We start from the raw sequence: 53,403 nt of genomic DNA on the forward strand, positions 1-53,403 counted from the left end.
ACTGCGTGACCACCATTTTAAAAAGCAAGACAGAGCTAGGGAGATTAATTTGATTTAGTTATGGTTTCATGCGATTTTTAAAAATAATCTAATGACAAATGACAAAAATGAGTGCTAATCATATGGCATAAAACTTTCCTGATAGAATCATTGTTTTCGTAGATTTAACGACCAGAGGTTCGGTGAAAACAGAACTATCAACGAGAGTTTTGCATAACAGCGGTGCACATAGAACTATCAACGAGAGTTTTGCTTGACAACGGTAAAACAATATGCCCAAAAAGCCGCGGAAGAATGTTTCCATTTCAGTCGATTAAGTCGATAAAAATCAATAATATAAAAGCAACCATACACTCACCGGCCACTTTATTAGGTACACCTTGCTAGTACTGGGTTGTCTTCTGCAGCTGTAGCCCACCTGCTTCAAGGTTCGACGTGTTATGCGTTCAGAGATGCTCTGCTGCATACCGCGGTTGTAACGAGTGGTTATTTGAGTTATTGTTGCCTTTCTATCAGCTAGAACCAGTCTGGCCATTCTCCTCTGACCTCTGCCATCAACAAGGCATTTTCGCCCAGAGAACTGCCGCTCACTGGATATTTTCTCTTTTTCGGACCATTCTCTGTAAACCCTAGAGATGATTGTGCGTGAAAATCCCAGTAGATCATCAGTTTCTGAAATACTCAAACCAGCCCGTCTGGCACCAACAACCATGCCACGTTCAAAGTCACTTAAATCACCTTCCTTCCCCAATCTGATGCTTGGTTTGAACTTCAGCAGATCGTCTTGACCATGTCTACATGCCTATAATGCATTTAATTGCTGCCATGTGATTGGCTGATTAGATATTTGCGTTAACGAGCAGTTGAACAGGTGTACCTAATAAAGCGGCCGGTGAGTGTATAGTCACTGTTGGTAACCCGTTGTATTAGTGGAACAAGGCTTCGTCTCGGCCGCATCACCACCGCCGTCGTAGGCCTACATTATTTTCCAATAACGGGACATCCCGTCGTGGTTTGTAACTTACTTCAGCAATTCAACATTCAGCTATAACAATTTGGATTAAGTCTAATGGACAGTTGCATTTGTCTAGCCTGATTTTTTAGAAATTCGTAACTCTAACTGAATACGTTAAAAGGGGTCATTAACACATTTTTATATCCCTGATAAAACAACAATTAAAAAAACGCTGCATATTAATAACAGGTACTTAAATGACAACTGTTGGCCATGAATGCTTCCAGTCTTCTCTAAAAAATAACTGAAGGCCACTGACCAAGAAAAATTCTTAAAGAGGGTGAACAGGACACATGGGGCGATCAGGACACATGGAGCGATCAGGACACATGGAGCGATCAGGACACACGGGGCGATCAGGACACATGGGGCGATCAGGACACACGGGGCGATCAGGACACATGGGGCGATCAGGACACGTGGGGCGATCAGGACACATGGAGCGATCAGGACACGTGGGGCGATCAGGACACGTGGGGCGATCAGGACACGTGGGGCGATCAGGACACGTGGGGCGATCAGGACACACGGGGTGATCAGGACACATGGGGCGATCAGGACACATGGAGCGATCAGGACACATGGGGCGATCAGGACACATGGAGCGCACAGTACACGTGGGGCGATCAGGACACATGGGGCGATCAGGGCACATGGGGCGAACAGGACACACAGGGCGATCAGGACACACAGGGCGATCAGGACACACAGGCGATCAGGACACATGGGGCGATCAGGACACACAGGGCGATCAGGACACACAGGGCGATCAGGACACACGGGGCGATCAGGACACACAGGGCGATCAGGACACACAGGGCGATCAGGACACACAGGGCGATCAGGACACACGGGGCGATCAGGACACGTGGGGCGATCAGGACACGTGGGGCGATCAGGACACATGGGGCGATCAGGACACACGGGGCGATCAGGACACATGGGGCGATCAGGACACACAGGGCGATCAGGACACACGGGGCGATCAGGACACGTGGGGCGATCAGGACACGTGGGGCGATCAGGACACATGGGGCGATCAGGACACGTGGGGCGATCAGGACACGTGGGGCGATCAGGACACATGGGGCGATCAGGACACATGGGGCGATCAGGACACACAGGGCGATCAGGACACACAGGGCGATCAGGACACATGGAGCGATCAGGACACATGGAGCGAAGAAGGATGAGTCTCACCCTGCCAGGAGATCCGGAAAGGGAAGTGTCTGTGGGGGTGCTGGGTGGCGCGTTAAGGAAATGATGTTTACGTGCACGGATGCATTCCACAGTCACTGGTGTGCATTAGTGATCAGTTCTATCTCTGTGGTTCTGCTGCATATGAGGGTCTTATCTCTGTGGTTCTGCTGTGTATGAGGTTCTTATCTCTGTGGTTCTGCTGTATATGAGGGTCTTATCTCTGTGGTTCTGCTGTGTATGAGGTTCTTATCTCTGTGGTTCTGCTGCATATGAGGTTATCATTGTGGTTCTGCTGTGTATGAGGTTATCTTTGTGGTTCTGCTGTGTACGAGGTTCTTATCTCTGTGGTTCTGCTGCATATGAGGTTATCTTTGTGGTTCTGCTGTGTATGAGGTTCTTATCTCTTTGGATCTGCTGTGTATGGAGTTCTTATCTCTGTGGTTCTGCTGTCTATGAGGTTCTTATCTCTATGGTTCTGCTGCGTATGGAGTTCTTATCTCTGCGGTTCTGCTGCGTATGAGGTTCTTATCTCTTTGGATCTGCTGCATATGAGGGTCTTATCTCTGTGGTTCTGCTGTGTATGAGGTTCTTATCTCTGTGGTTCTGCTGTCTATGAGGTTCTTATCTCTGTGGTTCTACTGCGTATGGAGTTCTTATCTCTGCGGTTCTGCTGCGTATGGGGTTCTTATCTCTTTGGTTCTGCTGCATATGAGGTAACAATCATAGTAGCCTGTATTTCATATGCAGATGCGAGCTTTTATTAAGTTTATTAAATTTATTTCCAAATAACAACAAAAAACATTTGATCAACAAAGCTTATACTTATGGGTGAAGTGTTTTGGGAACAAAAGCAACGTGATATTTCACAAACAACAATATCAATACGGCCATATGTGTGTGCATGTGAATAGGTTTTCAACTGAGCATTGCACTTTTAAGAGAGTAATTGTGAGAATGTAGTGTGAAAGTGATTATAGGACTGAAGTAATGTGAGCAGGAGTGTGTGTGTGAGTGTGTGTGAGAGGTTATGTGATTAGGGTAGTGTGTGTAAGAGGTTATGTGGTTAGGGTAGTGTGTGCAGGAGTGTGTGTAAGTGTGTCCAGCATACAGCCCCAAGCAGCCTGCTCATATCCCACCAGCTTCCTGGGCCATCAGCTCCACCCCCTCTGCAGTCCAGGCCACACCCCTCGGCAACAGCTCCGCCTTTCGGGGGGGGGGGGGGGTTGGCAGGTACTTCCTGTCACACACAGTCTTCATACTGTGGGAAACAATTCAGCTGGGGTTACTGCCACACTATATCTTACTAGCACAAACGTACACACACACACACAAACACGCACACGCTCACACACACACACAAGCACACACATGCGTGCGCACGCACACACACTCACGCACACATACTCACGCACGCACGCATACTCTACCCTAACCACAGTGCCCACGGGCCCCAAAATGAAACACTGCCCTCTGAATCAGTCTCCAGAACTGACAGAAATAAAAACGTCAGAACTAAAGCTGAGAAGCAGGAGCCTGCAATCAGGAAGTCCCCCCCCCCCCCCCCCCCCCCCCCCCCCCCCGCCCGCGCTTTAAGGGGGGGCACAGCACCGCACAGACAAAAGAAGAGAAGAAAAGAGCGTCAGCAGCGAGCACGTCACACACTCCTCGCCCTGACACCACGGGATGAAAACTCACTTCCTGGCACACAGAGGACGCGGGAGCGAGGCCTAGTCTGTTTCTCCGATCACGTCAACCTCCCCCTCCTCTTCCTCAGATGGCTCCCTGTCACACAGCTCCACCCCCGTGGTTTCCAGTAGCAGGTCAATGGGCGGAGGGGCGGGGCTAGAACACTCGATCACATCCACCTCCACTTCCTCTTCGTCCAGCTCCCAGCTTCCTGTTGACCTCTCCCTGACCGCCCAGCATGGGTCAGACAGGTTCAAGGTCACACCATCTCTCCTCTCTGACCCTGGAAAGACCACTAGTCAAATGACAGCACACCTCACACCCTAATTCACACCTGTGAATACCAGGGATTATGTTTTCATTTTGTTTCGTTCTGAACAAAAACCGTTTCATAATGTTTCTGTTCCAGCATTCAGTCCACATAAATTAATGTAATAATGCTTAGTAACATTCTCGTGATGATGTCACAATGGTATCTACACATGCAAAAAAAAGTCCAAAAGTGCAACAAAATCATGAAAGTGTTGTCATAGCAATAGTAAACGGCACCCAATTGAGACCCAAGACACCAGGTGAGTTGAGTTAACAGTGTAATCAACTGCTCTAATTGATTCATGAAGTTTAGAGTCACAATAAAAACCAGTAGACCCTGTAGCTCTCCAGGACCAGGGTTGGAGACCACTGCCCTAAGATGAGTGCCTAGTTACAGGGCCTGACTTTTAACAAACTGGACTGAAGCTTGAGGTTTGCAAGGAGAAAAAAAAAACTAATAAAATATCATAACGTTATTAACCGGTTTACAACCGGTTTTCTCTCCGGAACACCTGAAAATGATTTTGTTTCTGTTTTGGTTTTTGTTCCATGAAAAATGTATTTCGTTTTTGTTTCCGTTCCCTGAACCTTTTCTAATCGCTGGTGAAAACTGACTGTTATTAGCATCATAGAAATAAAAAGCCAAAATGGCGGACGTACCAATAAACTGAAACCAAATTTGGCATAATGACACTCCCTAGAGGTCTGTCTGTTACTGTTCTGTCTCACCAAAAAACGATCACTTTCCTTTGGAAATGTTTTAAATTGATTCATTACTTTGGCCAGTTTTTAGTTAACATTTAAAGAGGAGCAGCCAAAGTGTCGATCCGTGAACATAGTTCTCCACTGAAACAAACTACACAGAATTCTTAATCATCCAGTTCCCTCAATAAATTAAGCTCTCAAATTACACTAGTCCCTGCAATTTATTTCTCAAAGTAAGCTAATTCTCTGAATTAAACTTCTGAATTAGCTTCCCCAAATGTACGTGCTAGTCTCAAAAAAAAGTTTTCTCAAAATAAACCTGCTCTCTGAAGTCAGGGGTGTTCTTAAGTCAGGGAGGTTCTGGAAGGAGGAGTGTACCTGTGCAGGACGGCTGCTGGGTGTGGCCACTCTCACCTGGCTGTGATTGGCCGGGCCCCTCCTCCTCCGTCCTCCTCCTCTCAGTCTCTCCTCCGGCAGGGTCAGCCCCCTCTCCGTCACTCCCTCTCTGTTCTTGGCCGGTCCCTCCTTCCGTTGGCCCCATCTGTCTGATGACGCTGTTCTCCACGCCTCCTCCCACTCTCACTCCGTCCAGCTCCCTTCGTTCTGCGTGAGTCACTCGTTCCAGAATGGCTGTGGAGTCTCCCATAACCACGTCTATCAGCTCTGTCCCCGTGGGCACGTCTATCAGCTCTGTCCCCGTGGGCACGTCTATCAGCTCTGTCCCCATAACCACGTCTATCAGCTCTGTCCCCATAACCACGTCTATCAGCTCTGTCCCCGTGGGCAGGTCTATCAGCTCTGTCCCCGTGGGCACGTCTATCAGCTCTGTCCCCATAACCACGTCTATCAGCTCTGTCCCCATAACCACGTCTATCAGCTCTGTCCCCGTGGGCACGTCTATCAGCTCTGTCCCCGTGGGCACGTCTATCAGCTCTGTCCCCGTGGGCACATCTATCAGCTCTGTCCCCATAACCACGTCTATCAGCTCTGTCCCCGAGGGCAGGTCTATCAGCTCTGTCCCTGTGGGCTGGGCCCGGGGACGCTGGGGCTGGGGGGGCTGGGCCCGGGGGGTACTTCCTCCCTCTCCCATTACCTCCACCTCCTCATCCTCGTTCTCTGCAGCGATGACATCACACACAGTCTCACTGTATCTGACTGCATCTGCATGAGCTGTGGCTGTGGCCTGGTCTTCCTCTCTCTGAGCTGTGGCTGTGGCCTGGTCTTCCTCTCTCTCAGCTGTGGCTGTGGCCTGGTCTTCCTCTCTCTCAGCTGTGGCTGTGGCCTGGTCTTCCTCTCTCTCGGCTGTGGGTGTGGCCTGGTCTTCCTCTCTCTCGGCTGTGGGTGTGGCCTGGTCTTCTTCTCTCTCGGCTGTGGGTGTGGCCTGGTCTTCCTCTTCCTCAGCTGTGGCTGTGGCCTGGTCTTCCTCTTCCTCAGCTGTGGGTGTGGCCTGGTCTTCCTCTTCCTCAGCTGTGGGTGTGGCCTGGTCTTCCTCTCTCTCGGCTGTGGGTGTGGCCTGGTCTTCCTCTTCCTCAGCTGTGGGTGTGGCCTGGTCTTCCTCTTCCTCAGCTGTGGGTGTGGCCTGGCCTTCTGTAGTCTCTCCCACCTGCTCCCCCACCCCCAGCTCCGCCCCCCCACTCTCTTCCTCATCGTTCGCCCTCCCCCCGCCAGTCCTGCAGTTCTCCTCCACACCTCCGTCCTTCCTGCTCCTCTGTGGATCAGGGTCTTCCATCCTTCCTTCCCTTCTCTCCTCCATCACTCCATCCCAGCTCATCTCCCCCCGCTGAACTATCCCCATCTCTCCTGCCGTCTGCTCACCCTCATTCTCCTCCACGTCTCTCTCTCCACCTGCCTCCTTCTTTCCCCTGGCCCCCTCCCTTTCTTCCTCTCCATAGATGCTGCTCAGCTGGGCCACAGCCAACGGGGTCCCGGGTTCATCTTCCCAGCATGCTCTGCTTTTGGGGGTCCTCATGGAAGGCGTCTGGCTGCTGGGTATGATCACCCTCCTCCACTTCCTCTGTGATTTGTGCCCATGCTCTCCCACCTGTCCAACAGAGCCGCCCGGAGCCAAAATGGACACCGGTCCTGTGGTCTCCTCGTCCAGTTTCCTTTTCTTAGGTGGTCTGCCTCGGCCTCGCTTTGGGGGACCCTCTGGCCCAGGGGTGCAGCTCAGGGTTGACAGTGTTGGTCTGACTCTCTGCAGGCAGACCTCCTGCTGCTTTACTGGCAGAGCTCCGCCCGCCTGGTCTGCACAGACATCCGACTTCCGTACTTTATCTGCGCAGACGGCAGAATTCTTCAGCCCATCTGCGCAGACTGCAGAACTCTTCAGCCCATCTGCGCAGACTGCAGACCCCTTCAGTCCGGCTGCGCAGACCGCAGACCTCTTCAGTCCGGCTGCGCAGACCACAGACCTCTTCAGTCCAGCTGCGCAGACCACAGTCCTCCTCACTTTACCTGTGCAGACTGCAGCTGTCTTGGCTTCATCTGCGCAGATACAAGGCTTCTTTGGCTTCCCTGCGAATCTATCCGACTCTCGAATGTTTTCCGCACAGCCGGCTGCTCTCCTTGAGCAGACGTTAGCATTCCGCAGTGTGACTGCGCAGACGCTGGCTCGGTCAGGCTTCACCAAGGAGGCCTCAAAGTGTGTGGGTGCACAGTCACTCATTGTCAGGGGCTTTCTGACCCTGCCCCAGCCCCGCCCAACACTGCTGGCCCCACCCCTGCTCTGCCCAACACTGCTGGCCCCGCCCCTGCCCTGCCCAACACTGCTGGCCCCGCCCCAGCCCCGCCCAACACTGCTGGCCCCACCCCTGCCCTGCCCAACACTGCTGGCCCCGCCCCTGCCCCGCCCTACACTGCTGGCCCCGCCCCTGCCCTGCCCAACATTGCTGGCCCCGCCCCTGCCCCACCAAACACAGTTGGCCCCACCCCTGCTCTGCCCAACACTGCTGGACCCGCCCCTGCCCTGCCCAACACTGCTGGCCCCGTCCCAGCCCCGCCCAACACTGCTGGCCCTGCCTCTGCCCCACCAAACACAGCTGGCCTCACCCCTTCCCCGCCCGACACTTCTGACCCCACCCCTGCCCTGCCCAACACTGCTGGCCCCGCCCCTGCCCCGCCCAACACTGCTGGCCCCGCCCCTGCCCCGCCCAACATAGCTGGCCCCGCCCATGCTCCGCCCCATTTTCTGTATTCCTCCGTGGCTCACTGCCTGCTTCATCTTCTTTCGGCTTCTCTGCTCCTCGCTTTCTTCCTCTTTCCATCCCTTCCTTTTCCTCCTTTCATCCAAAGGCAATCCACGGGTCACAATCTTCCTCCTTCCGGCCTCTTCCACAGCCCCTGTCCGGCCCCCCCTAGCCACTCCCCTTGGGCTGCCGTGCTGCCCTCGTCTGCGCTTGGGTGGACAGAGGAATGATGGGACTTGTAGTCCGTCAGGTAGGGGGGTGGACAGGACGTGCAGTGGGACGGGGAAGGGACAGAGCCACGGTGGGAGGGGCTGGGGAGGCAGAGGGGCTGGGCCTGAGGGGGGAGAAGCAGAGGGGGGCAGCCCTGCTTCTGCGCCGAGAGGAGAGAGACAGTCCGGCAGGCGCAGCTCATCCATCCTGAACCTGATGGGCGGAGGTGGAGAGAGGAACTCTGGGATTCGTAGTTCTCTCCAGGGAGATGAGGAGTGGCCCAGTGTTGACTGGGCCGCCGGAACAGAAGGGGCCTTCGAGATTGCGCTGGTTGCTGGTGTGATGCTGGTTGCTGGGTGCCCACCTGTGCCAGCTCCAGGCTGGGTCAGACTCCCTAGGTCTCCGCTGGTGACTGCAACTCCACCGTCACTGTGTCCAAGTGCAGATCTCTCCCAGGCCCCATCCGCGTGATTCTCCCGTGAAAACAGGAAGCGATCCAGGATATGCAGCTCGTCCGAGGCTTGCTGGGGAACCCTGGGATATGTAGTCTCATGGGAACTTATGTACCTGGATTGGCGGTTGGTGGGAAAAGGGCCATCCTGAGTCCTTGAGCACATCAGCCCTGTGGAAAACAGGTCACTGATTGGAGAAATGTGCCATACCCACACAAACTGAGCACCAATGGCTGAAGGTGGCTAAGAATACAGAACAAGCTGTCACTAGACTTCCTGAACTGAGCGGGTCTATGAATGTTTCAAACATGGCGGCTCGCATCATGGGGCAAATACTGATTTTAAAATTCAGGTACTCAACACTGAACAGAAAGACACAGGCCCAGATTTAGCCCTGCTAGCGCACCCAGCTCTGTGTGAGCTGTAAACTCTGTGTTAAATTATACCTTATTTAAACAGAATCTCATTTACACAGTGCAGTGTGTTCACATTGAGCATTCACACTCAGCATCAACACTCAGAATCAACACTGAGCATCAACACCAATCATCAACACTGACTGTTCAGACTGAGCATCAACACTGAGCATTCACAATGAGAATTCACACTGAGCATCAACACTGACTGTTCAGACTGAGCATTAGCACTGAGGATTCACACTGAGCATCAACACTGAGTGTTCACAATGAGAATTCACACTGAGAATCAACACTGACTGTTCATTCTGGGCATTAACACTGAGCATTCACACTGAGCATTCACAATGAGCGTTCACACTGAGTAATCCTCTCACTGTTCTTCGGCCTTGGTGACTCTGTGATTTGGGGGCACTGGTAAGGACAGGGGCCAGAAGCGCCGGTTCCAAAAGCTCCTGGTGAGGGTTCCAGAATCCTGCTGTCGCCATGGCCACCAGCATCCGTCTCCACGACGATGGGGGGCAGGATGTTGAGACCCATCATGATGTCATCCAGGAGTTTTTCGATCTGCTCGTCGGAGTCCTCGGGGATGGGCGGAGCTGGGGGGAGGGGCACAGGGTTGTGGGCAGGGTGGATGTGCTGAAGAGGGACGGGTCTGTGGGGAGGGGGAGGGGGGAGATGAGTATGGGTTGGGGGTGAGGTCATGGTGGATGGAGGGGTGAGTGACAGGCCTCTGCAGATCCTCTGGGGGAGGGCGGAGCCCACTGAGAGCCCACTCGGCCTCTTCACCTCTGGGAGACCATCCTGCGGGGGTGGGGGGGGGGAGGGAAGGAGAGGGTAATAAAGCCTCATTGCATAAAAACAGATACAAACTGATACGGAAAGACGTCTGTGTGGACAGCGGTCTCTGTTTCCTTCAGAACTCGACCCTTATTTGACTGTATGTTGGGTGAAGGACTGGTCGGCTCGCTACTGAAGTGAACTGTGAGGATCCTTTATCGTGTTCTGTGCTCAGATGCCTAACTAATACTCTAGTCATCACCATGCAACACAAACACAATCACAGCACCACTGAGTTCATTGGGTGTACCCAGTGGTACGCTAGTGCCATCGAAACCGTTTCCGAACAAGCTCCTAGACTCCGGCTAGAAATCCATCCTTCTGCCTTTTATAAGAGCTGAAACAGTCATTTTATGGTCATTTTATGGTCGTTTGCAGTCATTTACGGTTGTGTATGTTTGGTGTGGTCACGTATGGTTGTGTATGGTTGTTGTGGTCATGTATGGTTGTGTACGGTTGTTGTGGTCACGTATGGTTGTGTACGGTTGTTGTGGTCACGTATGGTTGTGTACGGTTGTTGTGGTCATGTATTGTTGTGTACGGTTGTTGTGGTTGTGTACAGTTGTTGTGGTCATATATGGTTGTGTACGGTTGTTGTGGTCATGTATGGTTGTTTCCCAGCTGTTGGACATGCATGTGCTGCTCTGTACTGGGTCTGTAGCTATATTAGCAGGAGAATGTCTGTCAGACCCGGGCCCTGGCAGACCCCACAGCACAAAGAAAAAAAAAACCTTTAAATCAAACACAGACACCTACATATAAAGATCCAAATGCCAGGGCAGAAATGACCAATAGACCAGACAACCCCGGCACACTGTACTAGTTAAAGCAGAAGAGCTAAAAAAAAATAAAAGAAAAACAAAGGCCCACCCACCTTGCTCCGGGCGAGTCTGCTGAGCGTGGGCTGGTTTTGCCGATGTCTCAGGCCCCACCCCCTACTGCTGGAGTGCCCGCCCCTGGGGGTAGAGACCGCGCCCTCCTCCCGCACACTGACGATCTCCCACAGCTCGCCACTGGACTGCCGCCTCAGTCTGATCTTGATGGATATGCGTCGATCCCTCTGCCGGGCCCTGCCCTTCATCCCTCTGCTCCTCATCCTCCCCACCTTTCCCCGCACAGTGCAGCTGGGAATCAGAAAACAGCTGCTGCCCGGACTGAGACTGCCCCCATGATCACACTGCTCCGCCCTATCTCCACCCCAACCCTGCCTAGCTCCGCCCCCCTGCTCACGTTGCTCCGCCCTATCTCCACCCCAACCCTGCCTAGCTCCGCCCCCACTGCTGAGGACAGCCCTGCCCCCACTGTCAAGGACAGCCCCGCCCCCGCTGCTGAGGACAGCCCCGCCCCCGCTGCTGAGTACAGCCACGCCCCCGCTGCTGAGGACAGCCACGCCCCCGCTGCTGAGGACAGCCACGCCCCCGCTGCTGAGGACAGCCCCGCCCCCGCTGCTGAGGACAGCCCCGCCCCCGCTGCTGAGGACAGCCCCACCCCTGGACTCTGTGGCTGTGGGGCTGCAGCTCTTGGCTGGAAACACAGGAGTTGGGGGGAAACCGGACCCTTCACGGGCTGCACCAACACCAGCAGAGCCACACAAGTCAGCGGGGGAGGGGGCAACAGAACCTGCATCCGGGGCAAGAGCAGAGGCACAGCCCATGAGTGGGGCAGCCGTGACATCATCACTCAGCGCCACAGGAGCAGAGCCTGCCTTTGTTGGCGAGATGCCAATTTGCCCAGGGGCTGCAGATGACGATAGAGCAAAATAGTCATCGCTGCTCTCTGGTGGCACTGTGGAAGAGCGGGCCTGGCACTGCCCGTCAGCACTGCCCGGTGTGGGGAGGGACGGTGACGTCATGGTTAGAGGGTGAGGAGGTTTTGGCATGCCCACATCTGTGTCTATCTGTGTGCCACTGATGGTGCCTGGCCCTTCCCCCTCCCCCTCTCCTCTCCTCCCCCCATCTCCTCTCCTCTCTCCCTCCCCCTCTCCTCTCCTCCCCCCCTCTCCACTCCTCCCTCCCTCCCCCTCTCCTCTTCCCCTCTCCTCCTCCTCCAGGAGCCCCTGGATGCCCAGGCTGGCGGCCGCCTGCAGCAGCTCCTCCCGCTCGGCAGGCCCCTCCCCCTGCAGCCGGCCCGAGTACAGGAAGCCCACCAGCCTGAGCAGAGGCTCCGCCCCCACGGCCTGCAGCTCCAGCAGCCGGCTCCGCCCAGGGGGAGGGGCGGGGCCACTGCACAGAACCTGCGCCAGGGCGGGGCTCAGCGCGGCCAGCACACAGCTGTGAGCCGGAACGGAGATACCTGAGGGGGGGGGGGGGGTGAGTGGGGAGAGGGAAAGGGAGGGAGGGAGAGTGGGTGGGAGGGTGAGCGAGGAAGAGGGAAAGGGAGGGAGGGAGAGAGAGCGGGGGTGGGGGAGGGCGGAGGGTGAGTACTGGGTCACTGCGCTGAGATGCCAGGTGGAGTACAGGTGCTTGCTCACCCTCAGCCTGCAGGAGGGTGTCGCAGAACAGACTGCGTCTCTGCTGCCTCTGCAGCTCCCCCAGCAGCGTCTGCTCGAACCCGGGCCTCTTCCACCGCCACATCTCCACCCTGCCACAGGGGGGAGCTGTCATCTACATCACACCGCCGCACGTCCAAAATGCACACATCACACTTGCAACCCATTCACTCAGCCAGGCATCTGCTGGGAAATCAAACCTGCAATCGCTGAGACACAACCCCAGTTCCCTAAGCACGCACCTCCATTTCACAACCACACGCGGCTGGTCCACATGTCATGAGTAAAGGTTGTGTTTAAAAATTTAACACATTAAACAAAGCTATTTCCCGTCTGCTTGCTTGTTGGAGATCCATCTCAGTCAAATGGGTTGTATGGCCTGGGGCTGTATCAGTAACAAGCCAAACTTGTTACTGGATTCACAGCGCTCTGACTTTACAGACACTGTGTGCCAGCAACAATAGCAACCGTAATCAAGAACACGGACAGAAACTACCATTAGCCAGTCATTTCATTAACACGACTTCGATAACATGACTAGTAATTCTGTCCCCAATAAAAATGTCTTGGTTGTCGACGTTTAAGTAAGCCGTACGGTTTGAGGAAGATCTGTTTATTAGGTTTAAAGTTCTAACATTATTAGCGCAACTCATTCAGTTCAGCCCGTTCGACAACGTGCAACTTGGTCCAGTGAACTGTTCCTTTTCGCAAATGTCACAGTATTGGAGACGTTACGCCGGCTAATAGTTTCTCCTCTATGAGGGATCAATATCACAATAAATGAATTACGTTAAATTATGACTGAACTGAATAAAATACACGTAGGCAGGAAGCGGGGAGAGGAGGCGGAATCAAAGGCTGAGTGTGACTGCGGAACAAAACGCAGACAGATTAAAGATCCTGAAATAAAATTCAATTAATCATTTTTTGTGTTTTGTAACTGCAACCCCCATAGACCTCCTCAGTATTTCGCCATAACAGGCACAACGGGTTTCTAGCTGGTCCATAACGACATCGGCTGAGCAGCGTACTGAAAACAGGACACGCAAAACCGGCATCAAGTTACACAGACTTACACTGCTGGTTACCTTTCTGGCTGCTACACGCCAATTAGCTTCATACTCAGCTGTATAGCAAGTCTAACGTTTGCTAACAGGTAAAAACTGCAACATGAAAAACGGCCAAACAATGTTTTTGAACTAGCTTGCTTGTTATTTAGCAGTGACAAGCTGTTTGTTGGTAAAGAACTTTAATCTGGTCCAAAAAAAAAAAAAAACTCCTGTCAAAACAGCTAAACTGCAGCACATCAACAGAATGAAACCAGAAGCCGACTCTGATCCTACTTTAACAAACTTTTAATGCCTCAGAATGGGCAGCGATAAAGGGATTAGGACCGTGTTATTTCGACTACCTGCTGGTAATGCAAACATAAATCCAGATAACGGCACACACATCCCCAGCTAACGCACCCCTGCTGTATGACGCTCGCTAAGGCGTTAGCTAGCAGCTAGGCCAGAAATTTCTGATCGCTTCATGCCGACTCCCGGGGCAGAACACACGACAAACTTGCTAATGTGCAGCTCAGTGGTATTGAATTCCAACCAGAGCTGGCTAACCTGTGGGCCACAAACACACCACAAACCGTTCGCCAATGAACTCCAAGGGTTCAGGGAAAACACACAAGTTCTAAAAAGTGCACCTGCTTACCTGTGGAAAGTTCGCTTAAAGTCGTTTTAGAGTTCTTAGTCAAAGCAACTTTAGCTTAGAATATAAATCAACAAATGTTTTCGAGACGTATTCTTGCTGCTATGGTTTATTTTATTTTTTAGAACGGTGATATAGCTAGCAGGTTCGATTTTTACACGCGCTAACGTCAACCGTTGAGAAACAATAGAGGGGGATGTTGGGAAACTGCTGGCCATTTCGGCTCTTTTTCGGGCGACGGTTCCACACCTGGACGGTCACCATAAAAATGTCTGACCTTTACAGTTCGATCCGCAATGGTGGCAGCATGCCTGGCCTTGGCACTTCAACTTTACTTGTCTAAATTCTACAGGGAAAACACGATTTTGCCATCATTTTACAATCCGCGATTTTAAGTCAGGTGAGAAACGTATTGCACGCAAAATTTGCATTTTAAAAACTGAAACGTTTGATTATAAATAAGAAATATTTTAAAATAGTGTGTAGATGCCTAGATTTGTACCAGAAATGTTAACTGTAATAGGATTATAGTTGAAGCCAACAACAGTAAATGTAGGCAGCGCCTGAATATTACAGGTCCTCTAACACAAGGCAAATTCTGACCCCACAATCAGCCGGTCACAACCGAAATCAAGATTTGTGAGACAAGGAGATTTCCAGTGTTCAGTTGTCCTGTTTTGGTGATCATGTGGCCGCTGCAGCCTAGTCTTGCGGTTCTTAACTGACCGCAGTGGGAACCGGCGCGGTCACTTCCTGTAGCCCATCCACTTCAAGGTTCGACACGCTGTGCATTCAGAGATGCCCTTCTGCACACCTTGTTGTAAACAGCGATTATTTGAGCATTTGTGTCCTTTCTGTTAACTCGAACAAGTCTTCCCCTTCTCCTCTGACCAGCTGCTTGGATCACACTTCTTGCCCATTTTAATGTTTTGTTGAACAAAAACTGAAACCTCTTCCCCAAGTCTGCATGCTTTATATGTTGAGTTGTAGCCGCACAATTCTGTGCGTGGAAGAGTAGGCTCTGCACAGGTGTTAATGTGGCCATCTCACATTCACACTCAGGGTAAGGCTGACTTAACCACACACAGCACAGCCTGCACATCAAACACATGCTTCTCACTTCAACATCACGCCACCTTCATGCACTCAGAAATCACAGCACAAAGTCAGCTCTGAAAAAAAAGATTTTTATTTAAAAAACAAAGAAAACAGTATTGCTAGTTACATACTTCAGTGAAAGAAATGTGCAACTTTAAAGAAGGCAAAGAGATGTTTTTTAATGATTTAACTATCAATTAGTGTTATAATGGCTGAAAAGCTGAGCCATGGCCTCCGCTTAAAGAAATCATCCATATAATTTCAGAATAAAAAAAACTGATTGCATAAGCATTTACCAACCGCACCCTCAAAACAAGAATCCCCAAATCTTAAGACAATATATATATAAAAAATGCATAAAAACCCGAACGAAAAAAAAAAGAAAAAATTAAAAAGGATTTTCTTTTCATATAAAGTTATATGTGCTTAATTCTTTTTATCAAAAACAAAATAAAACAAAAAAAAGATCAGGTCTATACTCCCAATCACTCCTGAACATAAAATTTCTCCCAAATTGTAAAGCGGTGAGAAAGGCACCCACTCTGTCCCCCTCCCCCATGCGCCCGGCCCTCAGTCCCTCCAACGGTCTCTGAGCCCGCCCTGCAGACACGGCCTTCAGACCCACTGCAGCGCTGAGACACAGCACATCCAGCGGCAATCCGCCAAGCGCCAGCCTTATCAGAGCAAACGGCCTCCAGGAACTAATCAATCACCAGTCAAACCAGCCGTCCTTTCAGGCAGGGTTTAAATAAAGTAGTAAGGCTATAGGAAACCCTGTGTGTGGGCGGAGTCTAGCCGTAGTGTGATGGCAAACCCTGTGCGTGGGCGGAGCCTAGCCGCAGTGTGATGGCAAACCCTGTGTGTGGGGGCTACCGTGGTGATGCAAACCTGTGGGCAAGCCTAGCGTAGTGTGATGGCAAACCCTGTGTGGTGGTGTGGAACCTGTGTGGGAGCCTAGCCATAGTGTGATGGCAAACCCTGTGTGTGGGCAGTGCCTAACTGTAGTGTTTATTCAGCCACTTCCTGGGTTCTGAGACCAAGATGAACAGCCATATTTCTGCAGCGATGCCTCATTACTGCAGTAAAGTCCACAGTCACAAGACCAAAAACTACAAATCCCATCAATACTGGCAGAGACCCTGGTCTTAATGCAGTCCCATCTGGCACAGTAAGTAACCTTGACCTCGCGAACCCCTTGGACAACAAATTAAGATGATTAATCTGCGGCCGTTTCAGTTCAGATTAAACAGGACTCCCGCCCCCGGGGATATATCAGGTACTTTCATTCTACATAAATACATAAAACGCACTATTATCCAAATAATGTCATCAGCCCGACCACACCCAGAACGAGGCTGACGATCAGACTCCCAGTGCCTATATTGTAGGACCAAACATTCATCTGTAGATTTTTCTACTAAACCTGAGGCTACAGAGGGTCTGAAAGGATCCTAAATTCATGCTCAACTTCAGCTAATGGCTCATTTTGGCTTCCAATATGGAGTTTTTACAGATAAGAGAGCGGATGTTCACAGATTTACAAGGAGCCGGTGCCACATTGACATAGGAGGGGGGGGGGGGGTGGGGAGGTGAAGGAGAGTGAGAACAGAATAGGAGGGGGAAGGAAAGGATATTAAAGTATGAGGGAGGTGGAGAGGAGACACAGACGGTCTTAAGTTCAGAGAAAGCTCATCAATCTAAAGCAGTATAAATCAACAGGAAAGCTCTATACCACAGTCTCTCTCAATTTACATACTGCGGGGCCACAACTGCTAAATTGTATTTACAGGAAAGGGTCCAAAACAAACGTCCAATGAGCTGCGAGGCTGGATGCAGGGGGGAGGGAGTAAGGAGGATGGCATCAGCAGGAAGACACGCCCCCTTGTGAAGAGTCAACACTACGAATCATTACCACATCAGCAGTAATTATGATTGTCAGAAAAAGAGTGCTTTGAGGAAAGAGAGCTTTGAATAAAGATGGAGACTGCGCTGTTTACAGATTGCTGCTGTGCCCAAGAGATTCCCACAGCCTACAGGGACCGGCCATCTGAACACTGCCCAGAGGCTCCTCCCTGGTACACTACACCACTCACCAGAGGAGACACCTCACAGTTGCACAGTGGTGTTGGGTTGTTTGGTCACTGGGCCCCCCTGGTCTAAAAGGAGAGACCTTACAGTTCTACAGTGGTGTTGGGTTGTTTAGTCAGTGAGGCCCCCTGGTCCTAGAGGAGTGGCCTTACAGCTATATAGTGGTGTTGGGTTGTTGGGCAAGTGGGGCCCCCAGGTCATAGAGGAGAGACCTCACAGCTGTAGTGGTGTTGGGTTGTTGGGTCAGTGGGGCCCCCAGGTCATAGAGGAGAGACCTCACAGCTGTAGTGGTGTTGGGTTGTTGGGTCAGTGGGGCCCCCTGGTCTTAGAGGAGAGACCTCACAGCTGTCTTACTAGGGAGGTCGAATGGCTGCAGAGTCATAAGTGACCTGCACAGAGGACAGATGGGTATGGGATCGAGTCCCGATGGGTGCCAGTTGTGAGGGCAGACAACACTGCAGCACAGGGGACAGCACACACAGCCAGTCTGTAATGTGCATGCTCTTTAATAGCTGTGCAGTCTCTCCTGTTAGGGTGCAGTCTCTCTCATGGGGTGTGTGGTTTATGTGTGGTCTCTCTCAGATGCATGTGTGGTCTCTGTGCGGTCTCTCCTGTAGGGGTGCAGTCTCTATCAAGGGGTGTGTGGTCTCTATGCGGTCTCTCCTGTAGGGGTGCAGTCTCTCTCATGGGGTGTGTGGTCTCTGAGTGGTCTCTCCTGTAGGGTGTGTGGTCTCTATGCGGTCTCTCCTGTAGGTCAGCAGTGGCAGGCGGCAGGCAAGTCTCTCTGAGTGATGCAGACCATCAGTTTTTCTGCAGCAGGGAGAGAGAAAGAGGGAGGGGCTTAGTGAAACCTGCATGAGGGGCGGGGCTTAGTGAAACCTGCATCTGAGGGGAGGGGCTTAGTGAAACCTGACGTCTGAGGGGCAGGGCTTAGTGAAACCTGTGGCTGGGGGTGGGGCTTAGTGAAATCGGTTGCTGGGGGTGGGGGTGGGGCTTAGTGAAACCTGTGGCTGGGTGTAGGGGTGGGGCTTAGTGAAACCTACATCTGGGGACAGGGCATGGTAAAAGCTGTGTCTGGGGACAGGGCATGGTAAAAGCTGCGTCTGGGGACAGGGCTTGGTAAAAGCTGTGTCTGGGGACAGGGCATGGTAAAAGCTGTCTGGGGACAGGGCTTGGTAAAAGCTGTGTCTGGGGACAGGGCTTGGTAAAAGCTGGTCTGGGGACAGGGCATGGTAAAAGCTGTGTCTGGGGACAGGGCTTGGTAAAAGCTGTGTCTGGGGACAGGGCATGGTAAAAGCTGCGTCTGGGGACAGGGCTTGGTAAAAGCTGCGTCTGGGGACAGGGCATGGTAAAAGCTGCGTCTGGGGACAGGGCTTGGTAAAAGCTGCGTCTGGGGACAGGGCATGGTAAAAGCTGTGTCTGGGGACAGGGCTTGGTAAAAGCTGTGTCTGGGGACAGGGCTTGGTAAAAGCTGTGTCTGGGGACAGGGCATGGTAAAAGCTGCGTCTGGGGACAGGGCTTGGTAAAAGCTGCGTCTGGGGACAGGGCATGGTAAAAGCTGCGTCTGGGGACAGGGCATGGTAAAAGCTGTGTCTGGGGACAGGGCTTGGTAAAAGCTGTGTCTGGGGACAGGGCATGGTAAAAGCTGTGTCTGGGGACAGGGCTTGGTAAAAGCTGTGTCTGGGGACAGGGCATGGTAAAAGCTGCGTCTGGGGACAGGGCTTGGTAAAAGCTGTGTCTGGGGACAGGGCTTAGTGAAACCTGAATGAGGGGTGGGGCTTAGTGAAACCTACATCTGGGGACAGGGCATGGTAAAAGCTGTGTCTGGGGACAGGGCTTGGTAAAAGCTGTGTCTGGGGACAGGGCTTGGTAAAAGCTGTGTCTGGGGACAGGGCATGGTAAAAGCTGCGTCTGGGGACAGGGCTTGGTAAAAGCTGTGTCTGGGGACAGGGCATGGTAAAAGCTGTGTCTGGGGACAGGGCTTGGTAAAAGCTGTGTCTGGGGACAGGGCATGGTAAAAGCTGCGTCTGGGGACAGGGCTTGGTAAAAGCTGTGTCTGGGGACAGGGCTCGGTAAAAGCTGGGGGGGCTGGGCTTAGTGAAACCAGCATCTGGGGAGGGGGGGAGGGAGAGAGCCTGTACAGCTCACATGCAATCAGAGGGGCGGGACACCACACAGAGCAAAAACTAACCAATCACATGAGGGGAGGGGCACTAACACAGACACACACACTAGCCATGCAGACACGTACCACGCTGTGACATGCAGGGAGTGTGGGGGGGTTAGGGCTAACCATCGTAAGAGTCAACCAGAGGCAGGGAGCCCACTCTGGCCCCATACAACTCCCCCTGAGAGAGGGAGAGGGAGAGGGGTCAGTGAAGGGGAGAGAGAGAGAAAGAAGAAAGGAGTGAGTTAGTGAGTGATCCCCATCCCTTCAGCAAAGACAGCAAAGATAACAGTGTGCCACTAAGGAGAAATGTGTGTGTGTGTGTGTGTGTGTGTGAGACTGCGTGTGAGTGTGTGTGTTTGTGTGTGGGTGGGTGTGAACATGCGTTCGTGAGTGCACGTGTGCGTGTGTGTTACCTGTACATCATCTCTGTCTGCCATGTCCAGAGAATTGTCTAAAGTATTTCTCCTCTCTCTGGGATCTAGTGTGGAGTACGCATCTGTAACAGAAACCTTACATCAACAACATACACCAATACCAGCCCATTACAAACACACACACACACACACACTAATACCAGCCCATTACACACACACACACACACACACACACACACACACACCACAAAGCCTCACCTGGTCCCATATCATTCAGAGGGATCATGTCAGCCTCTCTGTCCATCTTCTCTCCTACACAGACAGACAAGACAGACAGACAGCATTAAACATGCACCTGCTTCAGAAACCACTTGGGAGCCATGGGGAGGAGCCAAGGGGGAGGAGCAGCTAAGGGGAGGGTTACGTGCAGGTTAACAGAAGTAGTTAACAGTGTTGTATATTTCTTCCTTATGTGTACTTAGCGATTCTTCTAAATTTAATTTATTGTTTAATCTCGCTAACATGAAGTGAAGATAGAAGCTGTGTTTACCTTGTTAACCTGATTATTTGTTGGCTAACCCAAGCCTCCACTTACAGGCCTGTAGCCCCTCCCCTTACAGGCCTGTAGCCCCTCCCCTCACAGGCCTTTAGCCCCTCCCTTTACAGGCCTTTAACCCCTCCCCTTACATGCCTTTAACCCCTCCCCTTACAGGCCTTTAGCCCCTCCCCTTACAGGCCTTTGCCCTCTTTACAGGCCTTAACCCCTCCCCTTACAGGCCTTTAACCCCTCCCCTTACAGGCCTTTAGCCCCTCCCCTTTAGCCTCTCCCGTTAGGGGCAGGATGCTCACCACGATCCATGAGTGGCAGGGTGCTGTCCTCGTAGGCCCCGTTGCTGCGGGGTGCAGTGGGGGGGTTCAGGTTCACCATGAAATCCGTCTTTTTCCAGCCGTCCTTCTCCAGCGTCTTACGGAGCTCCTTAAAGCCCCACACCGTCTGCAGGACCTGCCCCGCCCCTCGAACCTCACGCTCAGTCCGGTTCCTACGGGAACAGCCACATCGTCACACACACACACACAAAATCCGCAGCACCTGCCCTGCTTCTCAAACCTCTGCTCTCACTGGTTACTCCATGCTGTAATTACTGTGCAATAGCCAACACGTCCAGTTACTGCATATTCCATCACTGCCATGTAATTGCCGTGTCATAACGTACCCATCCAGTAACTGCATACTGTTACCATATAATTACTGTGTAATAACTTGTGTGCCAGGTTACTGCATGTGGTGTAATTACTGTGTAATAACGTACCTGTCTGGGTACTGCATATGGTGTAATTACTATGCAATAACTCACCCGTCCTTGTTGATGAGCACCAGCCTCTCGATGCCCTGCGCGGCGCGCAGTGTTTTGGCGGCGTCCACGCTGGAGCCCAGCACCTCGGCCAGCGTGCTGAGCACGGACACCACCGTCTCCTCCGACAGCGCGCGCACCGGCTGCTGCTGTCCCACCGCCGGCAGGTTCGCCACCAGGTTCGGCACGGCGTGCTTCCCTGCACAGAGAGCAAAGCGCTAACACACCACACCGCTGCAGCTACACATATACCAATATCTACAGCTATACACCTATGCTAATATACAGCTATACCTATGCTAATGTATACAGCTATACAAATGCTAGCATACATATGCTAACGTATACAGCTATACACATATGCTAATGTATACAGCTATACAATGCTAGCATATACAACTATACACATGCTAAGTACAGCTATACACATATGCTAACTTATACAGCTATACACATGCTAATGTATACAGCTATACAAATGCTAGCATATACAGCTACACTCATGCTAATGTATACAACCATATACAAGCTAACACATACAGCTATACACAGGCACACGCGTGTAAATACACAGGCAGACTCACCGAGCAGGTCCCTGTTCCTGGCGTCGATGGCGAGGTTCCTCAGGGCTCCAGACATGGCCCGCACCACACGGTCGTTCCCGTGCGTCAGCAGCTCCGTCATCATCGGCAAGCCCTTCTCCTGCCGCAGCACCGCGCGGATATAGCGTCCATACTGAGAGACACACACACACACACACACACACACACACACACACACACACACACAAGCCCTTCTCCTGCCGCAGCACCGCGCGGATATAGCGTCCATACTGAGAGACACACACACACACACACACGTTCTCGCACACGCACATATACGTCATACTGAACACAGACACACACACACACGTTACACACACATTACACACACACACACACACAAGCCCTTCTCCTGCCGCAGCACCGCGCGGATATACTCCATACTGAGACACACACACACACACACACACACTCGCAGCACCCCAATATCATACTGAAACACACACACACACACACACGTTACTCACACACACACACACACGTTACTCACACACACACATATTACACCACACACACGTTACTCACACACACAACTAACACACACATAATACACACACACACGTTACTCACACATATTACACACACACACAACTCACACACATATTACACACACACACACATTACACACACGTTACACGCACACACATATTACACACACACATCACCACTTACAAACTCACACACACATTACACCACACACACACACATCCACACACACACACCAAACCCTACACACCACTACCCACACGTACGCCACAACACACTACACATACACACAACTCACACACACTTAACACACCACCACACACACACACACTCTACGCACACACACCACTACCACACACACACACAACTCACACACACATATTACACACACACACACAACTCACACACATTACTCACACTACTGACAGAAACACAGATGTTTGGGCTGTGGTCGGGGAGGAGGGAGAGGCGAGTAGGGGTGCGGTGGTGTGTGGTGGGGGGGTAGGGTGCGGTGGTGTGCGGTGGGGGGGTTAGGGGTGTGGTGGTGTGCGGTGAGGAGGTAGGGTGCAGTCGTGTGTGGTGGGGGGTTAGGGGTGCGGTGATGTGTGGTGGGGGGGTTAGGGGTGCGGTGGTGTGCAGTGAGGGGGTTAGGGGTGCGGTGGTGTGCGGTGGGGGGGTTAGGGTTGCGGTGGTGTGTGGTGGGGGGGTAGGGTGCGGTGGTGTGGGGGTAGGGTGCAGTCACTCACGGTCCAGCGCCCAGCACACAGGTTCTGGACGGCTCCAGCTGCAGCCTCCAGCACCACGGGGTTCTTGCTCTCTTTCAGCAGGGAGGTGTAGACGCGCACCACCTCTGGCTGGAACAGCAGCTCGAACCCTGCACCGTGGGGGGGGGCAGAGACATGTTACTGCGAGCGCAGGACCAGCCAAACTGCTCTAGTTTACCCAGCAGGCAAAGACACACTAATCAGCATGGCCCATGCACTGGCTGCTGGGTAAAAAAGGCTTCCACGCGGCCAACCCATTAAGGAAGCAAATGGCATCCCAGCATGCACCGCGCAGGTAAAAAAAAATTCTGGACTGGCCTGCTTGCCTGTAATTATGACTAGCACGGCTGCAAGAAGAAACCTCCCTGACTGTGAAAGAGGGGTGATCGTTTGGCAGAAAACTGACTGACCAAGACGGCCCACTATGCCCGTTTTTCAAGCCAGTAGCCATGGCAACCAAAACCTTTGTCACAAGCGGACTGAATTACTGCTAGACGTAATCCCAGTCAGACCAAGACTGTGCAGCAGTTGTTCAGACTGGGGTTAGAACTGAGCACAGACAGGTGCACGAGCAGCGGTATGTTACCTTTGGCGGGTGTGGTCCTCTTTGGAATGTCAATCATGTCCGCAGTGGGGTCATCAGCCTCTCTCTTCCCTAAAGGCAGCAGCAAACAGAGCAGAGGTAACCAATCAGACACAACCACACTGCAGATTTAACCCAATCACGCGCCTCAGTTTAAACACAACAGCCAACAGAGCAGGAGTAACCAATCAGACACAACCACACTGCAGATTTAACCCAATCACGCGCCTCAGTTTAAACACAACAGCCAACAGAGCAGGAGTAACCAATCAGACACAACCACACTGCAGATTTAACCCAATCACACGCCTCAGTGTAAACACAACAGCCAACAGAGCAGGAGTAACCAATCAGACACAACCACACTGCAGATTTAACCCAATCACACACCTCAGTGTAGAAAAATAAAACACGTGATCTAATAAGGGAGCCGAATGGATGAGCAGGTGGAGAACATTGTGCACGAGATCCTGCAGTCAAAACAAGGCAGCTGATGGCGCTGCTACCAGTTGACAGCCAATACAAGCCAACTACATTCCATTCATTAGGCAGAGGGTCTCGTCTGGTTTAATACAGCGGAAGCATCTGCCCGATTAATATGAGCAGCATTCCCAGACTGCCACGCAGAGACATGGCCAGGACAACCAGGCCAAGTTAACTATGGCAATCAAAAAGTACAAATTCTAAACACTTATATCCATTATGTATGGACAGCTAGCGAGTTTAAAATGAAGGATTAGGTATGGCTGTGACACCACCTGTGCTATTCACTGGTTTGGTTTGGATAATTTAGCAAAGTAATAGAAATCTTTTACTGGCGTAACATCTCACAATCAACAGCAGATAAATACTTGGGCTACTTGGCCAAGCTCAGTGACCCGTCAGAGACCGCACTCTGCAGCCAAGCGCCATTTTATCCGCAGCGTGAGGACAATCCGAGGCCCTGGCGAAGGTGCCACCCGAGCTGCAGCCGTTAAACATTTACGCTGCGCTTCACTGGCAAGCAGACGAGCGCGCTCACAGGGTCCTCCACTGCTGCTCTGCTCTGATTGGTGGAGCGGAGGCAGGAGAAAGAGGCCCACTGCGCATCACATGCACCACCGACAGACAGACAGTCAGACAGACAGGCAGACAGGGCTGCACATGCACACGTAAAAGCGAAAACTCTTACCTTTAGAAAACCACTCGTCTACCAGGACAGAAGGCAGCAAGAGGGAAGGAAAGAGCGAGGAGACAAAGAAAAAAATGGGGAATTTAATGGTAAATTAGGAGAGAGAGAGAGAGAGAGATTTTGGTATGAGAAATGACCCAAACACCCAAGTGCCAACACCCTTTAAGCAACAAGCTGTATTACACCCCAGCAATGAACCCCAAATCCTCCAATCACTGCAGACACAGAGCTCACTGAGCCTTTAACTCAGCACAGAAACAGAGATCCCACTCATCACTGCCAACACTCCCAAAATCTTCAGAGCGCACCTTTCCAACAGAAACCCCACATCCCCACACACACCAGCAAGGGGCGCTGCAGGGTTGCGGGGGCAGTAGCTGCAGGGTTGGGGGGTAGTAGCTGCATGGTTGAGGGGCAGTAGCTGCATGGTTGGGGGGCAGTAGCTGCAGGGTTGGGGGGTAGTACCTGCAGGGTTGGGGGGCAGTAGCTGCAGGGTTGGGGGGCAGTAGCTGCAGGGTTGGGGGGTAGCAGCTGCAGGGTTGGGGGGCAGTAGCTGCAGGGTTGGGGGCAGTAGCTGTAGGGTTGGGGGTAGCAACTGCAGTTGGGGGCAGAGCTGCAGGGTTGGGGGGCAGTAGCTGCAGGGTCGGGGGCATAACTTCAGGGTTGTAGGCAGTAGCCATAGGTGAGGGGCATGCTGCAGGGTTGGGGGGCAGTAGCTGTAGGGTTGGGGTAGCAGCTGCAGGGTTGGGGGCAGTAGCTGTAGGGTTGGGGGAGTAGCCTGCAGGGTTGGGGGGCAGTAGCTGCAGGGTTGGGGGGCAGTAGCTGCAGGGTGGGGCAGTAGCTGCAGGGTTGAGGGCAGTAGCCATAGAGTTGAGGGGCAGTAGCTGCATGGTTGAGGGGTAGTAGCTGCAGGGTTGGGGGGCAGTAGCTGCAGGGTTGAGGGGCAGTAGCTGCATGGTTGAGGGGCAGTAGCTGCAGGGTTGGGGAGCAGTAGCCGCAGGGTTGGGGAGCAGTAGCCGCAGGGTTTGGGGGCAGTAGCCGTAGGGTTGGGGGGCAGTAGCTGCAGGGTTGGGGGGCAGTAGCACGCTGACCTTTGCCCTTGCGTGAGCTGAAGCAGCCAGTCTTCTGCGAGGAGCTGGGGGCGGGGCCCTGGTTTATGGGCGCGGCCTCCTGGTAGCGCTCGAACCCAGGGATCTCACGGTGGACCTGATAGGACAGGTTCCGCAGAAGGCACACGCTGTTCTCCGTCAGCTGAGGGACGAACCACAGCATCCCGACTGAGTCTCAAATATCGTCAAATTCTTTCATTTTATAAACAAACCTTAAAACTAAAGAAACAAAAACTAATTTATGAAACTTCTTACGGGGTTAAAATCAGTTCTGGGAAAAATGGAATACACCCAAAACACCCAAAGAATCAGCCATTCAAAATGGTGAAATCTGTAAAAACCAAATACAGAAACCGCAGAAACCATATACTTAAAAAACTACATACAGAATTCTCTCAGGATGATCTCAATTTGGAACAAAAACTACTACTTTGAGAAAAGCTGAAGATACTTGAATCAATGATCAAGGGACAATCAGAATCCTCTAATGGTGTAGGGGGTAAAGAGTATGTCATAATTAAATCAATATGTAAAAAAAACAAAAAAAAAAAAAAACTAATTTCTTCACACAGGGCCGTGGGGTGAGGCAGGGCTGCAGTTTGAGTACAACATTGTTCAATCTCTATACCAGGGATCAGCAACTCATGGTCCTCGAGGGCCGAGAACTGCTGGTTTTCCACCCTCCCTTTGCCTGGGAGTCAGGTGTGAAGACCAATCTGGCCAATCAGTAGCACTAATTACCCGGAAGAAAAGAGAACCAGGGCAGGATTTGGATTTGAGGGCCAGAGTTGATGATCCCGGCTCTATACCAATGCGTTAGCGGTGTTACTGGAACAGTCTTCAGCTCCTGGCCTCACCCTTAGCACAGAAGTTAAATTCGCTCTATACAGATGACCTGGTCCTGCTGCCACCCACTGAACAAGGACTGCAGCAGAACCTGGATCTGCTGGAGCAATACTGTCAGAACTGTCAGAACCAAATTATAAAACACATCAAAAACTCCTGTTTGGACCATTGGAACAAAGAAACACAATCCCAAAATAAAATCTCTTCTCTGTTAGAGACACGGAGCAGAGATGGAACCATGATCAAGTGCAGGCTCAGTGACCACACATGCAACTGAAAACGCAGATTAAAAAAACTCATGGTTACTAAAAGAAGAGCAAATATGTTCACTGTAAGACAGGAGAAAGAAACAAGAGATGCACTTCCTCCTTACTCGCACAAAATATTTACAAATTACAAAAATATTTCCACAAACTATCCCCAATTATAAATAATTTTATTTGCCTGTCAAAAGAGTGTAGTACTATTAGGAGAAGAACCAACAGCCCTAATTGCAGCAGTTTGCTTCAACAAAACCATAAGATACAGACACCCATCCCCCCCCCCCCCCCCCAGACACACACACACACACACACTCGCATGAGAATGAATCCAGCCTGGGTACCTTGTTATCCACTTCTTTGCGGTCGATCTGTGATTGGACGATGTACATAACCGAGTCGACCAATCCGGTGCATTCCCTCAGCTTACGGCGAGCCTCGCTGCGCTCCGAGCTCACGTTCCTGAGGGGGTGGGAGTGGGGGGTGGGGGGGCAGGGGAGGGGGGGTTACTGCTAGGGGGGGGCGACATAGCTCAGGAGGTAAAAGCGGCTGTCTGGCAGTCGGAGGGTTGCCGGTTCGATCCCCGCCCTGGGCGTGTCGAAGTGTCCCTGAGCAAGACACCTAACCCCTAACTGCTCCCAATGAGCTGATTGGTACCTTGCATGGCAGCCTTTCACCGTTGGTGTGTGAGTGTGTGTGTGAATGGGTGAATGAGAGGCATCAATTGTAAAGCGCTTTGGATAAAAGCGCTATATAAATGCAGTCCATTTACCATTTACTGTGAACTCTCAATAAGGTGGGTGGGCTGTGACTGTTGCCTGGCTCTCTCAGTAAGGGGGGGGGTTAATTGTGGCCTGGCGCAGGTGAGCCTACCTGAGGCAGCCGGTGGTGTTGGTCAGGGACGCCTCCCACTCCAGGTGGCGGGGCTTGCAGCTCTCCTCGGCCCCCCCCTGCTCCAGGCCCGAGTGCAGCACCATCACCTCCGTGGACAGCGCGTTCAGGGCGTGGTCCACAATCTCCATCTTCACCGAGTCGTGGGACGACAGGTTCCACAGGGTACCTGGGGAAGGGGAGTGAGGGCCATTCTCAAAAAACTGGATTCTAGCTCCCACAATGCAGGTGTATGCAAGTTACCTGTGATGGTGTCGGTCAGGTGTATGTACAGGTGTATGTACCTGAGATGGTGTCGATCAGGTATTGGTACAGATGTATGTACAGGAATAGGTACCTGTGATGGTGTCGGTCAGGTGTGTGAACAGGTACAGGTACTGTGATGTGTTGGCAGGTGTTACGGATGGGTCGTCAGGTATTGGTACATGATGTACCTGTGATGTGTTGAGGTCAGGTTGTAATGAGTACCTGTGATGGTGTCGGTCAGGATGTACAGGTGATGTACTTGATTTTTGACGGTAAGGATAGTACAGATGGTGTCGTGTATGGATGGTGTCTGTCAGGTGTATGTACAGGTATTGGTACAGGTGTATGTACCTGTGATGGTGTCGGTCAGTTGTATGTACAGGTATAGGTACAGGTAGAAGTACCTGTGATGGTGTCGGTCAGTTGTATGTACAGGTATAGGTACAGGTAGAAGTACCTGTGATGGTGTCGGTCAGTTGTATGTACAGGTATAGGTACAGGTAGAAGTACCTGTGATGGTGTCGGTCAGGTCCTGGTCTGTGGCCTTCCTCAGCAGACGCACCAGCGCAGGCACCCCGTCGCAGTTCTTGATGGCGATCTTGTTGTCGTGGTCTCGGCCGTAGGAGATGTTCTTCAGGGCTCCACAGGCAGCGTGGTGCACCTCCTTTCTGGGGTTGTCCAGCAGAGACACCAGCGAGGGGATCCCCTTCATCCTCCGCACCTCCGACTTCACCTGGGGGTTAGGGTCAGGGTCAGCAAGCATGTCCCGACAGCACAGCCAGGGGGGTCTGGGGAGCTGAACACCCTCATTTGGAGTAGTTACAGTGTTGTTCCTCTAGGTGGGGTGTAGTTACCTTGTCGTTCCTCTAGGTGGGGTGTAGTTACAGTGTTGTTCCTCTAGGTGGGGTGCAGTTACCTTGTCGTTCCTCTAGGTGGGGTGTAGTTAGTGTTGTTCCTCTAGGTGGGGTGTAGTTACAGTGTTGTTCCTCTAGGTGGGGTGTAGTTACCTTGTCGTTCTTGTAGGTGAGGTGCTGCAGGAAGGCGGCAGCATTGCTCTTGACCGGGTCCAGGCGGTAGTTGAGCATGGCGATGACCTCGGGTAGCTCCGGCTGTCTCCAGCCAGTCGGAGGGGGGCCCTTGCGCAGGGTGCTGTCCAAAGAGGCCATGCTGCCCCTCTCCCCCTGGGCCAGGGGGGCTCCTCCACCCCAGTAATGCATTTCGCTCATGTCCCGGTCCAGAGCGCCCTCGTAGCTCCTGAGCACAGAGCACACGGCTACGGTCATTACGAACCCCCAACACCAAGGTCATTACGACGACCCCCCCCCCCAAGGTTCATTACAACCCCCCACACCAAGGTCATTAGGAATGAGCCCACGGAGCCCAGACTCACCCCACTCTGCGGGGGGGCCCGTAGCGCGCGGGGCCCAGGCGGGGCACGGTGCCGTAGTGAGGCGGGGGCCCCATGCCGTAGTCGGGCTCGTCGTAGCCCAGGCTGCGCTGGTCGTCCTCCAGGCCGTAGGGCTCGGGGACGAAGCGCTGCAGGTCCACGTTGCTGCCCATGCGCACCTGCGGCTGCGCAGCGTAGGGGTCCAGCTGCTGCCGGGCCGGGCCACGGTACCCCGAGTCCAGCGTGCGGTACCCGTCCACCGGCCTGGGGGGGCGGCATGCTCGCTTCAGCTCAATGATTCAGTCACACAAAAACCCAAAAACCAAACATCCATAGCATTTCAGACCAACTGGGGGGGAGGGAGGGAGAGAGGGAAGAGGGAAGAGGAGAGAGTGGGGAGAGGAGGGAGGGAGGTAGGGGAAAGAGAGAGAGGGGAGAGGAGGGAGGGAGGTAGGGGAAAGAGAGAGAGGGGAGAGGAGGAAAGAGAAAGAGGGGAGAGGGAAAGAAAAGAGGGAGGGAGGGAGGTAGGGGAAAGAGAAAGAGGGGAAAGAAGGAAAGAAAGAGAGGGAGAGAGGGGAAGAGAGAGAGGGGAGAGGAGGAAAGAGAGAGAGGGGAGGAGGAAAGAGAGAGGGGGAGAGGAGGAAAGAGAGAGAGGGAGGGAGGGAGGTAGGGAAAGAGAGAGAGGGGAGAGGAGGGAGGGAGGTAGGGGAAAGAGAGAGAGGGGAGAGGAGGAAAGAGAAAGAGGGGAGAGGGGGAAAGAGAGAGAGGGAGGAGGAAAGAGAGAGAGGGGGAAAGAGAGAGAGGGGAGGAGGAAGAGAGAAAGAGGGGAGAGGGAAAGAGAAAGAGGGGAGGGAGGGAGGTAGGGGAAAGAGAAAGAGGGGAGAGAAGGAAAGAGAGAGAGGGGAGAGGAGGAAAGAGAGAGAGGGGAGAGGGGGAAAGAGAGAGAGGGGAGAGGGGAGAGGAGGAAAGAGAGAGGGGAGAGAAGGAAGAGAGAGGGGGGAGAGGAGGAAAGAGAGAGAGGGGAGAGGACCCGAGTCAGAGAGGGTAGCAGGAGGCGGAGGGGGGGAGTGCAGCAAGAGTCGAGAGGAACAGGAAAAGAAGAGGAGAGAACACATAGCAGGGTCAGAGCCAAGGGGGGGAGAGGAGGAAGAGAGAGAGGGAAGAGGAGAGAAGAGGAGAGAGGGAGGGGGAGAGGGAGGAGGAAAGAGAGAGGGGGGAGGAGGAAAGAGAGAGGGGGGAGAGGAGGAAGAGAGAGAGGGGAGGAGGAGAGGAGGAGGGAGGGAGGAGAGAGGGGAGAGGAGGAAGAGAGGAGGGGAGAGGAGGGAAGAGGAGGGGAGAGGGGAAAGAGAGAGGGGGAGAGGGAGGAGAGAAGAGAGGGGAGGGGAGGAGGAAAGAGAGAGAGGGGAGAGGAGAAGAAAGAGGAGGGGAGGAGGAAAGAGAGAGGGGGAGAGAGGGAAAGAGAAGAGGGGAGGGAGGAAAGAGAGAGAGGGGAGGAGGAAAGAGAGAGAGGGGAGAGAGGAAAGAGAGAGAGGGAGAGGGGAGAGGAGAGGAAGGAGGAGGAAAGAGAGAGGAGGAAAGAGAGAGAGGGGAGAGGAGGAAAGAGAGAGAGGGGAGAGGAGGAAAGAGAGAGAGGGGAGAGGAGGAAAGAGAGAGAGGGGAGAGGAGGAAAGAGAGAGAGGGGAGGAGGAAAGAGAGAGAGGGGAGAGGGGGAAAGAGAGAGAGGGGAGGAGGAAAGAGAGAGAGGGGAGGAGGAAAGAGAGAGGGGAGGAGGAAAGAGAGAGAGGGGAGAGGAGGAAAGAGAGAGAGGGGAGAGGAGGAAAGAGAGAGAGGGGAGAGGAGGAAAGAGAGAGAGGGGAGGAGGAAAGAGAGAGGGCAGAAGCGGTGCGAGGCTCACCGGTAGCGCTCGTCCATGCGAGCCCCGCGGCTCAGACTGGAGTAGGCCTCGGAGGGGGGCCCGGGCCGGTAGTCCTCGTACCCCGCCGGGGGGCCGTAGTGGTAGTTCCGTGGTACGGTGGAGGTTGGGTAATCCGCCACCCCGCCCCCACCCTGCCGGTACATTCGGTCCACGGTGGCATAGCCCCCGTGCCCCATGGGGGGGCCGGTCACAGGGGGCCCGTCGTCCAGGGAGAGGGTGTCTGACACGGACGGGATGACGGTGCGCGTGGTGATGGTCTTCACCACCTTCTTAACCTGCAAACACAGAGCGAGCGTTACACACCCTACCCTGCACACACACACGCGCGCGCGCACACAGGCACACACACAAACACACGCGCACACACGCGCACACACACACAAACACACACGCGCACACAAACACACACGCGCACACAAACACACACGCACGCACACACAAACACACACACGCACGCACGCACACACACGCACACACAAACACACACGCGCACACACGCACACAAACACGCGCACACAAACACGCGCACACACGCACACAAACACACACGCGCACACAAACAAGCGCGCGCACACACACATGCACACACAAACACGTGCGCGCACACCCTACACTGCACACACACACGAACACAGGCACATACCGCTAACCTTTCATATGAACAAGTCTTAACTGCCAGAGATTTAGTGCTCCTGCAACCAAACTATGAGTTGCAGGAACTTTACTAGTAGACAATATGACAACTATGGCACAGAGTTTTTAAGTGGCACTACTGTCGCGTAGATCGTCCATATAATAAGCACAGCAGCCTCATCTGCAACTAGACCCATGGGCTATTATACCTGTCACCTAGAGCATGGAAAACACTCATTCAACACTCAGTCTGTGATGCTCACATCTGAACACCACCCAAACGGGTGAGGAGTGGGCAGATTTAGCACCTGTGCGAAGGGGTTAAGCCTTGCGGATGGAATCGCTGCTGGTCATTAACTTGCATGTGAAATACCCAGGCGTGCAGATTCCAGTCGACATTGGCGGTAAACTGTGCATTTCCTCTAGCGTACCGTGGTCTCAGTGCGGCGCGTGTTTCCATCCTCATCGGTCTCCACGGAGATGGAGGGGACATCTTGGGGGTCCTCTTCCACGGTAACAGTCTCCTCCACGAGTTGACCCGGGTCCAACATCCTGTACTGGGGTGCATAAGAGAGTGGCAGTGACGCACAGAGCAGAGGGAACTGGGCTTGTATCAGAAAGGTACTGGGGTGCATAAGAGAGTGGCAGTGACGCACAGAGCAGAGGGAACTGGGCTTGTATCAGAAAGGTACTGGGGTGCATAAGAGAGTGGCAGTGACGCACAGAGCAGAGGGAACTGGGCTTGTATCAGAAAGGTTGCAGGTTCGATTCATAGGTGATTTAACCTGATTTCCTAGTGCCCAGCATGGTCCTAAGACTACAGCCACACAGACAGACAGACAGACAGGCAGGCAGGCGGGTCCTGCCACAGGGATCCCGCTGGTTTTAGCGCTTCCAGTGCCACGCCCTTCGAGGCAGCCAGGGGTTTTTTAATTAAATCATGCCCAGCGGCAATATCATTTACATCTGATTCCAGAAAAAACCTCCATCTGTTTTCCATGCCGGTAAGTCCTGAACTACCACATTCACTGAGTTAGCCAGCGTGCCACTTGGCATCAGCTGGAAATTTAGACACAGACACACACTTCACATCAAAAAACACCATCACATGGCCACACAAATACACAGACAGAGACGCGCACACACACACACATTCGCACAGACAGACGCGCGCGCGCATGCACAGACACACAGACACAGACACGCCCACACGCACAGACACGCACACACACACAGACATGCATGCACGCGCGCACGCACGCGCGCACACACACACACACGCACACGTGTACACACACACACACACGCGCGCGCACACGCACGCGCGTACACACACACACGCACACGTGTACACACACGCACACACGCGTACACACACACACGCACGCGCGTACACACACACACACACGCACGCGCGTACACACACACACACACGCACACACGCGTACACACACACGCACACACACACGCGTACACACACACACGCGCGCGCACACACGTACACACACGCGCTCACCTGTGTCCCGTTGACGTATCCTTCGCTTATTTTGAGTCTCTCTAACTCTGCATCACCAGACACAAGGCAGTTCTGTGAGGAGAGAAATTTCAGGTGCACACACACACACACACACACAAGCACACACATGGGCAGAATTAACAGTTTGCCCAACCCAACCAAGTCTTTATCACACATCGATAATATCGCACAGAGGCAGTAAAATAAATCTTTATATTTTAAACCAGATTTGTAAGCCACTAAAGCTGGGTAATCTCTGCACTAACTTTGGCACGAAAGCAAAATCTGGGTTTCCGTTCCATACCCAAGCTTACTGTCACTATACTTCATGCCAAAATGATACTTTAGTTTAAAAAAAAAAACATCAGCCAATGTAATATCTGCCACTCTCCTTTAGTTCAAATCTGAACAACTCACACTTGTCAAAACTCAATATTGCTTCGTATAAATTCAAATATGAAACTGGATGTTTAATAAGTCATTCAAAAGCAGTGACACTTCAAATATAATAGAAAAGCTTTAATTGCTAGCATCAGCCAATTCGGCAGCATAACCTCTGCGTCCATCCTCGGCCAGGGCAGCTGGCTTTATCATGCACTTCTGGCAGTAAGGAAGCCTGTAGCCTGAGCAGGCACACAGATACTAATGACAACGGTAAGATAAAGCTGCATTAAAGCCCTCGTCACAGGTGCATGGAGGAAGCAAGGCATTTCCCCGTTATGAGATCACTTATCCCTGTACTTATGGATGCATTCGTTTAATTCAAACAGGGACTAACTTAACAGTAACGCCTGTCAGTCTGTATTCCTTGAAGAGGCATCAGTTAGGCGTGGCCTCGCTGCGCCAGGCAGACCGTGTGAAATCTGTGGCATACAAGCGCTGGTGAGTCAGAGAGCTCGTCTTCCTCTCAGGCGTCAAACCGGAAGTACAGCCAAACCTAACCCTAATCTAACCCCAACCCTAATCTAACCCCTTTCAACTGGCCGAGGACAGCCAGCCTCTCTGGGTTTAAATAAGCACCAGCACAGGCAGAATTTGCAGAGCAATGATTAGAATTTAGAATGTTTATGCCAAATTATTTGAATTTGAATGGCAGAACTTAAATTAGCATTTCATCATTTGTAACTGAATGCAATTCCTGTTTAAAGATGCATATCTATGGTTCAGGTTAGCTGAAGGCCTGTCTGCCTCTCTAGTTAAAGACTCATATCTATGGCCCATGCTGATCAGAATTTTGAAAGCCACAATAACGCAAGACTTCGGGTTTTAGGCGGCTGGTCTGTGTTTGCTAAAGCGTAATTATTGTTAGGCTGTGTAAGAGATCAGAACTTTAATCACAGCTGTCGTGTCGCTGCACGCTAACGTTACGTTTTCAGCCACACCACTGAAACCTCCGCGTTCCAGCTCCCGAGCCTGCGCCGCCGTTAGCGCTCACTGAACACACACCAGCGTGACGTCGCCCGCCACACACACCAGCGTGACGTCGCCCAGGCCTCAGAGGCACAGGCCCTGAGCTCGTCTGAGAAGCGCAGAGTACCGGCATTCTCCCCACAGCGGTACAGCATCGTAATCATTTCTAAATTCCAGTATCTTGGCACTTTTCCAGACCCTCGCGTCCGCACACCAACAGGAATGTGATCTCATTAATGAATGACGAATGACGGAATGAACGGCTGTGTCTCCACAGAAAGAGGAAATGGGAGGGAGGCAGGACGGCAGTGAGGGAGGAGCCAGAGGGCTCACTGCATCTGTAAAGCGCTGCAATGTCAGGGCGCAGTACCCACTGTGGCCACACAGTGGGGACAGAGTGCAGGATGATCAGGGTGGTGGGCAGCGCCAGCCTGTACAGACATGTTAGCGCAGCGTGCTAGCAGCGCACAGTTAGCGCACAGCTATGTACACAGCCCAGAGGTCAACGGCGCACAGACAGACAGACACGCACGCACGCACAGACAGACACACGCACAGGATGTACACTAACAGTTCCACGCACACAGTTTCTCTCTGGCGATATCACTAATGCACAGCAGACAAACCAAGAGACAAAGTGAGAGCAGAGGACGAGAAACAGAGGAGCAGAGGGAGATGGAGAGGTGGAGTGAGGGGCGAGGAGAGGAGGGAGAGGTGGAGCGAGAGTGAAGGAGAGCAGGGAAAGGTGGAGGTGAGGATGGAGAGGTGGAGCTAGGGTGGAGGTGAGGATGGAGGAGAGGTGGAGGTGAGGATGGAGATCTGGTGCAAGAGTGGAGGAGAGGTGGATCCAGGGTGGAGGTGGGGATGGAGACGTGGAGCAAGGGTGGAGGTGGGGATGAGGAGATGGAGAGGGTGGAGGAGAAGAGGCATGTGGACCATGATGTAGTGGGTGGGGGGTGGTGAGTGAGATGGACAGCTGATCTGAAGGGGTGGGGCTAGGACGAGGCTGTACCTGTGTAAGGTGAAGGGGCTTTACCTGTGGATTGGGGAAGGGGCGGGGCAGGGTGCTGGGGGGTCCTGCTCGCCTCCTCTCCTCCTCCAGAGCTCGAGTCAGGCGCTCAAACTGCACCTCCTGCTCACGCACGGAGGCCAGGAGAGAGGCAGCACTCTCACACTGCTCCATAGTCAGACTGAGAGAGAGAGGGACAGACCATTACACCCAGAGAGGGGGGGACAGACTATTACACCCAGAGAGAGAGGGACAGACCATTACACCCAGAGAGAGAGGGGGACAGACCATTCCACCCAGAGAGAGAGAGAGGAGAGAGGGGGGGACAGACCATTACACCCAGAGAGGAGGGACAGACCATTACACCCAGAGAGAGGAGAAGAGAGAGGGGGGACAGACCATTACACCCAGAGAGAGAGGGACAGACCATTACACCCAGAGAGGGGGGGACAGACCATTACACCCAGAGAGGGGGACAGACCATTACACCCGAGAGAGGGGGACAGACTATTACACCAGAGAGGAGGGACAGACCATTACACCCAGAGAGAGGGGGACAGACCATTACACCCAGAGAGAGAGGGGGACAGACCATTACACCCAGAGAGGGGGGGACAGACCATTACACCCAGAGAGAGAGGGGGACAGACCATTACACCCAGAGAGAGGGGGACAGACCATTACACCCAGAGAGGGGGGGCAGACTATTACACCCAGAGAGAGGGGACAGACATACACCCAGAGGGGGCAGACATTACACCCAGAGAGGGGGGACAGACCATTACACCCAGAGAGGGGGGACAGACCATTACACCCAGAGAGAGGGGGACAGACATTACCCCAGAGAGGGGGGACAGACCATTACCCAGAGAGAGGATGACAGACCATTAAACCCAGAGGGGGGGACAGATCATTACACCCAGAGAGAGAAAGAGGGACAGACCATTACACCCAGAGAGAGAGAGAGAGAGAGAGGGGGGGACAGACCGCTCCATAGTCAGACTGAGAGTGGGACAGACTGCTGTAGTGTAAGGTTTGATAATGTACTGCTGCAGTGTAAGGTTCGATAATAGGCAGGTGTATAAGGGTTGGTAAAAAAGTTAAAGTAAGGAAGCATGGCTTCACTAGCTTCACTGTAGATTTAAGTATTAAGTAAACAATGACTGAGCCAGGTTTTCTGTTTGAACAGAAGCGATGACATCATGCTGTCCGTGGTTCACGAGGTCATTGGCCTGTTTGACGGGAGGAGCTAAACAGGGACGCTTTCAGAATGCTTTCATTCGTATGCCAGCTTCTGAGAGCAAAATAAGCACAAGAGCACTTCCTTCTGCATGGCAAGCAGCCACTTCCTCACAGCTATCAAAGCCGCTCTTCTCTCACACCTTCACCAGAAGTGCCGCTGAGCTGTGAGCATGCCTGGCGTCAGCCCCAGGGGCTGATGGGAAGTGCGGTTCTGATGCTATTCTGGGTGCAGACACCCTCACAGGTGTTAATTTGCACAATTTCATTTCTCCGCTTTCCATCTGTTCCCTCTATCCATCCCGCTCTGCAAGGAGGGAGGCTCAGTACACGCTACACGCAACACGCTACACCTTACACGTACTACATACACACACACTACATGCTACACACTACACACACACACACTACACTCTACACGCTACACAGACACTACAGACACACTACACACACACAACACACTACATACAGTCAGCTCTAATGTAGATTCCACAGACTCGACATACAGTATGCTGGTGAGCTCTATAACCGCAAAGGGCCTAGTATGCCAAGGAAGAGCTCTACAGCTGATGACTGAATTCACAGATCAGAAACACACTTCAGGAGGCGGTGTGGACTACTGTCCACAGAAGAACTGATGAGCAGAACTGCAGAGGCTACACTGCAAGATGCAAACCACTAGTTAACCACAAAGAATGACCAGGATACAGTTTCATCAGGGTGATGGCAAGAGCAAAGTGTGGAGGCCAAAAGGAACTGCCCAAGATCCAAAGCAACCCCCTTACCTGTGAAACATGGTGGTGGGTGTTATGGTTTGGGCATGTTTGGCTGCCACAGGTACTGGCTCACTCGTTTTCATTGATGATGTAACTGCTGATAGCAGCACTAGAATGAATTCTGAAGTATACACAAGTATTTATCAGCTCAAGTTCAACCAAATGCCTTCAAACTCATTGGATGGCGCTTCATCCTATGATCCCAAACTACTGAAGAAACAAAGCCAAAAACAGAAACAATCTTGACTGGCCAAGTCATTCTCCCAATCTGAATCCAAATGAAAATGTGTTTCATATGCTGACAAGAAACTTAAGGCAACCAGTCCGTGAAAAAAGCAGGAGCTGAAGACGGCTGCAGTACAGGCCAGGCAGAGCATCACCAGGGAAGATGCTCAGGTGATGCTCTGCCTGGTCCTGAGAGTCACAGACTTCAATCAGTCATTGCATGCAAAGGATATGAGACAAAGTACTCAACAGGACTACGATTTACATAATGTTAATATGTCCCAAAGATTATGATTCCCTAAAATGGGGGCTATGTATAAAAAGTTCTGTAATTTCCACATGGTAAAACCAAAGTGTATAAAAAACCCTTCAATAAAAGCAGAGAATGTGCACTTTAACCACATGGGCATTGTTTGATTACAAATCAAAACTTGTGGAGTACAGCGTTTATTAAGAACAAATATGCTTTTGTTCCAAACCTTATGGAGTTTGCGGTATACAGAGCAATTCCACGATTGCTACACATTTTATTTTTTGTATATTGTGGTCACAGCATAAACATTCAAGAATTTGGACAACCGCATTTCAAAGTGTGTGTGTGTGTGTGAGTGAGTGAATGAATGAGTGGGTGAGCACGTGTGTGTGTGTGAGTAAGAGAAAGAGAGAGAGACAGACCGAGTTAGTTCATGGGAATGTGGAGCGTATGCAACTCTGTGGCAGTGTGTGAGTAACAACGTGAGAGAGTGTGTGTGCATGTTTGTGTGTGTGTGTGTGAGCGCATGTGTGTCACCCGACTGTGTGAGTGAGGTCAGAACAGCTTCTGTTCACAGCACTAAGAGCTCAGAGGGCGGGCTGTAAGTAGGACAAAGAGAGAGCAGTTTCTGAGCATGAGCAGGACACGCCTCCCCAATCTCTCTCCATCTCTCCCTCACCCAAACCGCCGCCCCCGCCGCCCCCGCCCCGCCCTGCACATTCCAGCAGGTGTTCTGGCATGTCCCACAGTATCAGTCACCGAAGAATTTACACGCCGCTGCCTGGGGAATCGGCCTCCTTCTTTCCCAATCTCCTCTCTCTTTCCCATTCCCTCTCTCTCCCCCTCCCTCTTTCTCACACTCTTTCTCTGTCTTCCCGTCTTGTCTCACGCGGTCACTCTTCCTCATAAGCCCCTCCCCTAGCCCACACAGAGGTGAATGAGTCAGCAGCAAGCTCCGCCCAGCTCACTGCCACCTTCCCATTAGCCCAGACTACACCCCTTACTCTGTGCAGTGTTAATGTACTGTATTAACCATCTCTCTCAGTGCAGTGTTAAGGTACTGTACTGCATTAACCCTCTCTCGCAGTGCAGTGTTAATGTACTGTACTGCATTAACCCTCTCTCGCAGTGCAGTGTTAATGTACTGTATTAACCCTCTCTCTCTGTGCAGTGTTAACTGCTTACCTCTCCACATGCATTAACCTCTCTCTCAGTGCAGTGTTAATGTACTGTATTAACCCTCTCTCTCTGTGCAGTGTTAATGTACTGTACTGCATTAACCCTCTCGATGCATGTTAATGACTGTATTAACCCTCTCTCGCAGTGCAGTGTTAATGTACTGTATTAACCCTCTCTCTCTGTGCAGTGTTAATGTACTGTACTGCATTAACCATCTCTCGCAGTGCAGTGTTAATGTACTGTATTAACCCTCTCTCTCTGTGCAGTGTTAATGTACTGTATTAACCCTCCCTCTCTGTGCAGTGCTAATGTACTGTATTAACCCTCCCTCTCTGTGCAGTGCTAATGTACTGTACTGCACTAACCCTCTCTCAGTGCAGTGTTAATGTACTGTATTAACCCTCTCTCTGTGTGCAGTGTTAATGTACTGTATTAACCCTCTCTCTCTGTGCAGTGTTAATGTACTGTATTAACCCTCTCTCTCTGTGCAGTGTTAATGTACTGTACTGCATTAACCCTCTCTCTCTGTGCAGTGTTAATGTACTGTACTGCATAACCCTCTCTCTCAGTGCAGTGTTAATGTACTGTATTGCACAACCCTCTCTAGTGCAGTGTTAATGTCTGTACTGCATTAACCCCTCTCTCGTGCAGTGTTAATGTACTGTATTAACCCTCTCTCTCTGTGCAGCGTTAATGTACTGTACTGCACTAACCCTCTCTCTCAGTGCAGTGTTAATGTACTGTACTGTATTAACCCTCTCTCTCAGTGCAGTGTTAATGTACTGTACTGTATTAACCCTCTCTCTCTCAGTGCAGTGTTAATGTACTGTATTAACCCTGCCTCTCTGTGCAGCGTTAATGTACTGTACTGCACTAACCCTCTCTGTGCAGTGTTAATGTACTGTACTGCATTAACCCTCTCTCTCTCTGTGCAGTGCTAATGTACTGTATTAACCCTCTCTCTCTGTGCAGTGTTAATGTACTGTATTAACCCTCTCTCTCAGTGCAGTGTTAATGTACTGTATTAACCCTCTCTCTCAGTGCAGTGTTAATGTACTGTATTAACCCTCTCTCTCTGTGCAGTGTTAATGTACTGTACTGCATTAACCCTCTCTCGCAGTGCAGTGTTAATGTACTGTACTGCACTAACCCTCTCTCCCAGTGCAGTGTTAATGTACTGTACTGCACTAACCCTCTCTCCCAGTGCAGTGTTAATGTACTGTACTGCACTAACCCTCTCTCTTAGTGCAGTGTTAATGTGCTGTACTGCATTAACCCTCTCTCTCTCTGTGCAGTGTTAATGTACAGTATTAACCCTCTCTCTCTGTGCAGCGTTAATGTACTGTACTGCACTAACCCTCTCTCTCAGTGCAGTGTTAATGTACTGTACTGTATTAACCCTCTCTCTCTCTCTGTGCAGTGTTCATGTACTGTATTAACCCTCTCTCTCAGTGCAGTGTTAATGTACTGTACTGTATTAACCCTCTCTCTCTCTGTGCAGTGTTAATGTACTGTACTGCATTAACCCTCTCTCTCAGTGTAGTGTTAATGTACTGTACTGCACTAACCCGCTCTCTCAGTGTAGTGTTAATGTACTGTACTGCACTAACACTCTCTCTCAGTGCAGTGTTAATGTACTGTACTGTATTAACCCTCTCTCTCGGTGCAGTGTTAATGTACTGTAATAAGTGTGTGTCAATATTAATTTTATGAAATATAGCTGCAAGCAGCAATGCGGGGTCCTACGAACACGTCCAAGCCGGGTAAATACTAGGCGAAGGAGAAGAGTCCAAGCGGCATACATTTCAGGACTTTGGACAATCTACATACCCGTGCGTGAGACGATCCAACTTCCGGTTCATGAGAAACATTACTTAGAAATATGAATGTGCATTAGCATGGAGTGCCAACTTTGTCATGCCACAAATCACACTTTTTTTTACGAAACGACTTGTCCTTCTCTCCCTTGATCGAGAGAATACCCAAGAGTACATGCGCCATGGTGACGGAATCAGGTAAAGCGTTCATGAGAAGATGAGTTTTAAAGCGTTATATTAGCATTACCTTCCCGCAAAATTTCTAATGCCTGTAATTTCCTTGTTTTTTGAGAAATTTGCAACTGTCCCGATACTGTACGACATGGTAATGTCCTCTTCATGCCCAGCCCGTTTCAAGTCCCTAGATTATTGCTGTAAAAAGTTATAAGCATTTGAAATTTGCATTATATTAGCATTAGCTTCCCTCCAAAATTTCAAATGCCTGTAATTTCCTTGTTTTTTGAGATATCTGCAACTGCTTCGACATGGTACAGCCCTCTTGATGCCCAGTTTGTTTCAAGACCCTAGATTATTGTTGTAAAAAGTTATAATCATTTGAAATTTGTGGCCAAATTTTGTTTTTTGTTAAATACCAGTTTCTCCGCCATCTTGGAATGGATCTCTTAGCTGTTAACATCGTATACGGAGACATGCACCATACACGTACGTGGGCAATTTTGGACCAATCGGACTTACGGTTTATTAGGAGAAAGTTTATACGTTTTGCCAAATTTTCAATCTGCAGGAAAATCCATCATGGCAGACTTTTCTTGAGGCATATTTGTTCCTCATGAGGAATGACACAAGTACACCAGGTTTCATGAATTTTCATCAAACGGGGTGGAAATGCCAGCATTTTGAAATTTGCGTTTTGAATCGGTTACTATAGCGCCACCTATGGACGAATCATGGTCTCTAGTTTCGACCTGGTAATTTACATCATTTTTGGTCAAGGACTTTGAGTTATTTGACCATTTCCAAGAAAAGAATAATAATAATACTACTAACAAAAACAATAGGGTTCCTACTTCGTAGGACCCCTAATAAACCATACATAGCCAGCCTACCAAGTTCACTGGTGGTGTATAGCTATGTTAGCTGCATGAAAAGAACACTGGCTGCTTAGCTAGCTACATATCAGCTAGCTTAAGGTTAAGTTCCTCCATTCTTTGGACAGGATATTAAATTAAAACATCAGTAAATGGTAGCTACAATTTTAATTCTCCCCACTTGGATAATTTACTTACAAGTGAGACAAACACCCCCCCCCCCCCACCCAAAAAAAACTAGCAAAAAACGTTGCATCTGAGCACCATGTGACCACACACACACACCTCTGTCTATCCTGTAACACACCAAATTCTACACCATTAACCCCCTACCCTGTTACCCCCCCCCCCCAATTCACATTCCTGGCACTCTGTTGTTTAAAATACCTGCATCTCTGTGACCAACTGCACCTGCGAGCACAGACACGCAGGCCACTGGGAGGGGGGTGGGGGAGCAGGGGACTGCCACCAATCAGGAGCTGGGGCATCAACATTCCCAGCAGCGTGACATCAGCACAGGGCAGGCAGGGGAGGGGGCAGACTGAGGCGGGGGAGGGGGGGCAGACCGAGGCGGGGGAGGGGGGGCAGACTGTGGGGGGGCAGACTGTTGGGGGAAATGAGGATAAAGAGCCATTATGTACAGGTGTCAGTGTGAGTTAATGCCTCAGTATTTCACTGATAATCCACTTGCTGACTGAACTAGGGCCAGTGTAGAAGACACACGCATGACACACACATGACACACAGACACACACCGTGTCTCGCCATTTAGCATACACCCATATCTAGAGTAACTTACCACACATTTTTCATTAAATACACACAATGCAAAGTCGTAAAAAGCTCACACAAGCAGGTAAGGCTCATCATATATGCATACATTCCGAACACACACCAACATGCACGTAAGTACACCCTGGCACACACATGGCAATGCCCGTTATATATTACAGCACATTAACGCCATCAAGGCCAATGTCACCAAAGGCCACTGTGTGAACCAGCAGTAACCAACCCTGTTTCTGAACCTCTACCATCCTGCAGGGTGTCACTGTAGTTCTACTGTGGCACACCTGATTTTACCAATTAACAGCTCAACAAAGATATCTAGCTGTTGAACAGTTTACACACCACAACGCTGATCCTACACACATCTCACATACCACCACAGTGATTACACACACACACCTCTCACACCACCACACTGATTACACACACACCTCCACACTGATCATAGACACACCACCACACTGATTACACACACACCACCACAGTGATCATACACACACCTCACACACCACCACACTGATCATACATACACCACCACACTGATTACACACACACCACCACAGTGATCATACACACACCTCACACACCACCACACTGATCACATACACACACCTTACACACCACAACGCTGATCACACACACACCTCACACACCACCACACTGATCATACAAACACCTCACACACTGATTACACACACACCTCACACCACCACACTGATTATACACACACCACCACACTGATTACACACACAACTTACACACCACCACACTGATTACACACACACACACACCTCACCACACTTTAAAAATGGACAATGCCAAATATCTGATTCAAACTGATTAATGTACTCTTTATAGTCTTGTTTACAGAAAGCATACGCTGCCCTATTGGTCCGCACAGCACGCATACTGCTGCCCTATTGGTCCGCACAGCGAGCACGCTGCTGTCATTGGCTTGCTGTTTGTCAATTGGGGAATGCGATGGGCATTGTGAATGTCTCACAGATTACAGTAATTATAGTAAAGAGTAATTACACACATGGAGGGACAAGGCCCCTGTGCTGGAGCAGCAGGTGAAATACAATCAGCTGAGCACACCTGCAGCTCCAAGCCAACCATCAGCCTCTACAGCAAGAGCCATATTTACACTGGAGAGAGAGAGACTGGACTAACAGCAAGAGAGAGGAGGGGGGAGAGAGAGAAAGCAAGAGAGCGAGGAGAGCGATAGAGAGCGAAAGAGAGGGAGAGAGATAGAAAGCAAGCGAGAGGGAGAGATAGAGAGCGAACGAGAGATACAGCTAGCAAGCGAGCGAAAAAGAGAAAGGGGGAGGGAGGGAGGGGGGAGAGAGAGAACTGTCCTTCCTTTCAAAAAGCCTTCTCTTTGAACTTTGGACTAGGGACACGCCCTGGGGTAGAGAACACGGCAGCGCTGCTGACTAAACAGGGCAAATTCTGGTAGAAAGGCAAGCTACTGTAAATAAGCGCCATTTTAACACGTCATTTCCCACCTCAGGTCCCTAAGGTAGGAAGGCACACCCAAACATGTCTGCCACGACCAGCTGCCTCCTGACAGACGCCGTTACGGGCGAAGGCGGAAAGAGCGGTGTCGGGAAGCTCTGTGTCGCTGATAAACCCGCGCAAATGCATTTCTCTGGGTAATGAGTAAACGGAGCCGGACGTAATCTCCGCCCGCTCCCTGCACACAGCCCAGCTCACACTGAGACACAAACCCGGTAAATCGCACGGCGCACATTAGCGCCAGGTGCTCTGGAGCCCCTCTTCGTCGCTGCTGCTGTCGTCAGCAGAACACCGGGACAGTGCATCGATACTCTTACAACTTTACATCGTCTGGGGCCAGGCCCGACTGATCCCCTAAACATTTTTAAGGGGCAGAACATGCATACACTCGCACTCCCACGCCGAGTAAGCAAAGGTCAGGACACCATGCCTGCAGGTCATCTGGAATACGTCAAAATCCAAACTACACCACGCAGCTGTGGTTCAGACGTGACCCCTCCTCAAACACGCCAACGAGGTGCGTTTAGGGTAAATCATTATCGAAGTCATAACTGTGGCACAACTTTAAAAAAAAGAAGAAAAAATCACTCTCGAAGCCAAATTTGAGACGTGGCCGATCATTATTATTAAATCCGCAAACATAACCACGTAATTCATTATCGAATAGTCATAACTGCGGCACAACTTAAAAAAAAGAAAAAAAAAAGAAATCACTCTCGAAGCCAAATTTGAGACGTGGCCGATCATTATTAAATTCGCAAACATAACCACATAAATGGCGCAATGTGATGTATGTAATGTAGCCCAGAAGTCTGCATCAGGTCAAGCCTTTTAGCGAACATTGGTATAACAGTACAGGTTCAGCACTGTGTGGACAAAGTGGAGCACTATTCACCTCAACCGCCCACAACTCGGATAAGCAGTGCTTCTTTAAAAAAAAAAAAAAAAATCGACCACGCCTGGTCACTGTTTTTTCTCCCCACACACAGACAGACACTTTCTTCCTTGACCCACCAAACAAGTTCTCGCTTAACTGGCAAAAGCCCAAAATGAAATCCAGCGTGTAGTCCTTAACACACTTTGCCGCGAGGGAGCAAATGCGTAGTACAAAGATCACAGCCCCCCTCCATACATACTCCAACAAATTCACAATTTTAAGATTTCACTAATTATGCTGCTAAGATTATCTGCTACCAGACTTTCCAAATGCATATAAATCAGATTGTGGCAGAACGAAAATACACTAGCGGGGGGAACTTTTGGGAAATACCGCAGATACTTCTACGATCACTGTGCACCTGTTTGTTGCTGTACAATCAGTACATGAGGTCACGCTTTGCGGCAACACAGATGTCCCAAGAAAAGCAAAAACCTAAAATGAGCATCCAGATAAATCCAGGCGAATAAGCGAACCCCAACCTGCGTTCACTCGGTCCAGCGGGCGCTTTAATGGCTCTGCTGAACGTCGGGCGTCACTGCGTAGCCTAACAGAGGCAATGGTCCCAATCGTCGAACTTTTAAAACAGAAAATATTAGCCAAGATGTTGCCACCCAACAACACCAAAGAGCAACAATTTAGCCAACTATGCTAGCTAAACAAAATTATGAAAAAAGTCAGCACAGGAGATCAATGAAAAACATCAGATTGTGAAACCATACGTTACAAGCAGCCAACACGTCTGGACCATGGCAGGTTAAAAAAACCTGGTAATTTAGTGAGTACCTTTAGCATTAGCCACCTAGCCAAATAAAATAACCAAAGATTTCGAGCCAAACCCGCAATGCGGTTCATATAACAGTATATTTATAGCTACAATTCCAACAGGCAACATTTTCATGTAGTCTAGCTATAGAAAATGTAGTTAATTTAGCCGTAATCAGCTAAAGCACGCATATGGCTAAAGCTAAAGCTAGCCTGGTGTCTTAGCTACCAAGCCAGCTAGACTAATGTAACGTTTGATGAAAAATAAAACTCGGATGACATTAGCTGTAAATATAACAGCTAAGCTTCTTACATTGTCTCTCAAACAGTCTTATTCAATGTTTTACGCACAAGCACTGACCGTTAGCCACGTTAATGCTAACGTTAGACAACAGAAATTAGAGGCCACCTCTGTAGTCTAATTGCACGCTATGTGGCTAGCAAAGCTAGCCAAGTTAAATTGATAGCCATTTAGCAGTGCTAATGTGTCGATATGCTAGTCTAGCTACTATTGCCTTCAAAAAACAGAAGGCTAAGTAAGTCGGACCATTAAGCAACAATGTAAGCTAACGGTGTAAACCATTAGTCCAATACAAAAAGGCATATCGCATGTCAGAAAAGCTCTTGTTGTCTAGCTACGTTTTGAAACCGAAATCTCAGCCTGAAGACTAGCAATACGTAATTACACGTTTTTTTTGGCTTTCCATGAGCGTCTACGAAACCGAAAAAAAGAAACGGACTTGTCCACACACGCAAACGCGACCGTTAATGAAGTTTATCTCAACGACCCTATGTAACCTTAACGTTAGTCTAGTTAACACAGCAAACCCACATCAGAAAAACAAAATATTTCGCATTCTAACTAGCTAGCTAAACCAGGGAAGTTAGGATGATGGGCGAGCCTAACCTTGAATCCGTGGGAGACTTAGCCAAGTTAACGTTAGTCGATCGAGGCTATATGCCTAGCACTTCTTTGGATAACTACCACCGAACCCGTAGTTCACAACGCAATACTTTTAGCATCCGGATTTTTGACAAGGAATTAGCTAGTTCGCTACAGCCAGGCCTATCGGATAGGCTTCAATGGATATTTTCCAGTAGCGCCCAACCCAATTCGTCGATCACGGAAATTCGAGCGTTCAACACCTCACTTGAATTTACATACACACGAATGCAATCTTTACAATACCTGTTTATAGACTCGTAAAGCAAGTGGAAACAGAATGCATTTCTAGCTACTTTTTGTATTATTTTTACCCACCTATCTTTGTGGTTCCGATATCCCTGGACAACTCTGTCTTCCTGTATTTTCTTTCCCACCCACCCCTATCTTTCGGTAAATTTGAAGTGGGAAGCGCGCACACAAACACAGAGCAGGAATAGGCGGGGACAGGGAGGGAACGCGGAATTCTTCAGCTACCGTAAATTCCTGACTATATGTCCGTTATTCATTTATTCCAATATCGAAATAATTAACATAACGAATTCTACTACTACAACGACAACCACTACTGCCAATAATAATTCTCACCACCATCATCATGATTATACAATAAATGTTACAGGAGTTTTCAAACTCGGTCCTGGGGAACCATGTGTCTGCTGGCTTTCTTTCTACCGCAACTGTAACCTGAGAATAATCAAATTATACCTGATATGTACCATCCTGCTAATTGTTCTTAATTACACATTTTCAATGTCTCGAGGGTTGGTTTATCCTGTTATGCCACAACATGTCAGAAATGTGAAAGCATGCCATGAAAAATAAATGTCCCATATTCACACCCAGGACTTTTAATTGTATCAATTAATTATTTTTACATTACATTACAGGCATTTGGCAGACGCTCTTATCCAGAGCAATGTACAACAAAGTGTATAACCATAACCAGGAACAAGTATGACGAAAACCCTAGAGAGAAGTACCGGTCCAAGTGCAGGGAACAACCGCATAGTTCAACTTGGACCCTGAAGGTTAAACTGATTACTAACACAAACGAGAACAGCAACAATGCAGTCTATGGAAAAAATACAAGCAGTAGTTAAGACAGGTGCATTAACTAAGTCACCTACGAAACAGCTACCAAGTTACAACCCTAAGCTTACAGTAATTTAAGAGATTACAGGGAGGTAGGGAGGGATGGGGAGAGGTGCAGCCTGAAGAGGTGAGTCTTCAGTCGTCGCTCGAAATGGGTCAGTGTCTCAGCTGTTCTGACCTCCACGGGGAGGTCATTCCACCATCGTGGGGCCAGAACAGACAGGAGACGTGTTCTGGAAGCACAGGTGCGAAGAGGGGGAGGTGCCAGGCGTCCTGAGGTAGCAGAACGGAGGGATCTGGCTGGCATGTAGGGTTTGAATATCTTGTGGAGGTATGCTGGGGCTGATCCCTTGACTGCCTGGTATGCTAGGACCAATGTTTTAAATTTGATGCGAGTTAAATTTGATGCGAATTTGAAAGAATTGTGTAATTCTTTCAGATGTGTACATCTGGTAATTGACGCTAAATCGTTGAGCCAAGACTGGCAGTATGTGCAGGCGTTAGCACAAATGTACTACAATTTGTATAGTACCAAAATTACCACTAGACAGATAACCTTTCCTGTCCTTACACAGCTATAACTATAACAGGAGTGTCCAATCTTATCCAAAAAGGGCCTGTGTGGGTGCAGGTTTTTGCTTCAGCCCAGCTTTTCAACACCCAGTATCACTATTTAACTAATCATAGTCTTCAATTAAGACCTTAATAAGTTGAATCAGGTGTTTTAGTGCTGGGCTAAAACAAAAACCGATACCCACACCGGCCCTTTTCGGATAAGACTGGAGCTCCTCTGAACTATAATCAAAAAGGGAAAAAAAAGTAACACATTGAAAGGATATCTGAAGATGTCAGGGGATCCATGGTGCCAGAGGTGAGTCTTCAGTCTCTGCCAGGAGATGGGCGAGGTTTCTGCTGTTCTGACTGCAGTGGAAGATGGGCAGGGTTTCTGCTGTTCTGACTGCAGTGGAAGATGGGCAGGGTTTCTGCTGTTCTGACTGCAGTGGAAGATGGGCAGGGTTTCTGCTGTTCTGACTGCAGTGGAAGATGGGCAGGGTTTCTGCTGTTCTGACTGCAGTGGAAGATGGGCAGGGTTTCTGCTGTTCTGACTGCAGTGGAAGATGGGCAGGGTTTCTGCTGTTCTGACTGCAGTGGAAGATGGGCAGGGTTTCTGCTGTTGTGACTGCAGTGCAGTGGACTCTGCCCAGACTAATATATTTCAACAACTTTTTTTCTCATCTCTTATGGAATTTCCTTTGATCGTGGCATAGTGACTAACTATCACCACTCTGCAGGGCACTCCCAATCTAGGATCACTCTTATCACTTACATCCTTTTACTTTGTTCCTGTAGCACTTTCATGTTACGCATGCATCTCCTGTACCACTTTTACATGTACCTCCATCCAGCACTTATATTGCACTTGTATCGTTATCTTGATGTTGTAGCTTGTCCTCATGTCTCCTAGTTTGACTTAACATTACTCTCTGACCTAGCCTATGCTTACTGTGTGAGCTGAACTTAATGTGTTCATGGCTATGAATAACTGTTACATAATGAGTATTGTACCTTAACAGACCTGTGTTTGTAGTTGTTCCAGTGACCTTCAGTATGCACTTGTTGTACACCGCTTTGAATAAAAGCGTTTGCCAAATAAATGTAATAAATGTAATCGTGTGCTTGTAGAAACACTGTGGCGACTACTTCACGCTGAGTAAGTATGGTGGTAAGGCTCTATATCAGTGAAGTTAAAGTTAAATTCAACAGGGCTGGCTGCAATCAAGCCTGGCAGTGTTCAGTCAACTGAATCTAACTATTAATTACATTTTGTTAATTGGTTGATTGAGTAACTCAGGGGTCTATTATTTTTTCTATTCTATTATGGGTGATATGGGTGTTTGAAAACTTTTTCCATTAAATGCATGAAATAATAATTTCAAAAATGTGCTTTGTGTTTATTCGGTTTGTCTAATATTACATTTTGTCTAAAATGTTTTGTCTAATGTGACAATATGCAATAATTGAAGAAATCAGGAAGGGGGCAAACACCATTTCACGGCACTGTAAAGCAGGGACCTTGAAGTGCGCTGAAATTGTGGTCACCTGACCTGCTGCTCACTGACTGCAGGTGCCTGTAGATCACTGCCACTGCTGCTGCCACCCGTGCATGAGGATTCAATACCAGACTCAGCTGTGCTGTAATATCTAGTGTTGGAGACAGGATCAGGTTAGGCTCAGCTCAGTGTAATATCTAGTGTTGGAGACAGGATCAGGTTAGGCTCAGCTGTGCTGTAATATCTAATGTTAGTGATGGGATTATGGGTTGAGAGTTAGCATTCCTCTCAATATTTCTAAAAGGCATATTACTTAGACTTACCTTTAATTTTGGGGTTAGAAGGTGTAAGAAGAAAAGCTCAGCTCAGGTTTTTGTTGAAGAAGTCAAGTTTATTTGGAGAAAATGTAGTCAGGATCCATAGAAGTAAATCTGAATCTTGTATCTCCTCACAAGTGACATCTTACACCTCTTAAGGAGGCCCGATATGTTAATAGCATCATAGCTGCAGAGCATTGCTTCAGCGCTGAAAGCAGTTTCCTTCGCTGAATTAGGTCCCTCACTCTCATTCGCTATTCTATTGTTCTTATGATAAGATGGCCGAAACTATCCAGGCGGCAAGAAGGACTGCTTTGGCAGTGTTCGGGATTTGAATGGTTCAATTTAAAATCTTACAAAGGCCTGTACCAAAGATATGAAACACATCGGGAAAATTCTGATTTACAGTTAAGAAAAAAACATGCTATTCCCATCAAATCAGTGTAGTGGTATTAATTGTATTGTGGGAGTATTAACTGTTCTGAACTGTTTTATACCACTTTTATATCCAAGTTTATATCTCAAGACCTTTTATTTTAAATGCTACCGTAATAACCTTTAGAATCCTGTGTTTATTTAATTATTTTATGACTGTGGACTTTTATGACTCTGGTATTCCTTTATGCTTCTGTCATGATTTTTGCTTGTCATGAATGCCAATTTATATTTGTGTCCATAACTTGAATTGTGAATGTGATTAATTGTTAATAATAATAATAATAATAATAATAATAATAATAATAATAATAATAAAAGCGTTCTTAACCACTCAGGTCTTATACAAAGTGCAATCCTATCCAGCAGAGGGCAGACTTGTTCCATAAATATGCAGGGAAGCAAAGGCTCTTTTTTGTGGGTGGAGAATTTTTAGCACTGTATTGGCACACAGATTATACCTGGTTTCCCATTCAGAATAATAAGGGCTGAAGTTCATGTATTCATTTATTTACGCACTCAAACTGTGACAAATGTATAAAGAAACAATGATCAAGAATCAAAAATATTAAAGAAAGTCAAATACAGACTGCAAAATTACATGAATCAGGTGGTTGGCTTTTGTATATGAATTAGGCTTTAAAAATCAAGGTTAAAGGTCAAATAACAGGGTGGAATATTTATAAATGACTTCCCTGAGTTTTTTTCAGTGGAGATTAAACTGTTAAACTACTCATCGTCCCGTGGGTGAGAAAGGCAGGGTTAGGGTCACCACCATCTCAATTCAAGACCTTCCGTTCACAGTGTCGGTTTTTATAGGATTATGTTTATCTGAATATTATGAAGCTGATATGAAATTGAGCTGTCGGTATGATTTAAAAAAAATTCTAATTCCATTACACACTGACCATAACAATTATTCCACAAATAGGAGAACAAAGCCTGGTCACCAGCCTGGCTGTGACTGGTCAAGTCACCTGGTGCTGTAGTACTTGTTTGGAAAAGAATTATTCCAGAAGGTAAAATTGGAAATGAACCACATTCCAGGTGGTGGACATCCGAGAGAAGGGGGGTGGCTTACTGCATTCCTAAATACACCTGCGTGAGAGAGAGGGTTAATACAGTACATTAACACTGCACTGAGAGAGAGGGTTAATACAGTACATTAACACTGCACTGAGAGAGAGGGTCAATACAGTACATTAACACTGCACTGAGAGAGAGGGTCAATACAGTACATTAACACTGTACTGAGAGAGGGGGTTAATACAGTACATTAACACTGTACTGAGAGAGAGGTTAATACAGTACATTAACACTGTACTGAGAGAGAGGGTCAATACAGTACATTAACACTGTACTGAGAGAGAGGGTTAATACAGTACATTAACACTGTACTGAGAGAGGGGGTTAATACAGTACATTAACACTGTACTGAGAGAGAGGGTTAATACAGTACATTAACACTGCACTGAGAGAGAGGGTTAATATAGTACATTACCCCAGACAATAGACAACAATAGCTGTCTACTCTGGCACGCTACTCAGCAACTGAATGACCCATGCTTTGATACGAATTTCCCAATAAAGCACTATCGAAACTAATTTCACATCACACAAAATTAATTCATTGCAATTGTGATGAAGTTGATAAAGCCTTTAGGGTGGGGATGAATAATTGTGGACGCTGTTTTTAAGAAATGATAGGCTTAGAACTCGGCAGTGTTTACACCAGCAACATATTTTTAGGTTTTCTCTGAAAGTGAGGCTGTGAATCAGCTGAATAAAGCAGTTAACTGTGTGTAATGTGTGCGTGCGGTCCCAGGAAACCACCAAAGCTGCACTATTTTCTGTAATATTCTAGTACTTGGTATGTCCTCCATTACTTTTAA

At 49.9% G+C, this 53,403-nt stretch overlaps 2 protein-coding genes across 10 annotated transcripts; both read right to left on the reverse strand.

Moving 5' to 3' along the window:
- Positions 1-2,266: 2,266 nt before the first annotated feature.
- Positions 2,267-11,974, reverse strand: LOC135255964 (uncharacterized). 2 transcript variants are annotated; one of them, XM_064337810.1, is made up of 5 exons: positions 10,896-11,974; positions 9,559-9,985; positions 5,333-8,935; positions 3,911-4,184; positions 2,267-3,473 (listed from the first exon to the last, which is right to left on the reverse strand). In XM_064337810.1, exons 1-4 carry the CDS (start codon positions 11,898-11,900, stop codon positions 3,943-3,945), a joined length of 5,277 nt encoding a protein of 1,758 aa, XP_064193880.1. In that variant the 5' UTR covers positions 11,901-11,974; the 3' UTR covers positions 2,267-3,473; positions 3,911-3,942. The 2 variants fall into 2 exon arrangements, with proteins under 2 accessions (XP_064193880.1, XP_064193879.1); XM_064337809.1 differs by having other exon boundaries at positions 5,297-8,935.
- A 5,649-nt stretch (positions 11,975-17,623) lies between these two features.
- On the reverse strand, positions 17,624-48,085 carry ctnnd1 (catenin (cadherin-associated protein), delta 1). 8 transcript variants are annotated; one of them, XR_010330331.1, is made up of 22 exons: positions 47,932-48,084; positions 36,151-36,304; positions 33,705-33,776; positions 32,620-32,745; positions 31,535-31,830; positions 29,644-29,904; positions 29,261-29,507; positions 28,764-28,986; positions 27,990-28,176; positions 27,461-27,578; positions 25,993-26,152; positions 24,902-24,919; positions 23,734-23,802; positions 23,130-23,257; positions 21,880-22,030; positions 21,299-21,494; positions 20,793-20,983; positions 20,202-20,255; positions 19,983-20,065; positions 19,693-19,747; positions 18,077-18,209; positions 17,624-17,970 (listed from the first exon to the last, which is right to left on the reverse strand). XR_010330331.1 is itself a non-coding variant. In XM_064337813.1 (21 exons), exons 2-21 carry the CDS (start codon positions 36,295-36,297, stop codon positions 18,154-18,156), a joined length of 2,838 nt encoding a protein of 945 aa, XP_064193883.1. In that variant the 5' UTR covers positions 36,298-36,304; positions 47,932-48,084; the 3' UTR covers positions 17,624-18,153. The 8 variants fall into 8 exon arrangements, 7 of the variants coding, with proteins under 7 accessions (XP_064193883.1, XP_064193887.1, XP_064193884.1 ...); XM_064337813.1 differs by having other exon boundaries at positions 17,624-18,209; XM_064337817.1 differs by having other exon boundaries at positions 17,624-18,209; positions 19,651-19,747.
- Between the last annotated feature and the right edge of the window lie 5,318 nt (positions 48,086-53,403).

Source organism: Anguilla rostrata, chromosome 5 (assembly GCF_018555375.3).
Source record: "Anguilla rostrata isolate EN2019 chromosome 5, ASM1855537v3, whole genome shotgun sequence".
Lineage (NCBI taxonomy): Eukaryota > Metazoa > Chordata > Actinopteri > Anguilliformes > Anguillidae > Anguilla > Anguilla rostrata.

Coding starts and splice junctions, on each gene's coding strand:
- LOC135255964 (XM_064337809.1), bottom strand. CDS start 11,900: ATGCCAAAACCTCCTCACCCTCTAACCATGACGTCACCGTCCCTCCCC. Junction 9,986..10,895: donor GCAGACTCGCCCGGAGCAAG/GTGGGTGGGCCT, acceptor CCACCCCCGCAG/GATGGTCTCCCAGAGGTGAA. Junction 8,936..9,558: donor GTCACCAAGGCCGAAGAACA/GTGAGAGGATTA, acceptor TGTTTTCCACAG/GGCTGATGTGCTCAAGGACT.
- ctnnd1 (XM_064337813.1), bottom strand. CDS start 36,297: ATGGAGCAGTGTGAGAGTGCTGCCTCTCTCCTGGCCTCCGTGCGTGAG. Junction 26,153..27,460: donor GCAAAGAAGTGGATAACAAG/GTACCCAGGCTG, acceptor TTCGTCCCTCAG/CTGACGGAGAACAGCGTGTG. Junction 23,258..23,733: donor GAGGACCACACCCGCCAAAG/GTAACATACCGC, acceptor CCCACGGTGCAG/GGTTCGAGCTGCTGTTCCAG.